Source organism: Beta vulgaris, chromosome 6, assembly GCF_026745355.1.
Source record: "Beta vulgaris subsp. vulgaris cultivar EL10 chromosome 6, EL10.2, whole genome shotgun sequence".
NCBI lineage: Eukaryota > Viridiplantae > Streptophyta > Magnoliopsida > Caryophyllales > Amaranthaceae > Beta > Beta vulgaris.
Window position 1 is genome coordinate 28,561,485 of NC_079207.1, and position 72,089 is coordinate 28,633,573.

Sequence of the window (72,089 nt, forward strand, 5' to 3'; positions counted from 1 at the left end):
AAAGAGTACACAACGTGAGTCCTCTTTATATATCACTATCAAAATCAATATTGCCAAAATACCATTAATAAGGAGCCTACACTAGTTGAAATAAAGGGAGTTGAATACTATATCCCTACTGATGGGGTAAATTTTGTAGTATCAAACAAATATGATCACCAATCACCATGCCTCCTAGTAGGCTGAATCATTTTCAATAAAAAGCAAATGACAAATCTTTGACTATTTTAGAATGTATACCAAAAAACTTTATCTGGTTTATATTTGCAAATCAATGTATCAAGACTTTGATACCCTACTTTACGTTTGCTTTATTTGAATTTTTGGTACTATTTGTATACTTTAATTTTAAGATAGCCATGATGGATATTAATAGTGCATTTTTCATTTCTTTGACTTAAATTCCATTCTTCAAGTCGATGACTTTTGATGGAGTGGTGCGTCCTAGTTTCTGCATAGTAGTAGTGCAACTGCAAGTTAAGCCATCATTTCGACATAATTTTTCAACCAAAATAAATAAGAAAATACATAAAATTTTAGTCTTTCCTTTTTAATGGTCTTTCAAAAGAGAGTTCCCCTTTTCAATCTTCATTACTATTATGGCAAACAACAAAAAGAAGACGAAATTGTAGAGACTGCAAATCATGTGTGAAAGGTCACTAGTCAATGAAAGATTATTTTGCAGATTCTACTGAAGAAAAGTAACATTTCTTTTTCTTCAGGGGAAGAACAGTTACATTTGAATTTATTATTTACCTTTTTTTTTTTAGTGAATGTTTTCCTTCTTTTAAAAAAGATGATAAATAACAAGTTTCACCCATTTATTGAAGACAAATTCCAGCTTTGGATCATTTGGGATGATCCGCAAGTTTTGGGAGCATGCTCTAGTCTCAATGTGAACAATTTTTTTTTTTTTTTTTTGCGTTTGCTAATCTAATTTAGCCCTATGGTATATAATAAGCTTAACCACTCCGATTATTTTGAAAGAGTCTCTATAATTGGAGCTATACTAGATTATTTTTGAAATATGGGAGAAAATCGCTATTATTTATGTCAAAAATCGCTATTATAATGTGAAATGCATGGATTATGAAACAAAAATAAAGTATCAAGTGTTATTGTGAAACAGAGTTTAGCTTTTTTTTTCTTATAAATTGCTCGATGGTTATTTTGGTTAGATTGTACAACTAGTTTTTGCTTGCAAGGTTTTCGCCCAACTGCGCCTTTCAGCTGAACTACACAGACATGAACCTTAGATTACTCTGCCATCTCAACTCTCATCCCTAGAGAGCCTATCATGAAGTTTGATCTTCTGTAGCGTGGATACTTCATCTAGGTCACGTACTCGTACCCAAACCCATAACCAAACTCGCACCCGAACTCGTACACCTACCCTATACATTTCCTGTATGGATACGTGTACTCATTCCTAAAATATCGAAATCTTACAGTTTTCCATCTCCGTACCCTAATTTGAATCCGCACGTATCCGTCTCAGTACAACTTAGATTTGATCCTGTGATCATAAGGACTGAGCATCCCAACCACTTTGACTAAGTAGTACTGATATACAACAAAAAATGTTAATATATAGCTAATATTCTTATTGTATGATAAATATGGTGTCGAGTGATTTACAGTATTCCTTGTATGATCCAGTTAGTTACAATATCTCGTGTTCAGATAGTTCCACTGCAGGTATCTCTAATGCTACACCAGGAATTGGCTCTAGCACCTTGGCATTAGGCAATTCCTTTGATAAAAGCTCCTGCACTCAAAAGAAAAGATTTCATCAGTTCATCATCAAGCAAAACAGCATTAGGAGACTAAAAAATTGGAATCCTAAAATATACTTTATAAGGGTACGTTCCGATTGGGAGTTATACATCAAGGAGATAATGAAGATGAATCAAAGGGAACGAAGATGAATTTAGATGGTAGTAGAGGGGAGGATATAGCGTATAATGCAAGGAGGGAAGACGGAAAGAGTTACCCTCGTCTTGAAACTTGAAAGTAATGCATTACTCTGGTGGATGAGATACTACAATTATCGTTGTGATATATGAATAATCCATATCACAATGATATTTTAGTGATTTTTAGGGAGAAAGAGAGATAAACTTTCCAAAATATTCTCATCTAGAAAATAATCAATGGCTTACATAATATTGCAATTGAATGGTGGAGATTAGAAGATTTGAGGGTCTACTTTTCGACCCTTAGCTCGACATATATTATATGTTTTCTTACAGATTAAATTTGAATATTTCAATATGAAATCATCATTTCCCTTAAAAAAAAAAAGAAATCTTCATAACATATAATTTGAAAAGACTGTTTTATATCTCCATTATATTATAAGGCAATACACTGAGGACACCAAAAAATTGAAAAAGGAAAATAAAAATAAAAATAGAGGACATTTAAAATATCAGTTTTTTGAGAAAATAAAATGTAAAGACAGTTATTCAACCCAATTAATTTTATTTTCTACTTCATTTGTTATTGCACGCATTGCGTGCATATAAGACTAGTTTCTCAATAAAAGAAAATAGCTTCTTTCTAATTATAATGAGAGTGACACATGTTACTTTAGCTTTTTGTTTTGGTATAATGTAATAGATAAATAGACAGATTATAAACACATCGTTATAGTCTCATGATTCACACCTAAGAGATGGAGTTCGAGACAGAACAGCAAGAGATATCAGTTTCAGTATGGAATATAGGAATGCAGATAATGGAAACTGAAAAGCGAGGGAAAAAATCCTCATCTTACATAGACAAAATCGATAACAGTGAAGTCAAAAGAAAGCATTGTTGCTTTATTTAATGGTACAACCACTCCAAGGTCTTTAAGTGTGAATTGTGTGCACTTACTAAAAACTTTGACTATGCTTACAAGCACTAAACCCCCAATTGCTAAAAAGTCCAGACTCCAGTATTCATGAAATTCAATCCAGTTTTCTTCTATTTTATTCTTTTAATATCATCAGGCAACCTAAATAGGATATTTTAGTCAAAACAAGCAACAATTGAGAGGTGAGGTATCAATTTAACACTGAAGTGCCATAACTATTCTCCCCGAAAACACCCAAGAATTAAAAAGGCTACTCTCTAATTTGGCCGAATTGCCAAATAGATGTTTTAGATATCCTTTGGCTATGTGGACAATTTTTTTACATATATAGGGGCCAAATTATCACATATAAATACTAAAACAAGCCCATTTGCCAAATTACCGTAGATGCTACTCCACCGCGTAAAAAGATATGGAAAACCACCAATACACCTATAATTTCACCACAAATGGCGGATGTGATTCACTGGCTTTGTGTATACTATATACTTTGATCCTTCATATTCTTCCTACTAGTTTCTACTATCACCCATAACATCTTAGAGACTCTAAAAGATCCAGTGTATCGAATTAAAAGAAAACAGGGAGTAATACTTATTAGAATATATATGTTTATAAAAGACTTATATAGCCCCAAAATTCTTCCTTGAAAGAAAGGAAACACTCTCTTCCCCCGACAAGAGACCCCTACCAGCAAATTGTCCTCCGCCGCGGTGGCCGCCCTCCTTTGCCTATGGCGGAGGAGATCAAGGATATCGTTTCAAACCTGTGAATTAACGATGAGGAGGACAATATTATAGATTTCGAAACCATAAACCCTAGCCTCGAAAACAAAATCTCCCTGTTGCTCATAGGTCGTCTTCTCACTGAACGATCTTTTAATGTAGATGCCTTTAAAAGAACCATTACTACTTTTTGCGAGACCCGCTATGGACTCGTGATTACTTTTTGGGAAGCTTGCAAAGCAAATTGATGTTGCAGAAAAAGAACTCGAATGGGCCCAAAATCAAGCCATTTCGAGTGACATTTGCAAGGTTCGTGTGGAGTGTGAAAAGAAGCTGGATGATTTACACTCAAAACACGAGGCTTATTGGTATTTAAGATTGAGAGTTGTTGAGGTTCGTGATTGTGATCGCAACACGAAGTATTTTCATCATAAAGCTTCCCAAAGAAAAAAGAGGAATTATGTAAAGGGTTTTTTGATGCAAATAATCATTGGCGTAAGGATGGAAATGGGATTGAAAATATTTTCACTGATTATTTTAATTCTATTTTTACCTCTACTAACCCATCTGATTTGCAGCTCCAAGAGGTTCTGAATTATGTTGATCCTATTATCTCGGATAATTTTAATCAAACTCTTTTGAAGCCTTTCACTAAAGATGAGATCCACTTTGCTCTTCAACAAATGCATCCATGTAAAGCTCTTGGACCTGATGGTATGCATGCCATCTTCTATCAACGGTTCTGGCATATTCTTGGTGATGATGTGACTTTATCTTTTAGCAATATTTTAGATGGTTCACTTTCCCGGATGTGTTAATCATACTAATATTGCTTTGATTCGAAAGTTAAATCTCTAACTTAGGCAGTTGAATTCAAACCAATTGCTTTGTGTAATGTCCTCTATAAGTTGGTTTCCAAGGCTATGGACATCGTGATCAAACTAAAAGAATTTATTCCTAACATTGTTACCGAAAATCAAAATCAGAGTGCCTTTGTTCTTGGGAGATTGATTACAAATAATGCTCTCATTGCCTTGGAAGTATTTCATTCTATAAAGCACAGAAACCGAAGTCGTAGAGGCATAATTGCTATGAAATTGGATATGAGCAAGGCCTATGATATAGTGGAGTAGGGTTTTCTTGGGAAGCTCCTCCTTACTATGAGATTTGATGATAGATGGGTGAAGTGCAGGATAAGCTAAGCTTGGAGGTTAGTTCGTGAGCCAACTTATGAAGCAATCGTCAAGCTTGGAGGTTAGTTCGTGAGCCAACTTCTCTATTTGCTAGAGTGATGAAAGCTAAATATTATCCAAAATGTGATTTCTTGGGAGCTCCAGGTGGAGTTGTATTTGGAGTTCAAAAGCTCTTGTTAAAGAGGGGGTAGCGTGGAGGGTGGGAAATGGTGCTCAAATTAATCTTTGGAATGACCCTTGGGTTGTTGATGAAGAGGGGCGACATCTCACTAGTGCTTGAATTGATGGCCTTACCATGGTGAGTGATTTAATTGATTTCAAACGAATGGATTGGAGAGTGGATATGGTGGAAGCTACTTTCAATAGGGACATTCGATGTATCCTTGCTACTCCTCTTAGCATGTGTCCTATAAAGGATGAGCTCACTTAGGCTTTTACTAAGGATGCTTGTTATTCATTGCTTGTTTGCTTGCGTATGGTTGGAGAAGAGTACCCTCATTAAAGGGATTTTCTTGCCTGGGTGGTATGGGGAGAACGTAACAACCAAGTCTTCAATAATAAGGCTACACCTCACAATGTGAGGTTCCTTTGGAAGGTGCATGCACGTGGACATGGAACTTTGAATACACGCCTTTTCCCCAGAGGGACCAGCTTCGTATAGGAATCCACAATGAAACGATTCAATTGATCAAGATGCATAATGAGGATTGTATCCATATTATTTTGCAGTTCTTCTTGACTTCCGTGATCAAATCTATCGTAGTGGAATCTTGCATTTCCACAATCGTGATCTCGCACAGAGTCTTATTCTCTTTGATAGTAAAGAATTTATAAGTTCTCATAGTCTTTTCTTTTTTGTCGTGTCTTATGCTGCCGCGATGGGCTTTGACGTGAACCGAGGGAGAAGGCCAAACACTTTGGCCTAACGGGAATGAACAGCGACGATATGTCAACCCTTGATCCTGCTGACTCCGGATGAGTGAGACTAGCACCCGCCTTTGAGACTGAGAGAGTGTTAAAGAGTAAGAATTCGCTGAAGTACAAGTACGCCTCATAAGCTTTCAGTAAGGAAGCCTTTAAGTTGATTGACCATTTCCATAGTTTGACTCAAGCATTCTCCGAATCTTGGCATTTTACTGTAGCGGAATAGTAGTAATAGAAGAATTCTCGAGTCAAATCTGCTCCTCTTTTTCCGTTGCAGAAAAGAGATTGATAATCCAAAATTACAAGAAGAAAGAGATTGCTTTAAATGACATGAATGGAATTTGGAATTTGGTGTGAGGGGTCTGAAGAAGAAAGCTGGTTTTTCTCTTGAGCCTATTTTGTTTGATTGATCTTGCCTAGATTCAGTGCTGATTTTGTGGCAATCCCATGGCTACTTTTTTATTCGGATTCATACCCGGCGGATCGACTTTCCCGCCTTTCGAAGTACTTTCTAGTGTGCGCTTTAGTTTTCAATAAGGACTTTAGGCTTTTAAGATAGAAAGGGAACCCCGGAATGAAAAAGCAGAAGTATCTACTCGTTTGCCCCCTGTTGGGGTGATGAAACTTAATGTTGATGCTTCCCTTGGCATAGCAGGAGGTATGGGTTGCAAAAGGTGGTGATTGAATCGGACTGTCTAACAGTGATTAATCTCTCTCTAAGCAAGCTATCTTCCTTTCGGATCTTAATATTGTACTCCATAGTATCTTGACTTCTAGTGAATTTTTTTATTCTATTAATTGGTCTCATGTTAAACGAGACGGGAATGTAGTTGCCCATAATCTAGCTAAGTTAATCCCTTTTGGGACCGAACAAGTTTGGGAGAACCACTCTCCCTGGAGGTGGCTCCATACATTATGATGGACAAACTATCTTGCTTTTCCCCGAAATGTTGATAAAAGACTTATATGTAAGTGTTTTCGAAGACTGAATCCAACAATACATTACTCCATAACATACATTATTATAGTATAAAGACATAAATGGTTTAACTTTTCAAAATTTGATCATATGAAAAAAGTCATAAAAATTAAAAAAGGATGAAGGAAGTACCTCTTTGAGCTTTAGCTAAGAAACATAAAAATCTAGGTTGTGATTTGTACGGCTGATTCAGGCAAAAACAAAAGGCTTATCGACTTCGTGCAATTTTTATATACCCTAATGTGGTAGGAACTCTTTAATACTTACATTCAGAAAGGGCCTATGTTTGATACTAATCTCGTAATTCAGCCAAATTTGTAACTCACTTTTCCTGTCAAGATAAAATATGAAATTTTCATATAAGACCGTCTTACCATGATTTATGGTAAGACAAGGGTCAACTATTAACTAAAAGGGTCGTCTCTCCTTAAACTGATGCCTTTAAGGTAAAAGGTGACCCCTTACATCAAAGTGGTCCCTTTAACTTAGAAAGTGACCCTTATAACGTACAAATTCACCCTTCGTAAGCAAAAAGTGAGGTGGTATTACATTAATATCGTTGTAAGATAGACTTACACAAGATTTACCAAATAAAATCGTACTCTATCATTCCAGCTTAATCATCCCAAATGACCTTTTTATCTTTCCCCCCATGTTTACCATAAATCCCTTTCGTTGAATGCACAGTTAGTCACATCCATGAACATGATTGTATGAGATAATATGATAAATCTGTGGTGGCATTCCATACTCAACGATGCAATGGACTTTCTAAAACCAGGTGTAATGATAATTGATAAGTTCGCAAAGTTTGCTATATCATTGCGGCGGGTGATACCTTTGCTTGAGTGTGTCAAAGGAGCAAGGGAGACTACTGAACAACATTGGCACTAAGATTTCTATGGAATCTCGGAACATAGAAGAAAGTCATAATAATTGGTAGAAGTCTTAAATAGAAGAAATGTAAACATGACATGAGGAAAAAGTTGTGGTGTTTAGGACAACATAAGAGTAGAATCAAATTATATATTTTGTAGACGATAGGCTAATAGAAATATAGTATGTGATATTGTCTTATGAGAGTAGATAACTAGATATCGTATTTGATAGAGAATTAATGATCAAAGATTTGGGTGTGACTGAGATATTCCCCATAGGAACATCAAAAGGGAAAGGGGAGAATAGCTCTAAAGCCATAAGCTACAATTTAATTAGTGCAACTAAAATGAAGAAGTAAAAAACAAAATCAATTGTAGCCATGCAGTACAAATAGCGTTGCTCCGAATTAGCATCAAAATCAGCAATGGCAAGAGAAGAAACCAAACCTTAAAAGATTCTATGGTTCCTACACGTTGAATTATACTTGCAAGAAGCCCTTTGCTCTCAAGGTCTCCATTATTCATTGAAACAACAAACCTACAATCATATAAATGGTTGCATGTGAATGCACAAAACTGCAAATTCTAACATTGTAGATGAAAAAAGAAATCAATAAGCACATATACTTGGCACACAGCAATTTCGCAAGTTTAACTGCATCGTCTTGCCCAGAAACTAGCGTAAAATTTGGTAGAAGCTGCTTAATGACTGGGGTAATGACAATATCTGCCTGCTCCTCCTTCAGGGACCCCTCATTGTAGACGCAGTGAGGTTCATAGTATAGTGTCGACTGACATTCAGAAGAAGATACTATGTATCTGCCAATATATACACAGGTAAAGATATATGTTGAAGGTACAGATATTCTGAAAAGGAATATCCAGAGAATGATATTCTTTAGGCAAATAAAATGTTGCATACTATACCCATTTTCAGGCCGCTGCCAAGGTGGACCAAGAATTGGCCCAGCAGTCGCACGAATTCCAACTTTAGAACCATTTCTTCCCTCAACCTCAGTGTTTTGGCCGGGTTCGAGATACGTCACCTGACAATTTAGGATACAAGTAACTTAAAAGCAAAACAGAGGAAGAGAAGTAATGCACTTTGTAAAATCTATCACTTTGTATGTATACTATTTGGTTAGCATACAAATGAATGATGGGGCATTAATAATTTCTCCTACATTGAGTGAGCTTCTCTTTTTTTAGTAGCAACCCTTATCTTTTTCTTGTTCATCAACGAGAGATACTATATCAATCGTCAAATTTGTTTTCAACAATCCCCTCCTTAAGCTTGACTTTCTCACTACACCGGTTAACTTTGCATACTTCAGAAAAATCTTCAAATTTAATGTCTCCCAAAAGATATTAGCAATCTAGTCCAATGACTTCATCAGTTTCAAATCAATTTCTCTTGTAACAATGAACTGTTGTATGTAACAGAACCTCATGTCAATATTTTTGCTTCAGTCACACAAAAAGTGGAAATTTGGCTAAAGCAATAGTGGACTTGTTACCAACCACAATCTCAGTGGGTCCTCAATATAACAACTAAAGCTCTTTCAATAATCTTTTCAACCATATCGAATGACAATAATCCTTTATATTGACAGTGATTCTATTCTTCCTCTCAATTACCCCATCTTGTTCTAGCAATCTAAGAAGAAGCGACGTCTTTGTTTCTTTTTTGAAACATGGATCTTTTATTCTTTCTTTCAACTACCCAATTTTGTAGTAGCAATTTAAGAAGAAGCAACATAATTCATATTCTTCATGGTAATTATTAAAATTGTTAGATGTAGTTTCACTATGTTTGGTTTTAAATCTTTGATTTTGTAACTACTCTCTTTATAAATATATTGAACCAATTCAAAGCATCAAAAGCTTTGGACTAGTTCTACAATCATCAACGAAAAGAAAGTAAGAACATTTTTCAAGTGAAAGGGGCTTAGTAGGTCCATACATCTTCGAACACGCTGAAGTGGTTGTTCTATAATTAAGTTATTAAGGGTGATTATCAGACTCTTGCTTAACCTCCATGTATACTCGCTTTTCTAGAGTTTAATGGTTTTTATGCAATAAATAAGAAGATAAATGTTGTGTGATTTGACTTATATTTTGATTATGAGTTGCGCTTAAATCACACTTAATTTAATCGAAAGCAATTATGACATAGTGTCATCTAGTAGTTGCGACCTTGAGAGTAGAGATTTCACTTTATATTTCTTAGCACTCAACAATAAATATAATAGATTAATTGGAGAATAATATTGTATAGTTTCCTCTAAAGGTTCACAGAAATTCATATACATCATTGAAAACTTATTTGAAATGTGCCACAGTATTTTAGACCCTAAATGAATTTCAAGAGGTTACGAAGAGTGAAATATGAATGATATCAATGGAGTATAATAAATATTATAATACCTATAACTTAAATGATTTCAGCATGTTACTTTATATGGAGTTTGGACCACCAAAATTCTTGCAATGTCTTTTTTTCCTTATATATCTTCACTAAAAAAAACGACCAAAGCAGGAGGAATAAGCAACCATACTCCGCCTCAAGAATTGTTGACAAGATGCTGATCTTTTACAACCTAGGATTCACGTTCCAAGCAAAGGATTTCTATGACAAATATGATGCTCTATCATATGAACCCATAGCTAGAATGCTTGATATTTCGGGTTTTGGTTGAACTCAAATGACAAGTCTACCTTTGTTTTATGTGTTACTTGGGACAATGAAACTTAGTTGGACTAAGTTTCTTATCTTATTGAATTGTTCAGGTTTTACCATACTTTAAAGTGTGGGTTTTACACGAGCTTTAATCACATTCATTTGTTAACAGAGGACCATGCTTGGTTCCAAGTTAATTGGATAAACTTGGGGTTTTGAGTAGTGAAGGAATCCAAGTATAAGTAGTAGATATCATCATGTGCTTAGTTTGTAAACTTAGATATGGTCATGAGTCCTAACTACTTCATTTCAATATAGATTTTTATGAGAAATTTTGTGCACATTATGTATATTTTAGGTTTGTGTTTCTTTAGGTTAAGGCAGAGCGAATGCGAGGAGATTGCCATTCGACTCAAACAAAACCAGTATTTATCGAGTACGGTTTCATCTCGGATATGGTCATGAGTCCTAACTACTTCATTTGAGTACGATTTCATCTCGGATTATCCATCATTTGTCTATCTTGACCACATATAATTTTTCATCTCATAACACTATTTCAGCCCTAAACTACTGTTAGAGCTCGAAGCGGAAATTTCACTCTACTAGATGATATGAAATTGATACCTCATAGAGATTATAATATTTTTAGGAGTAAACAAACAACCACTATGAATGAAATAATTAAATGTAATGTAAGAAAAATAATTTCTTGAATTATATTCTAACCTTTTCTGATGTGAATTAAAATGAATTAAATTTCTACATTACAAGCTAGCTATTTATAACAACTTACATGCTCTAAACAAAGAATGACTTTAATTCTTTTGCTAAAGAAAACAATGAAACTTGTTTTACTTTCCTATCATTCTGCCATTATTTCCTCTTTTTCTTTCCTACAACTTCTCTTCTCTTTTCACATTAATTCATAATGCTTAAATTAGAAAATTAATTAGTCTGTTAATTATAACCATATATTCTCACACTTCTCCACCTCGTTCATAATTTGAAAACATTCAAATTTTGGACGAACAAATTGCTCAGATACCAATTGTTAGAGCTAGCTACTAGATAATATGAAATTGATACCTCAAAAATAAATAATATTTTAGAGATAAACAAACAACCACTGTGAAGGAAATATCTAAATGTAATGTAAGAAAAAAAAAAAACTTTTCTTAAACTAATATTTTCTGATGTGAATAATGAATTAAATTTCTACATTATAAGCTAAGCTATTCATAACAACTTACATGCTCTAAACAAAAAATGACTTAAATTCTTTTACTAAAAAAAACAACGAAACTTGTTGTACTTTCCTACCATCTGCCATTATTTCCTCTTTTCTTTCCTACAACTTATCTTCTCTTTTCACATTAATTCATAAATACTTAAATTAGAGAATTAATTAGTTTGTTAATTATAACCATATATTCACACAATTCTCCACCTCGTTCCTAATTTGAAGACATTCAAATTTTGGATGAACAAATTGATCTGATACTAATTGTTAGAGCTCGCACCGGAAATTTGACTTCTACTAGATAATATGAAATCGATACCTTACAAATAAATAATATTTTAGGGATAAACAAACAACCACTATGAAAAAAATAATTAAATGTAATGTAAGAAAAAAAAAACTTTTCTTAAACTAAACTTTTCTGATGTGAATAATGAGTTAAATTTCTACATTAGAAGCTAAGCTATTTATAACAACTTACATGCTCTAAACGAAAAATGGCTTAAATTCTTTTATTATAGAACACAACGAAACTTGTTTTACTTTCCTACCATTATGCCATAATTTCCTCTTTTCTTTCCTACAACTTCTCTTCTCTTTTCACATTAATTTATAATGCTTAAATTAGAGAATTAATCAGTTTGTTAATTATAACCATATATTCTCACAATTCTCCACCTTGTTCATAATTTGAAGACAATGAAATTTTGGACGAACAAATTGCGATATTCGTATACCGTTGCACCATTTTGACAATGAATTCCTACGTACCCTCGACCGGGATCAAACCAATTGTAGTTCCATCAATTCTTCCATGTAGTGCTTAACATGGGACAATATTTAGCAATTCCAAACAATGTTGGAATTCATTTCCTAATACAACTGTCAACATGTCTGCAAGGTTCTTATTTGTGTGCACCTTTAATATAGAAATATTGCCTTCTTCTATAACATCTCGCACAAAATGATATCTCATATCTATATGCTTGGTTCGAGCATGATGAACTTGGTTTTTAGCCAAATGAATTGTACTTTGGGTGTCATAACTAAGAATCACACATTCCTGCTTCAACCTCAAATCATCTAGAAGTCCCCATTGTTGGTTATTCCTCCTTATTAGGAGATGTAATTAGAAAAGAATAAGAGAAATAAAAGGAGAGAAAAAGAAGGAGAGAAGTGGAAGAAAATATTATTGGCAAATGTTTTGCGATAAGTAATAGGCTAATTATAAATATGTAATCAGATTGATAGTTAATATATTCAGAAATTGTAACATTGTAAGATAGTTCATATTTATTGAGAAACATTACATTTTGAGTTATACCATCGAATATTAGTTTATATTTTATAAACACTTTATGTGTTGTTTTATTATATCATAGAGATATAATTGTTAGCCTATTTTGTTTATACATAGAAGGGAAAACGAATATTATTTCGCAGCAAGATTATTTGTGATCTTTCCCAACAGTCTGGTATCAGAGCCAGATACGTACATACACATTGTATGAAACAAAATGGAAGATTTGATGGTTAGCATATCGGGAATGATTAAATTGACGTCGTCCAACTATTCCATGTCGAAGTCTCGAATGGAGGATATCCTTTATTGTAAGGATTTGTATAAACCCATCGAGGAAGAAAATAAACCGGAAAATAAAACCGAAGATGCATGGAAATTGGATAATCGAAAGGCAATCGGGTTGATAAGACAACATATTGATCAAAGCATTTTTCAACATGTTCCTAATGCTACAAATGCCTACAATCTTTGGAAAAAGCTTGAGTCAATGTATGAGAGGAAGACACCTTTAAATAAAGCTACATTGGTGAGAAGGTTGGTTCGTCTTCTATACAAAGAAGGTAAAAGTATGGCTGAACACATGAATGAATTTCAAGGCATTGTTAATCAGCTAACAAATGTTAGCATGACAATTGAAGATGAAGTCCAAGCCTTATTACTCCTTAGCTCATTACCCGATAGCTGAGAAACTCTTGTTATCTCGTTGAGCAATTCAGCTCCGACTGGTAAACTCACTCTTGACATGGTGAAAGATAGCTTGTTTCATGAAGAAGTTAAAAGGAAAGAATTTACCTCCACAAATAATCAAACTGAAGCACACATTGTTGAAAGTCGAGGGAGACCAATTTTTAGAAGCTCCAAAGTCAAGATAAATCGAGAGGCAGATCGTATTGTCATAAGGCAGGACATAAGCAAAGTGAATGTAGAATATGGAAGTGGGACATGAGATCAAAGAATAACAAGAGTAGTGATAATGAAAACAAGAAAAATGTCATGGGTACAACAGTTGGTGTTGAAGTTTATTTTGTAGGTGATGACTCATGTTATAACCTTACAAATGAAGATTGTAGTTGGGTGATTGATACAGGTGCTTCATATCATCTAACTGCAAACAAAGACTACTGGTATTGGAGATGTTTGTTTGGAAACCAATACAGGTTGTAAGCTTACACTACCCAATGTCAGACATGTTCTAGATATTTGGCTGAATTTGATTTCAGCTCGTAAGACGATAAAGGGTATGCAAATCACTTTTCAAGCGGAAGTGGAAATTGTCAAAAGGCTCGATGATTGTTCCTCATGGAAAGAAGCAACAAACCCTTTGTAACGCCCCGGATATTACACCCTTTATGTCAAAAATGGGAAGCTCAGCTCACAACTAAATGTAGCTGAAAAATGTTCGACTGAGCTATGGCATAAGCGACTCGGACATATGAGTGAGAAGGGATTGCAAATCCTCACTTGAAAGCAACTCCTTCCTTTTGAAGGATGTTAATTTGAAATCATGTGTTGATTGTTTGGCAGGAAAACAACATAGAGTTTCATTTCGAAGAAATCCACCATCTAGAAGATCCCGGGTTCTAGATTTGGTTCATACAGACGTTTGTTCTATGACAGAGAAATCTCTTGGTGGTGCATCATATTTTGTTACATTCATTGATGACCATTCAAGGAAAGTGTGGGTCTTTCTTTTAAAAAGTAAAGACCAAGTCTTTGACGCGTTTAAGGAGTTTCATGCAAAAGTAGAAAGAGAAATTGGCATGAAATTGAAATGTGTGCGATCCGCTAATGGTGGTGAGTATAGAGATCCATTTGAAGAATATTGCAAGAAGTATGGGATAAAGCTTGAGAAAATTGTCCCAAAAACACCTCAACAAAATGGCAAAATGGTCTTGCTGAGAGAATGATCGAACGATCACAGAGAAAGTTCGTTCGATGTTATCACACGCAAAGTTACCCAAATCTTTTTGGGAGGAGGCAGTAAAGCTTGCAGTTCATTTGATTAATCTTTCTCCTTCAGTTCCACTTGATGGTGATGTTCCACAAATGATATGGTCTGGGAGAAAAGTTAACTATGATAGTTTAAAGGTGTTTGGTTGTAGAGCCTTCGTCCACATCCCGAGGGATGAAAGATCAAAACTTGATAGCAAGACAAGACAATGTATTTTTCTTGGCTATCCCGAAGATGAGTTTGGTTATAGGCTATGGAGTCCTACTGAAAGAAAGATAGTCAGGAGTAGAGATGTTGTCTTCTTTGAAGATCAAACCATTGAAGACACACAAAAAGTGGGAAAATCAACAACATCCCATGAAGAATCACCTATAATCATGAATCCAGGTCCTTCTCAGGATATTATTAATGATCACGGGGGAGAAGTACACCAAGAAGATCAACCTCAACATATAGATGATGACGAGGATGATAATAATGAGAATGTGGAACAAATGACACAACAGGAGAGTCAACCACTACAATTAAGAAGGTCTAGCAGAGATAGACGACTTCCAGAAAGACTTGCTAATGGTGAGTATCAATTGCTTACTGAAGGGGGAGAGCCAGAGTCTTATGAAAAGGCTATAAAAGATAACCACCATAAAGAGTGGATGCAAGCCATGCAAGATGAGATAAAATCCTTGCATGAGAATTACACATTTAATTTGGTACAATTACCAAATGGTCGACGAGGACTCAAAAATAAGGGGGTGTTCAGATTGAAGACTGAAGAAAATAATCCGCAAGCAAGATACAAAGCAAGGTTGGGTTCAGTCAAAAGAAAGGTATCGACTTTGAAGAGATATTCTCGCCGGTGGTGAAAATGTCGTCAATACGAGTTGTTCTAGGGATGGCAGCATGCATGGATTTAGAAATTGAACAGCTAGATGTGAAAACAGCCTTCCTACATGGGGATTTGGAAGAAGAAATATATATGGAACAACCTAAGGGATTTCAGGTTAAGGGAAAAGAGCACATGGTATGTCGTTTAAATAAGAGCTTGTATGGTTTAAAACAAGCTCCACGCCAGGGGTATCGAAAATTTGAATCCTTTATGAAGGACCATAAGAACCACAAGACGACATCAGATCATTGTGTGTTCATTAAAAGATTTACAGAGGGAGATTTTATCATTCTACTCCTCTATGTTGATGATATGTTAATCATTGGTCATGATACTAATAACATCGCCAATTTGAAAAAGGCGATGAATAAGTTCTTTGCCATGAAAGACTTAGGACCAGCAAAGCAGATACATGGCATGAAAATCTCCCGTGACAGGAAAAATAAAAAGTTATGGTTGTCACTGGAAAGATATATAGAGAAACTACTTGAGAGGTTTCATATGCATAAGGCTAAGCCGGTGAGCTCTCCACTTGCAGGTCATTTTAAATTAAGCTCTCAACAATGTCCTACAAGTGATAAAGAAAAAGAAGAGATGGATAAAGTTCCTTATGCATCTGTAGTCAGCAATTTGATGTATGCTATGGTTTGTACAATATTGCCTATTCAGTAGGTGTTGTTAGTAGGTTTCTCTCTAATCCAGGAAAAGAACACTGGGAAGCGGTGAAATGGATATTAAGGTATCTACGTGGCACGTTAGAAATGTGTTTATGCTTTGGTCAGAGATCTTGTGTTAAAAGGATACACATATGCATATGGCAAATGATATTCATTCGCGAAAGTCAGGTTATATGACGACTTTTGCAGGGGAGCTATATCATGGCAATCAAGATTACAAAAATGTGTTGCTTTATCAACAAATTGATGTGACACAAGCTTGCAAAGAGTATATTGTTGTGACAGAAGCTTGCAAAGAGTTGTTGTGGATGAAGAATTTCCTACAAGAGTTAGGAATTACACAAGAAAATTATATACTTTATTGTGACAGTCAGAGTGCTATTCATCTGGGTAACAATCGCACCTTCCATGCTCGTTCTAAACATATAGACGTAAGGTATCATTGGATACGAGAGGTCTTTGAAGCCAAGCTATTGCATTTGGAAAAGATCCATACTGACCACAATGGCTCAGATATGATGACCAAAGTATTGACCGTTCAAAAGCTTGATGTATGTCGAGGGGAAGCGGGTTTATCTAAAATCTTATAATAAGTCGAAAGGGGGAGATTTGTTGGTTATTCCTCCTTATTTGGAGAAGATGTAATTAGAAAAGAATAAGAGAAATAAAAGGAGAGAAAAAGAAGAAGAGAAGTGAGAAATCAAGAAACATTTATTGACAATTGCGATAATTTGCATCATTAGTTTCTTAGTAATAGGCTCATTATAAATATGTAATCAGATTGATATTTAATATATTCAGAAATTGTAACATTGTAAGATAGTTCATATTTATTGAGAAACATTACATTTTGAGTTATACCATCGAATATTAGTTTATATTTATAAACGCTTTATGAGTTGTTTTATTATATCATAGAGATATAATTGTTAGCCTATTTTATTTATACATAGAAGGGAAAACGAATATTATTCCGCTACAAGATTATTTGTGATCTTTCCCAACACCCATAACCACAATGCTTCCTTAACTCTTTCTGCCATAAGCATGTACTAACATTGATTGCCAACGAGCACTATGTATTTTAAACACATAACCAATAGTAGATCGTCGTTAATCTAGATCACTGGCATAATCAGAGTCAACAAAACCATTTATCGGCCATGTATCTCCACCAAAGCACAAACCCGTGTCAATAGTACCCTTTAAATACCTTAAAACCCATTTCATAGCTTCCCAATGTGCCTTTCCTAGGTTCGCCTTTGAATCTACTAACAACACTAACCGCTTGTGAAATATCTGGACGTGTACACACCATGGCGTACATTAAACTGCCAACTGCACTAGCATAAGGTACATTATCCATGTATGCCTTATCTTCCACTGAAGCTGGAGATTGTTTACCCAAGAGTCCAAAATGTGGAGCCAATGGAGTTACCCCTGACTTAGCACCTTTCATCCCAAACCTTTCAGTAACTCGCTCAATGTAGCCTTTCTGGCTCAAGAACAATTTTCGATTTGATCTCCCTCTTCTAATCTCCATACCCAGTATTTTCTTTGCAGTGCCCAAATCTTTTGTCTCAAACTCTTCTTCGGCGAGTTGAGCTTTTAACCTATTTATCTCCACCTTGCTTTTCGAATCAATTCATGTCATACATACAATAGGAGATAAATATAATCACCTCCACGAAGTTTTCAAATGTATACACAACAATCATAATTACTTTTGGAAAACCCTTGCTTTAACATAAAGGAATCAAATTGCTTATACCACTGTCGAAGAGATTGTTTCAATCCATAAAGTGATTTCCTCAAGCAACATACCTGATTCTCTTTACCCTCAACCTTAAATCCCTCATGTTCATACATATAAATTTCCTCATCCAGTCACTGTGCAAGAAGGTTGTCTTTACATCAAGTTGTTCCAGCTCAAGATCATCATGAGCAACAAGACTTAATAGCACCCAAATAGAAGTGTGTTTTACCATTGGAGAAAATATCTCATTGTAATCAACACCCTCTTTCTATGCAAAACCCTTGGCCACTAGCCTAGCCTTATGTCTTATACCATTCGTCTTGGAAGGATCCTCTTTTTTTTTATACATTCACTTACATCCAATAGCAATCTTTCCCACGGGCAATGGGACTACCTCCGATGTATTTTTTTATGAAGAGATTGCATCTCTTCCTCCATAGCAACTGACGAACTCTCTCTATCCTTGTCTTTGATAGCTTGTTTCAAGGTGACCGGCTCATCATCCTCCACTGAGAGTGCATATTCAACCAAATTTACCTGTCTATAATGCTTCAGAGGTGTGTCCGACCAAAACTTCTGAAGTGTTTTATAATTCCTCTTTGGCCTCGTGGTCGCCAAAGATTCTTGTTGTTGTTGTTGTAACACATGTACATTTTCCCGTTGAATCTCCTCATGATCAAGATCATCTCCTTATCTATAGTAACACCAGGTTGCTCCACTTGAACATGACTAGAATTTGGTTGGTCTCTAGAGTCCATCTCTACCAGTTGAGTATTTGAAGTCATTCCAACATCACCATCCTTAAGCATCATAACTTTCGATAAAGTTACCATAGATCTTTCATCAAAGGTCACATCCCTCCTGATTACAAATTTAGAATCCTCTACACTCCAAAGACGATAGCCTTCAACCCTTTTTGGATACCCCAAAAAGATTGCTTTCTTGGCTCTTTCATCAAGCTTGTTATCCTTAACATGATAGTAAGTTGTGCACCCAAAGACTCCGAGTCTCTCGTAATCTGCATGTTCCCCTGACCACACCTTATAGGGCGTGTCACCATCTAAATAAGAATGTGGTGATCGATTTACTATATAACAAGCTGTAGCAAACCCACCATTCTCTGCCTAAACCAGAATTAGAGCGCATATATCTTGCCTTCTCAAGTAGTGTATTATTCAACCTTTGTGCAACTCCATTCTATTGTGGTGTGTCCAGTGTCTCACAATGCCTTCCGGATCACAAAAAAATCCTTGAAAGTTCCCTCATTAGACAGCACAGTTTTTAGCTTTCTACCCGTTCTGTTCTCAACCATTGCTCTCTTGAAAATGTCGAATACCTCATTCTTATGCTTAAGAAAATAAATCTAAGCATATCTATAATAATCATCAATAAATGTAACAAAGTACCTGGAACCTCCCTTGGAAGCAACTTTAGGCGGACCCCAAACATCCGTATGCACATAGTCTAACAACCCTATGCTCTTGTGCTTGCTTGTAGAGAACTTCACCCCGTCTGCTTTTCCATACACACAATGCTCACAAAATTCCATTTGTGGCTTCTTCATGTTCTTCAACAAACCTTGTCCACTAAGCAATGATCAGCCCTTTTCTGACATATGCCCAAGGCGTATGTGCCATACCTCGTGCATTCAGTTTGGACTTTACTTCCACCGATTCCAACTGCTAGATCACCCGTAACAGATGTTCCCAAAAGAGGTAATTTGATAAAAATTACCATGATGAAGCCCCTTCATCACTACCAAAGAACCACGAACAACTTTTAAAACTCCATTCTCTATGACTATTTTTGCAACCATTTTTCTCTAATAACCCAAGAGAAATAAGGTTCTTCCGCAAATCTGGATGTGTCTCACATCCTTCAAGGTTATTATTGTGTCATCATGCATCTTTACTCGGATAGTACCTAACCCGACAGTCTTACAAGCATGATTGTTTCCCATCAAAAGTGCACTCATCCAAACTTTGATGAGTTGTAAACCACGCTCTATTTGGACACATATGGTGAGATGCTCCTGAATCAAGCATCCATTTACCACATATCTCATTGCATTATTCTGAAACTGAGTAACAATAATAATCCTCGCCATTCGAGACATAACTCACCTCTTGTTTTTCTTTTTGTTTTCCTCTGGAATTGTCGTTATTGTTCTTCTTGAATATTATCCTCTTGTTTGGGCAATTAGCTCTAAAATGACCAAGCTCACCACATTTAAAGCATGGTCTTTCCGCAAGAGGTCTAGATTTTGATCTAGACTTTCCTCCCTTGCCTCGTCCTCTTTCATTAGTCCTTCCCCTGTTTGCACACACAATCCCTGAGCATGTTCATTGTGTTCTTTTCCATTATTAGACATCATTCCACTTTGTAGCAACCTTTCGAAGGTCATCCGCTAAAAGTGGCGTTCTAGTCTCATCCATGGTTAGAGTATCACCGACAAGCATCAATGTTTGAACCAAATTTTCATAAGACTTTGGTAATGAAAGTAATAGCATGAGTGCTTGGTCTTCTTCATCTACTTTCACATCTACATCCTTTAAGTCTGATATAATCCTATCAAACTTATTGATATACTCTCGGATTGAGGTGCCTTCTTCCATCTTGCATGTATACAATTTTGATTTAAGATAGATTCTGTTTGTTAGAGTTTTCGTCATGAAGTCTGTCTCTAACTTTGACCACACGCCACCAGTCGTTGCTTCTTCATTCACCAATAATGCAACATCCCTCAAGGCATAAGATTATAGTCGCTTACTAGGATGCTCGGACTCGGGTACGGGTGTCGGACTCGGGTACGGGTCCAAGTATCGGACCCTTCAAATTCTAATTTTAAGGATTCGTGGACTCGTTTTTTAAGAGTCCGAATTGTGCATATGGACTCGGGGGCACGGCAGTTAAGTATTAGGAAATATTATTTTCTAGATTCAACTTCAAAAGCTCTAGTATAATTGTAAAAAAAAAAGTAAAAGAGAAAAAGAAGCTAAAGGTTTACTATTTTTTGAGAGAGAGAAGAGAAAGAGGTGTAAATCAGTAAATGTAATGTTTCTAAAAAAACAAAAAGGTGTAAATGTAATGTAGTACAGCTGTCTGTTGTACTACTTCTTGAATTTAATAGGCCAGTTTTATTGCTTTACTTTTTCACTTTTTGGTTCACGTAATTTTTTTAACTCCCCCTTCTGGTTTCCCACCTCACCTTAAATTATTAGATAAAAAAGAAAAAGAGATCTTCACCATCTGGGTTTCTAGAACAGCAGCACTCAGTAACCTCCATCTCTCTCTCCTCTACCGTCGCCGGAGAAGTGGCCGGTAAGTTGACGAAAGTTAGACCATTGTAAACGACTCACCCTCCCGAGTAAAACCCCAATATCTCAAGAAATAAAATCGCGTATTTCTAGGTCAATTTTCAGATCTAGGGCTTACAGGTGATCGTTGCCGCGTCCAGTTCGGATTCCGTGTCGGCACCGGTGTCGTGTCGTGTCGACACCGGTAGGCAGGGTGGCTGGCCGAGTCCGAGCTTCACAGGTCGCTCGTGCTTCAAGATCTAACTCTTCCCAATCCTCATCCTTCATGTCCTCGGGTTTTTGTTCTTTTACCGCCAATGCCTTGTGCAACTTTTGTGATATAAGCAAATTTTTCATTTGCATCCTCCAATAGGAAAATTTATTTTTCCCATTGAACTTTTCAATTTCATATTTCCCAACTTTTACCATTCCACCAGTAGAGCCCATTATAATTATTTTAAAAATAAAAAATTTAACCACTTGATATTTTGACTTTGGCTCTGGTACCAATTGTTAGAGCTCGCAGCGGAAATTTGACTTCTACTAGATAATATGAAATTGATACCTCATAAAGATTATAATATTTTTAGGAGTAAACAAACAACCACGATGAAGGAAATAATAATTGTAAGAAAAATGAACTTTCTTGAATTATGTTCTAACCTTTTCTGATGTGAATTAAAATGAATTAAATTTCTACATTACAAACTAAGCTATTTATAACAACTTACATGCTCTAAACAAATGATGGCTTAAATTCTTTTATTAAAGAAAACAACGAAACTTGTTTTACTTCCCTACCATTCTGCCATTATTTCCTCTTTTATTTCTTACAACTTCTTTTCTGTTTTCCCATTAATTCATAATGCTTAAATTAGAGAATTAATTAGTTTGTTAATTATAACCTTACATTCTCACAACTAGAAAATTGAGAAAGGATCATCATCCTTATCACTTATTCAGGCAAACTAGCTTCCATTTAACCTACTCCCTTCTGTTCCTTAAAGTTGGTTACAGTTACTATTTGCAGCATATAATGGCAAGTGGATAGAGGTAATGTTGTGTGGGTAAAAGTAAGGAAAGTGGAGAGCATAACCAACTTCGACGAACGGAGAGAGTATATGAATTTTCCACTGTGGCAAATTTTTTATTATCAATTATGCACCATCAGCGACAAGATAGATCTTTTCTAGCTATAGTAGATTAGAATCTAAAACTTTATGTCTCTAGTCATATTTACGTCCACAACCCACAAGTTTCAACATAGCATGAATAGTGGAATTCTTTCAAATAAGTGGGCACTCTAACTATTACAACATAATTATGGGGGTAGTGCTTACAATACAGTATAGTTGAGGATTCAAATGGCTATGTCACAGATTCAGTTCCTTGAGAAATTCATACAATAGTCAATAGTGCCAGATCTCTCGGTGAAAATTTTTCCAGATCTTTTATATACTTCCCTAGAAGCCATCTCTTTCAAAGTGCATTTTTACATTTTTGACAAATTGTTCAACTGCCAAGAGGTTCGTTCAGAGATTTTAGAGTTTATTTTAATTTCTAAATCACTTTCTTAAATTCAGTCCAAGGTATGCTGATTCCTACAAGATAGCTACAACAGTGCATCCAGCTCACAGGTCTAGTAATGCTTAGACTTGAGAGACAGCCGAAGCAAATTCAAACTTGAGAGCAGGAAACACTTCCTGAGAAATGGCTTAATTAAGCGTAAATAAAGATAGCACAGAGCTGCAGATTTTTAAAAGTTGCAACTACAGCCGATTCATTACATTAAAGGAGAAGACATGTAATTACTTCTTAAGTCTCACTCCTATGCAGCTTCTATCTACAACTGAAACAAGAATGCCAACCAGGCACCAGACTCAGAAAGGATGTATTACCAAGCTTGTCACAGGAGACAGCTTGGTGACATATTGACCCACTGAACATGCCAGCTATGAATTCTCCAAGTTCAAAAAACGCACAAACACAAGGCAGGGGACAAGGAGCAGCGGCCAACTCAATGTCTCAACCATATAGCAAAAGATTCAGAACGATGTCGCCTATAAATTTAGCATAAGCTTAAGAAGCCGTCAGCACAGCACGATGACAAATATAAAGTAAGCAATTGCATCATCTGATGGAACTTCTCAGCCAACACAATCATGTAGACCATACATACATAATAAAGCAGGAAAGACAGTGACTTGTAAGAATAATACCTTGCTAAAAAGAGGATCCAGATTTGCCTGGGCATTAGGAGTTGCTACTACTCTCAAATTAGGGAACTTTTCAGAGAGCGGCTTCAAGGTTTTCATATGGCAATGATCATCCAGGCTTTGTGTAATTAGAAGACAGTCCACGTCAGGAATATCAGTAAGCTACAGAACAACACGTCAAAGTAATTAAGCAACTAAGCAGAAAAGGCAGAGGGGAGGAGAAACAACATAGTCCAACTGTAGACACGGTCTTATTTAGAATTTGAAAAAGAAAATCCAAAATCCTAATACCTGAAAGTTCTTCAAGAATTTCTTTGCAGCATCATAGAGCCATGGAATGCCAAAATCCAGATTACCCACCAAAATTGGATCCACCAATAGCTTCAAACCACCTACTTCCCACAACCAACTATTCCCCTATAAAACCACAAAGTTCCACAGAAAATGACGAACCTCTTGAGTAATATCCAAGACTAACCATAAAGACACTGCCTTTATTGAGGCTCTTGCCTGAAAGGAGAGCAAGGAGGAGTTCAGATGTACTAAAGCAGGATAAGCATGCAATATCTTTTGCTAAATATTTGAGGGTAATGGAGAAGCACATTCAAATGATTCAGTAGTTCGCAGTACTACAGTATACTCTCTATTAGGGAATTTGATGTAGCAGAAAATTATCAAACACAAACGGAAAATTCAAATGGTGATCTTAAACGTCACAACTACTAATAAAATATATTGAATAATTAATAGAGAGGCTCTAGGAAAAATAATTTCATAAGTTATGGGCTATACATTCTAGTAAATACATACTTTCTCTGTTTTAGAATACTGGTTACACTTTCCTAATACTGGTTAGCCTGTTAACAATGTAGTCACCTGGACCAGAAACAAGTATGACATATTGTATGACACACAAAGCTAATTAGCACACTTGGCTCACTTTAAGAAACAAAGAAAGCCACTAATTTATAATACTATCGTTATCACACCACGTGTTGCCCACTTTCGAACATGGTACCACATCAAATGTAATATGGCGCCGCCTCCTGCATTGGGCTTTCTACACATCAACCACTAACACATTATAGAGTTCAACATGAAGACTTGAACCTTTCGCCAATGATTTGCAAACTAAAGAATTAGCTATAGATTATCAATGTTTTTTTGTTTACTAGGTACAAGTATTAGGCTAGGCAATCCTTGTCTCAGAAAGTAGTCCTAGCCCAAATGAAGCCAACAAACCAACCAACCCCTGCGGTGTCTTACATAAATTGGCAAGCCCCTCCTGAAAATAGAAGGTCAATCATACTCTAAACCCCCTCTCCACAGATAATATGTGATCCCCTCCTCACAACAAATATGAGATTCAGTATATCAATAAAAGAAAATTTCCAGCAACTAGGCTAAATTTCAAAACATGTCACATTGCAGAATTTAGTTCCTGGCATTCTTCGGGCCAACAACTAGATTTCACAATTTCACTTAATCCCATACTTAGGCTTGGGTCATGGTGGTCATAATCATAGTTTAGCCTCCACAATCTCAAACTAATTAAGCAAATACTTCATATAAAAAAAATAGTATTGCTTGATTCCAGCACCAATAGAACTGCAAAAATAGATAAACAAATTAAGAAAATTGAAAGATATTCAAAATCGAAAACTCCACCTCTAAATAAGTGAGTTTGAATCCATCACTAAGTGAAGATACAGACCCAGAACCAGTTGCACTTTCTTCAGAAACCATAGCTGATAAAACCTTCCTCAACCTGGTTGAAGCAACAATTGGCAAATCAAGAAACAACCACAACAACATAAAAATGGGAAAATTTTGGGGGGTACAATAAAAACATACCTGTGATTTTGAGAAGAAGAATTGAATAACCTCTTACTAGAGAACTTGCATGTTGAAGAAAAAGAAGAAGATGATGATGATAATACTGATGAATGTGTGAGGGGAATGAAGTTAATTAAGTAGGGGGAGAATTGTACTGCAGTTTTACAGGGTTTACGACAATTTAAGTATGGTGTGAAATTACATCGAAGAGAATCCATAATCGATCACTTGGTAAGAAGACAGAGTGATAGAGTGGGATTAATCCCATTACAATTTACAAACATAGGATTAGGAAATAAGATGCAACCAAAAATAATTGGAAAGTGTGGTGCTTCAGAAACCACTTGGCAGTTGGCGCTCCACTACAGTTTACAGGGCACAGGCAACCCGTAAATCAGATTCTTGGCTTAAACACCCAACACGTGACATGCCCATGGTGTTTGAAACTTGAGAGTACTTGCCAGTTGCCACCCAAAACAAATACTTCCTTTGTTCTCTAATAATTGCAAGTTGTAATATACTTCATTTTGTAAATAGGTGAAAGATGAGAAGAGAGATAAAGAGAAGGTACAGTTAAATTTAGTAATTTTTTTTTGACAATTAGAAATGGAACATTAATTAAAAGAGCAAGTACAATTTAATGCTACATTGCTAATACAATCCAAATTAAAAGAAATAACCAAGCCTAAAGGAGCTTTAGGAGCTCGTACATTGCACCTAAATACAAAAATAAGTAAAATTGATACAAAGTCGCTTAGGAAGGGGGGGTCGCCGGTCAGTGCCTGTGACGGTGAATGCAAACCTCAGATGGCTGATTGAAGTGATAGAAGAAGCGGATGACAATCACGATCCGGACAAAGAACAACCAACGGCGAGCATCGCGTCTCGCTGCATGAACAATCCCAATGATCTGCTATCGCTTAGGATTCTGAGCTCATGATCACGCGATGAGTCACGTTCTATTATGACTCATTACTATCGATCGAGAGTATTTCAGGTTTCTCCATGAGGTAGGAGAAACGCCGATGAGTGGGGTGTCGTCTTCATATTTGAAGTTGTCAAGGCAAAGACCATTAAGATTAATGCCAAGCTAAAAAGAGAGTCGAACAAGTTAAGCTCTTGAACACACCTCCGATTTGCAAAATCGGAAAACATACGTCCCAACCATGAAAAACTATTATCGCCTCGTCCATGCTTACGAACTTCTTGAGTCACCTTGTCCTTCAGCACATATTCTCAAAAACCGACATATTCTAGTGTTAGAACCTTGAACCACCAATCTGCCCCAACTGACAAATACTTGTCCGTGAAACCAACCACAGACAACATCTTTAGCATCTCCAGAAAAACAATGCACTCCTAATTTTCGGAGAAGGGACACGCAGTTTAAGAAAAAACAAACATACTAACAGCAACCATAACTAGTTGGAGAATCCAACAACCAGGGGGAGGGGAAGCCCGACACTAATAGAGGGGGGGGGGGGGGATGGAAGCCCAACACTAACGGGGGGAGGGGAAAGCGGAGCTTGAAATAGAACCAGGGGATAGGGAAGCCATAACAACTACAACACTAAACAGGGACACTACGACGGGGACGACGACCACACAAAGCGACGGGGAGAGGGAATGACCAACACGCAAACCAAATAAGTGGAACGGTGGGGGGACACAACCAGGGAATGGGGAAGGGAGACTCGATAACACTAGGGGCAGGGGGATGGGAGACGCGCGACTGGACTGGGGAGCATGAGAATCAACGTAAAACACCAGGGAAGGGGAAAAACAAAAAAACAGGATGGAAACACAGACACAACGGAGAACACCGACGCGATAAACTAAAAGGGGGTGGGGGACTCGACGGAAAACACGGACACCTATGTACCTACGGGGGAGGGGGAAGGGAAGCCGACTGAAACCTGGGAAGGGAAAGGAAGGTGATTGAAACCTGGGAAGGGAAGGGAAGCCGACTGAAACCAGGGAAGGGAAGATGACGAAAGACGAAGAAGAAGATCGTAGGCGGCGGATAAATGTTGAGGTTTTCTAGGGTTTGTTGCTTGGGGATGACTTTTAGAGAGAAAATATTGATAAATTAGGGTATTCCTCATTACAAGGAAATATGGTGGAACCAGTTATGCTGCTTTTGAGTACTCTATCTTTTGTCGGTAAAAATTAAATTACGTAATGTTGCAATTAATACAAAACTTCCAAACACTGGTAGAATAGATATTAATTGTGACGGTTAAATTGCGGCAGTTTTACCAATACACATCAATAAATCGCGTCAAAAGAAAAGGACAAATCGAAAATCAACCTATTGTTGCGGTTTTGGGTGGAAAGATTATTAAAAAAAGTAATATTTTAATCTATTATTGCGGTTTATTGCAAGAACCGTAGCAATAGGGTCATTAGGGTTTTTTTAATAGTGGAGAGCGTCGTTTCCCCACTTTCCCTCATAACCCACTGATTCTCTCTCATGACTCTCTTTCTCTTTCTCACACTCACACCTCTCTCACTCATCGCCAATCCGTAGTTCTTCGACTGAGGTTGAATTTGCACGCAATGATTTAGTATCTTCTGTGCATGAAGATGGTGATTATTGTGAGAGTTGGTTTATGAAATAAAATGATGTAATTTATTCCAGAGATTTTGAGAATGATCCTGTCTTGGTATCCGATGGTAATCAGGTTGGTTAAATTTCTATTTTTATGTTGTATCAATTATGTTTTAGATGTTTCTTGTTTGAACTGTTTAGTTTGAACTTATATTGGATTGTGGGAATTTATGCAGTGGAGAAATTTTCTGAAAGTTTGCTGAAATATGGTTAGTTGAAGTGATGGTTGATGGTATATTGGTGTGTCTGTAAACTTGAAATTGATAATGAATTTTGAGTTGTGAAGTTTGGGAAAAGGGTTTTTTTTTTAAGTTTAGTTTCGGAAAGTTATGCGAAGTTTTTGCTAATATAGATGGTTTAGTTTTACTATTAATTGAGATATGGTGAGGAAATCTACATTTGGAAGTAATTTTAGCTATATTTTGGTATTTTGGTTTGAAAAATTATCTTGCGACAATATTCTAGTTATTGGAGTTGATTTAAAATTGCCAGAATTTCAAAAAAAAAAGATTTTTTATTTTGTTTTTTTTACTTGTACATGTTGCTATGGTGAGGAAATCTACATTTGGAAGTAATTATAGCTATATTGGTAATTACCTATTGACGCGCCCTTAATTGCTGCGCGGCCAAAACTGCCGCAATAGGTCACTTAATGACCGACGCAATTAGCATTTATTCTACTAGTGAAATAACGAAAATGTTGCAATCTCTTACAAATATGTGCAAAAGTATCACCTATGAGAGACCTCCTTAATGAAATAAGTGATTATTCAGCAAAAAAAAACCTAATTTGTTCGAAAGGTGGTCTGTTATAACATGATAAAGGAGACCTGTTCTTTAAAAAGGTGGTTTTTTTAACCTTATCAAAAGTTTCTAATATAAAAGAAACCACTTATTCCTATTAAGCGGTGATTTTAATTTTGAATTTTTTTTTTTTGAAAAAAAAAATCCATATATTATGTACGTGTTTTTAGGTAGTCAATAATATTTGTATTACTAATTATTAATTTAAAAAAAATAACACACACATTTATGACCCACTAAAACCCTAAATATACTACTCTTTATTTAAAAGAATACACGGATCAATAACATAAGTTGTCCGATTGCAGCCTCGTAAATACATCCAACGACTACCATCTGCACCCATATATTTTCCTTTGCAATATTGCACCAAGAATAAAGCCCGAGAGAAAATGTTTTTGACTCAAACTGAAAAGAACTAACATTATTAAGATTATTAATGATTAAAAGTAAGTACTATCTTTCATCTGCACCCATATTTTTTTTTTCATTCGACTATTCTTAACAATCTCCCTCTCTGAAATTCGAAAAAACCCTAACAATACTCTATCTCACACGCCTTCCTCATCTCCTCTCCCTCCTGTGAAATAAACATTCATCATTTTCCATTTTCAATCCCGGCGATGGAGCAAATGCGAACTTTTTTCGGCGTTAATGTCGAAATCAGCGTCGATGATCTAATTACAATAATGTTCTCTATAATCTACGTCCGCGGGTTTGATTCTTCGCTCTTTATTAATTTCTGTCAAATCGATCGATTTTCTATCATTTAGAACTGTAATTAACTGATTTCGTTGGTTTGATAGTGTTTTTATTTGTTTTAGAGGTGTTGAAGCCGAGGGTTGAACCTGGAAAAGTTGTGGATTGTCATATGGATGTAGTTACCACTAATCCTAATTCCTAGTAACTGAGGCTCAATTTCTTCTCTAAACTTTTGTTGGTTTTTTCGGTGAAGTTCAAATTTTTTTTTCTTTTAGTGATTTTGTTTTCGTGTTGAATTAGGGTGTTGATGTTTTATTGTGTTTTCCTAAATTTGTTGAAGATTTTGTTTCCTAGATTTCTTTTACAGTTAGTAACCTTCAACTGTATGTTGTACTTGGTGAATTCAAGCTTAGTGACCTTGAATTTTTATGTTCTTGTTACTTTGTCTTTACGACGAAAATCTCTCATGTTTTATGATCACCATAACTTGTCCTCAACTCCAACTATCATTGCTATTATCCCTCTGTTCTCACCTTTTTTTGATGCAAATTCTACAAAGTTGTATCAATTTGAAGTTCAATTTCTTGTGAAATCGGGGGATTTTATTCGTTGGTGCTATTTCGCTACACAACTAGAATTTTTCGTGCCTTTTAGGGCTTCCATTTAGGTAGATCCATAGATATCTTTGGCATTTAGGTAGTATCCTTCTGCTGTTATAACTGATGTCTTTCTCGAGTTGAGTGTTTCTTAAGCTGTAATGTTGAAAGCATTCCACAGTGTTTCTAGGGCTTCATTGAAGGTCTTTTCTTCCTTTGAATACAAGGCATTAGTATTTAGTTGGTGTCGTCTAGATCTAAAAAAGCTTTGCGAACTTGTGTATTTGATGTGTGAACTAAACGCAATGGCTTCAGAGTTGGTGACAAACTTAGAAGTCCTTCGAAGTATATCTAGAATCAAAATAACATTGTCTTGTCTTCTTTACCCTGGTGTTGTGGTTAAACACTAGAGTGAGAGATGCTTGGTAACTTTGTGGTGACAACTATGACATTAGTAAAGATTTGGCCTGTTTTTGTGAAGCTGCACTTCAAATGAAATCTGAAGAGAGTCGCCCTTTGTTTAGTTTAGTGCTTATGGAGTTTCTTGTTCTTTATGTAGACGAGAGAGTGGGCATCAGAGTCAAATGTGAGTTGATATAACGAGATGCAAACTTACATGCTTGAATCTTGGCTCATTCATGTAGTCCCGGTTACTTTTCCTCTTTTTTTTTTTTTGGAAGTGAGGGGAAGCAGGGCCGCTAGGGCCATTAGGACCTTTAGATTGTATTAAGAGTATTAAGATGAGTTGATAATGATGATATAGTCTCAAGAAGGAGGCATACCAGTAAGTCAATAACATTTCTTTTTATCTAACTATTTATAGTATTTTGATCGATGCAGTCTCAACTCTCGAGAAGCGGACATAACAATAATTCGGTAACATTCCTTCTTATCCAACTAATTTATATTGTCATAATTGAAAAATAGTGCAACAGCCACTCAGACAGTCCACCACATATTTGATATGTGCAGCATTAGGACTATGTAAGTCTTCCAAAGAATTAATCGCTTTGGTCTAAGTTCCCTCATGTAAATTTTCACATTTCATTCGAATATTTAAGATAGTACCCTTTCTTGTAAAAGCTGTGCAATGTCTTCAAGACCTATAACTAGACTACTAAAGTATCAGTTGTTCTAAGGTCAAATGAGAATCTGGAATCTGTACCCCGATGTTCAATCTTTGTACTTCATGTGGCAAGGTATGTCATCAAGTTATCCCGCACTACTACAAATATGTGCAAAAATATCACCTATGAGAGACCTCCTTAATGGCATGAGTGATTATTCACCAAAAAGAAAACCTAATTTGTTCCACAGGTGGTCTGTTATGACATGATAAATGAGACCTCTTCGTTCTTTAAAATGGTGGTCTTTTTGAACCTTATTAAAAGTTTCCAATATTAAAGAAATCACTTATTCCTATTAAGTGGTGATTTTGATTTTATATTTTTTTGAAAAAACTTTTTCATATACTCATGTATGTGTTTTCATGTATATAATAACTATATTACTAATCAAAAAAAAAAATCAACACACACATCTATATCCACTAACAGTTAGTTACCTCTTATTTCTCTATTTTAAAAAGGTAAAACCCTAAATATACTATTCTTTAATTACTTAATTTACTTTTAATTTACTTACTCCATCATTAATAAATTATAGCCAATGCAATTTGAAAGCCAATAAAACAAAAAAGCCAAAAGCGTACGAAAAAAGCCAAAAGCGTACATTCTCATCTTCCCTCAAACACCGATAGAAGAGAATTGCACCACCCACCTGAATTTTGCGCTAAAATTCAATCGCCGGGAACCGTCGCGTTAATACCTTGCCAGCCAATTCGTCTGCCAGTGGAGTCGGGTTTGTCGTCCAATTACGTCTTCGCCGGTATCTTAATTTCGTCTGCTAGTGGAGTCTTGTTCGATTACCACCACCTCCCCCCAGCGACGCCACCACGACATAGCGACGCAATTCGTCCGCCAGTATCCAGGTATTAAACTAATCGAACCCAATTCATCTTGCCCTCCAATTTGTTTTGTAACGGTAATTGAAATATATATATTTTTATCGAAATTCTTGTTTAATTTATTTATAGATTTTCATTATAAATTAAATTGTCTCCTGAATTAAAATATTTTTGAAACTTGTTAGAGTATGATGGTAGATGAATTGTGTGAAAATCATTTGTAATGAAAAAAATCAGAACTAGTTCAACTTGGAATCACAGATTGTGTAAATACCCCACCTGGTTTGATTGGACACTGAGACTTATGCTTCGTTTTCCTATCTTACCAGTGAATTGTGATGTTATATTTGCTTATGTGGACAACTTTGACTATAACTATGTCTTGGTTAACTTAATCTAACCTGTAAACATATAACAAACTAGTATATGTGATGTTTAAATAAAAGTGTTTTCATGATATGTGTTTTAGTGAATTCTCAAAGATAATATTTTCACTTATACAAGTCGATAATTATGGAAATGATTCGATATACAACATATTACGATTCCTTGCATTTGGAAATTTGTGACAATGAACTGTGTTTTATATTGCTTTCTAGCACATGTTTTTTTTGTGGATGAGAAAGACTAAAGATATGGAGTGTTGAGTGCATCTTCTTATTTCTTAATCATGTAAATACATGTTTATGTGAACGTGTGATATGTAGAGATGGATCGTAGTTGGATTACCACGACAAAACCCGGTGACCCGATGTATATTGCTGGAGTGAAGGAATTTATAAATTTTGCTGTGAAGAATGGTGGAGGAAATGATAGATTTCCTTGTCCTTGTTTTATGTGCCGTAATTTGTTGCATAAGAGAGTTGATGAGATACTAAATCATTTGAGTAAATGGGCCTTTGATAGAACATACACCCGTTGGATTTTTCATGGTGAAGCTAAGAAAAAAACTCCATTTATGGATGATGTTAGTGAAGGTTATGATAGTAATGAGGGTGATAGGTTGGAGGACATGATACATGTTGTTGAGGAAAATTTTGATGGTAATCCTTCTATGTTTGAGACGATTTAATAATTTCTTCACCTCACATGTTTGTTCTTGTTAATTAAAGAGCTAAATAGATATTCCAACGCTAAATTTCGATAATTTGGACAATTGGATTAGGTTCCTTGTAATTTGCCTAAATTATATATCACAAAAAATTATAATTTTGCATGTTTAACAGCTCGACATATATTAATTTATGCATTCCGTTAACATCTTATTTGCTTATTTAGTTGCATAAAACTCGAACATGAATCACTATTACGTAAAGGCCAACAATGGGTGAATTTGATTCCAGATCATATTCATACCCTCACCCCAAACTCAATCTTTGAATCATTGACCATTCATGGAGCCATGATGTGGGGATATCTACACACTAGGGGAAAAAAAGGAAGGGCTGCGCAGGAAGGGCTGCGCAGGAAGGGCTGTGCTTTCTTTAAAACGCATCCCTTCTTTATTATAGGGCTGCGTTTTTTTTAAAAGCGTAGCCCTACATAACAGAAGGGATGCGTTTTTGAAAAAAAGCGCAGCCCTGCGCTTGTAAAAAAAGCGCAGCCCTGTGCTTGTAAAAAAAGCGCAGCCCTGCGCTTGTAAAAAAAGCGCAGCCCTTCTGACTTAGTAGGGCTGCACTTGTAAAAAAAAGCGCAGCCCTTCTGTTATGTAGGGCTGCGTTTTTTTAAAAAACGCAGCCCTTTATGGGTTTTTGTATATTAAAAACAAACAAACTCGCGCTCAATAATGCTGCGTTTTTTAAACTCGCGCTCAATAATACAAACCCATTCTCTCTCCTCTCTCTTCCTTCTCCAATTATTCAAAACCCTAATTCCTCTCTTTTCTTTGAAATAAATCAGAAGCAGGCACCAAACCCATTCTCTCTCCTCTCTCGCAAAAACCCTCATTCCTCCTTTGCCGTTCGTCTCCTCACCACCATCGCGCGCAAAAACCACCAACGTCGGGTTCGCCCTTCGTTCCTTCTGTTCGTCGTTCGTCGTTCTCAAAGTTTCACCCTCTGTTCGTCGTTCGTCATTGACCTGCGCTGCCTTGTCGTGCCGTTCCTTCTCTGTTGGTCGAACTCTGCCTTGTCGCACCTTGTCTTTATCTCGTTGGTCGTTCGTTCGTTGATAGCAACTTCAGATCTATAATTTTAGGGGTTTTTTCATTTTTGTTTATTTTTCTCATTTTTTGTTCATTTTTGTTCATTTTTTTTCATTTTTGTTCTATTTTCGTTCCTTTTTTTTTCTATTTCCGTTTGTTCGTTTTTATGATTTGTGTTTTTATGATGGGCTAATAGATTATAGATCTATGTTTTTTTCTTTAATATGTATATGATATATTGTGAAATTAATTAAGCAATACATGTATGAAATTTGGTTGTGAAATAAATGGTTTATAATGCTTCTAATTCACTGCAAATTATTTGTTTTATAATTTTAGGTGATATGTGGGTTGTGGAGGGAAGATTTAACTACTGGTAGTGATGATTTAATGCGAAATTGGGCTATAAGTTATAACAATTCACTAAAAATATGATCTTTGCTTATGGAAGGAGGATTCAGAAATATTTAATGATGGTTTTTGTTGTCAAATAATTCAGGATAGCAAGGAGGTTTCGTTCGTTTAAACAATATCAATATGAGTAGATAGATTTAGGAGTAAAAAAATGCAAAAAAAAAATTTTGGGTCAAAAGGGCTGCGTTTTTTTACTAAAAACGCAGCCCTTCATGCTTAGAAGGGCTACGCTTTTACCTAAAAACGCAGCCCTTCGCTTGTAGAAGGGATGCGCTTTTAAGTAAAAAGCGCAGCCCTTCGTTGTGAAGGGCTGCGTTTGAACAGCGCAGCCCTACTTAAAAAGTGAAGGGCTGCTATGAAAAGGGCTGCTGTCAAAAAGCGCAGCCCTTCCTTATTTTTCCACTAGTGACATTTAGGGTGCGTTCTGTTCAACTTAAAAAATTAAGTTTCAGGTCTAATAAGTTCAGATAAGTTGCAATAAGGTCTAATAAGGGTAATAAGTTCCAATAAGGTCTAATAAGGTCCAATAAGTTCCAATCAGGTGCAATAAGTTCCAATCAGGTCTAATAAGGTCCAATAAGTTCCAATCAGGTCTAATAAGGTCCAATAAGGTCCAAATAGTCAATGTTTAATAAACATTTGTATTATTGTCCATTATTTTGTTATTCATAATTTCATATCACTATTAGCTGATTATGTTATTATTAGAATTTTAATTAAAGTACCACAATGATTATATAGTATTATACTTGTATTAGTGTCTATTATTTATTATTTATTTGTATTATGTCTATTATTTTATTATTTATTTGTATTATGTCTATTATTTTATTATTCATATTACTATTAGTTGATTATGTTATTATTATAATTTTTTTATTAAAGTACCATAATGTATAGTATTATACTTGTATTATTGTCTATTATTTGATTATTCATATTACTATTAGGTGATTATTATATTATTATTAAATAATATTATAATCATGGTCAAATAATTAAGATTATGATTGGTGACTTCGTGTTTGTGTCTCTAATGGAGTATTGGAGAAAAGCATAAAAAAGAAAAAACAGAAGGAAGAAAGGAGAAGAAATGAATGAAGTAATGTTGCAAAGCTACAATGATTTTGAGTATTTTTTTTCTCTTTCTTTTTGTTTTCTTTTTATCTTCTAGTACATTCACATAAATGAAAGGAGAAGAAATGAAGGAAGGGGTTAATGCTATCTACTTACCTTCACATTAATGAAAGTGAAGTGAGAATTTTTTATATGTGCCAATTTTAATTTGTTAGCAATAAATGTTAATTAATTTTTGATTTTCTACTAGTGTTTTATAAAATCAAAACAAGACTATTAGAGATATTAGTGGTGAAAGTTATGTATAGGCAAATATATAACTAGTAAATTTTTTTGTTAAATTAATTATCATAAAAGATAATTAATAATCATTATTTTTTAAAAGACGAATTATAATAATTATTACTCCATAAAAAAATTTGAGGGGTAGTATTTATGTTAGTGGTAATATTTATGTTATTCATGGTCAATGTTTTTGTCTAATAAGGTCAAATAAGAATCAGGTCCAATAAGGTCTAATAAGTTTCAATCAGGTTCAATAAGGTCTAATAAGTTTCAATCAGGGCCAATAAGGTCTAATAAGTTTCAATAAGATCAATAAGTTCCAATAAGTAAGGTCCAATAAGTTCCAATCAGGTTCAAACAGGTCCAATAAGTTGAATCAGGTCCAATCAGGTTTAATAAGTTCCAATAAGTTCAGTTCAGGTTCAATAAGTTCAGTTCAGATAAGGTCCAATTAATAGGTCCCTAAGTTGTCCTTATGGTTTTCCAATATCCAATTAGGTTTATAAGTATTCCTCTAAAGACTTGTTGGCGAGTTCATAACGTTTTTCAATTAGGTTTATGTGTCTTCGTAAGTTGTTCCTACGATTTTTCAATATCCAATGAGGTAGTCAAATACGCGCTCACACCACGTAGGCAAATGAAAACATGCCTACAATGCTCAACATATTCCAGCAAAGTTAATGTTAGTGGTGTGGGGATCCCTCATTTTGTTCTTGCTTAATATGTTTTATGTTTAGGTGACCTATGATGACTTTTCTGCACGGTAAAGAAAATGATATGAGATACCGACCTCTATTAAGTGGGATTGATGGTTAGAGGTGAGAGAAAGAAAATGGAAGTACTCATGTGGAAGCTGAAATTATGAAATGATTGACATCGTAAATCTCCACTATTCATCAAGAACAAATAGATTTTATGACAAACTTAAGGGTTTGTTGAATTTAGAAAACATGAAGTATATATGGTGAATAATAAAATAGCTTAAGAATATTTAGTAGAAAATCTGAAAACAAATTCTATTAATGCGTTTTATTGGTTAGAAAAATATCACCATACATATTTTAATATTATTTTTTTGACACTCGTTGCAATTTAATGTAATGTTTTCCTTATATTTTACCCCCTTTATTTTTTTTATTTTATCCACTTAGTATCCAACACAAGAATTAAGAAAAAGAGAGATTGAGAAATTGAGATTACATCACATTGGACTTTTTTGAGGCCTAGCAAGACAGAGATAATAGAAACAACAATAGTGCGTGGATGGATATATAAATATATAAGTTGTAGTGCGAAGAATGTTTAAATATGAAAGTGGTAGTAATATGAATATATTTATAATAAGTTGGCCAACTTAAGAACTAGAATGTGTAAAATTAAAGTGGGTTATATATAAATGAAAGATTCAAAATGGGTAAGATTAAAAAATAATATAGGTATGGTAAATAGTTACGAGGACACGCTGAGAGTATTCATACCATTCTTTCGTCAACATTGATGAATGATTTGCTTCCAACTTATTTTTGTGTGACTAATCTTTCTCCTATATCTTTAGTTTTTAGTGTAACATTAACGATAGTTGATAATTGTTTAGAAAATATTGGTAGAAAATTCACACTTTTTGTATGGTTCATACTTGAATCCCATGCTAAAATTTCACGATGTACTACTATGCTAAAAGTTATATATAACTAGTGTGCATTTAAATTCTTCCCATCACCAACCATAGCAACAATACCCATTTTCGAGTGTTTTATTGAAGTCTGGATGTATCTCATTCTTGAAGAAGCGAGCTTCATCACCATCTAAAAATTTATAGATAGAGAGAAGAAGAACTATTGTTGGTTTCCCATTCTTAATAAAGGTAGAATATATATATCCAAGACCCCTTGGTGCACAAGTTGACAAACTCCGATTAGGAAATAGGGGATCAGTATTTTTAATGTTTAATTTTCTTTAAAAAATAGAGTTTTAAAAATGTATATATAAATACATATAATTGTATTATCATGAGAGCTCCCACAGTAGTTTCAAGTATGTAATCAGTTTTCATGTAGTATTCTTGGTTATTATGAACAAATTGCGTTCTTTTACAATTACATAAACTTATGGGCATGGTTGTGCGCCTAGCGCATGCTCCATGCATCTAGCAAAAAACTTTCTTACCCTTTCCTCGTTGTTTTCGGGATCGATTCTCCTATTAATACTTTAGTTTCTTCGAACGTTTTTCTACAGGTCGCTACACTTTAATACGCTTAGAACATAACTTCATACCTCATACATACAGTTCATCACATTAAAATACACACACAAAAAACACTCAAACACATCCATTCATTCGAATTTCATCATAATTCAAGCTACAAGTTTGTTATTCCTATAGATCATTATACAAGACCAAAGCGACAAAGGTATAATTCCTGAGGGTCAATTTTAATTTATTTACTTTTATACAAACATTAATCAATTAGTCATAATGTATATATTAAAGGAATTTACGCTATTTGGTATATTCTTCTCTAAGCTTTTCTTTTTATTTCTTTTCTATACTATATTTTTCATATTCATATGAATGATTGTATGGTTTAATACTTTCATCACCTCACACTTTTACTCTTGTTAATTAAAGACCTAAATAAATATTCCAACGCAAAATTCCGATAATCTGGACAATTGGATTAGGTTCCTTGTAATTTGATTGCCTAAATAACATATCACGAAACATTAGTCTTTTGCGTATTTAACAAACCGACATATATTAATTTATACATTACGTTAACATATTATTTGCTTATTTAGTTGCATAAAACTCAGAAATGAATTGCTACTATGTAGAGGCCAACTATGGGTGAATTTGATTCCTGTTCATATTTATACTCTCACCCTGAACTCAATCTTTGGTTCATTGACCATTCAAGGAGCCATGATGTGGGGATATCTACATTGGATAGGTCCCTAAGTTGTCCTTACGGTTTCAATGTCCAATTAGGTTCATAAGTCTTCCTCTAAAGACTTGTTGGTGAATTCATAACGTTAGGTTTATGTGTCTTCGTAAGTTGTTCCTACGATTTTCCAATATCCAATGAGGTAGTCAAATACGCGCTCTCACCACATATGCGAATGAAAACACGCCTACAGTGCTCAACATATTCTAGCAAAGTTTATTATTGGATAATATTATATGTAAAGGGATAATAGTATATTGTAAAGGGTAGAATGGTACTTTCATAGTCATAGATCTGTATTGTAAATACTATATATATTGAATGCCAGGTTAACCTACAACAGGTTAACACAATTATTCTCTCACAGTCACACTTGTACATGGTATCACAACAAAGGTTTTTTTTTCTCTCTAAAAATTATTTTACCTTTCCTCAAATAAATTAATATTTTTTTAATCTTCATGGATCTTCGGCCTCTTGCTTCCGTTGCCCCTTCTTCCTCCGTGACTGACTCGCTGGCGTCGACCTCCGGTCCGCTGTTGCCTCCGCCGGCGAACACCACCGTGGCCCAGCCGCAATTCCCGTCGTTCGTCGCGACCCATGGTGACGCCCACGCGTCTCCCAACCGGCCCCTCGCCAGCGCCTACTCGGCCCCTTTTCATGGTTTCACTTCGGCCCTCCTCAACGAGGCCTCACCCAGCCGTCCAGCCACCGACCCTTTCTGGTTGGCCATCGTCAGCAGTGGCTCCTCCACGCCCTCAGCGTCGCGCTACCCACCTGGTTTTCCGCATCACTCTGCGCCACCTTCAACCACCGGCATGTTTCATCAATACACCATGCCGCAGAGTTCATCTATATTTGCCCTAACGCAAATTTCTGCCCCTAATCTAAGCAATTTGGTAACAATTATTCTCTCTTCTCCTGAAGATTATTTATTGTGAAAAACCCAGATTACTTGTTTGCTTCTTTCGCATCAATTACTTGGTATGGTTGAAGGCACTATTTCTATTCCTCCTGCTACCGTTATTGATGATCATGGCATGAATGTTCCTAATCCTCAATTTTATGAATATTTAGGTGTGGATCAACAAATAAAATCATGGATTTTTGCCACCTTATCTAGGGATGTTTTTGACGAATGATCATGATTTATCTACCTCTGTAGAAATTTGGACTATATTACAATCTAGATTTATGCATGCTAGTATGGCTAGATCAATGGAATTAAAGGGATGATTAACTCGTATTAAAAAGACTGCTTCACAAACAATGGATTGGTATTTACGAGAAATTAAGGTGATTGCGGATTCCCTTGTTGCTATTCAGTGTCCTATGTCGAACCAGGATTTAGTGCAGTATACTCTTTTTGGCCTAGATCGTGATTCTGAGTACGATCATATCGTTACTACTCTCCTGCTTTATCCATTCCCAATTAATTTTGATGATTTGCGTCCGAAGTTGTTACTGCATGAACAAAGATTGTTAAATTCTAAGGATGCATCTGATCCATCATGCCTTACTTGTCGTTAAATCTACTGGTACTGGATTAAGTTCCTCCTCCCAGACTAGTTCTGGAGGGAGAAATCGGGGCAGGAATAACATAAACAGAGGTGGTAATAATAATCGTGGGGGCAACAATAATCAGAATGCTCAGGGTAATAATGGTGGGAATGGAGGAAACAATAATAATCGTGCCTTTGGAGGAAACAATAATAATCGTGCCTCTGGAGGAAACAACAACAACAATGGTAATCCGGGACGCTCAAATGGGAATAATTCATCAAGTAGTAACAATGTTACCTCTACCCCTACTTACGATACATGTGGTTTATGTTGGTTTCCAGGTCACCAAGCTGCCTATTGTCCTCAACGCTTCAATTCCAACTTTGTTCCCTCTTCCTTTGAAAGTGTCACTCGAGCCTTAGGTGCACTATCTGTTGGTGGAATGACTCAGTCTGGTACCCGGATTCAGGAGCTGCATCTCATATGACTCCTCAGGATGGTATGTTTTCCTTTAAAACTCCTTATACTGGGTCTAGTTCTGTTGTAGTTGGTAATGGTACCTTACTCCCTATTAAAAGTACTGGAACTGTAACCTTAAAAACTGCAAGTCGTCCCCTCCGTTTGTCATCTGTCTGTCATGTCCCTAATTTAAAACATAATCTATTATCAGTTAACAAGTTGTGTCATGAAAATGATTGTGTTGTGAGTTTTGATAAAAATTCTGTTTATGTTAAGGACCAGATAACGGGGGAAGTTCTGCTTCAGGGAACCAGTAAGCAAGGTGTCTACCCTCTTCAGCCCATCATTGTCCCTCCTGAGCCTTCTGCTCTTACTTTCCTAGCCATCAAGGAGTCGGGTGACGTGTGGCATGCTCGTCTGGGTCATACACCTTCTAGCATTATAGGCCATTTATGTTCAAATAAATCTATCATATGTACTTCTAAGTTTCATGATGACTGTGTTGGATGTAAGCTTGGAAAAATACATCGTTTACCTTTTGATTCAGTTAAACATATTTCTACATATCCATTATATAAAATTCATAGTGATCTTTGGCAATCTCCTGTTTTGTCGAATTAATTATTTCGCTATTATGTTGTGTTTGTTGATGATTTTTCGCGTTATTCCTGGATTTATCCTTTACGTTGAAAATCGGAAGCTTATTCTAAATTCCTTATGTTTTAAAAGATGGTTAAAAATCTTTTTAATTGCAAAATTAAAATTTTTCAAAGTGATGGAGGAAGAGAATTTGATAATTCTCCTCTTCTTCAACATTTTTCTAACAATGGTATAATTTTTCAAAAATCTTGTCCCCACACTCCAGCTCAAAACGGTGTTGCAGAATGCAAACATCGTCATATCATTGAAATGGCTCGTACTATGATTATCCGTTCTGACTTTTCCTGCGGAATTTTGGGTTGATGCATCATATACTGCCACTTACACTATCAATAGATTACCCAGCTCGGTTTTAGGAGGTGTTTCTCCTTTTGAAAAATTATTTCATCGTCCTCCTTCCTATCAATTTTTGAAAACATTTGGATGTGAATGCTTTCCTTTGTTTCTAAACTCTAAAAATCACAAACTGTAACCTAAATCTAAAACTTGTTGCCAAATTCATTTATGTTCTTTCTTCTCAATTTGCTATGAAGGATTTAGGGGATCTTCATTACTTCTTAGGTGTGCAGGTTGTGCGTACTCCCTCTGATTTATTTTTGTCTCAACATAAGTACGTCTCTGATTTACTTCGTAAATTCCATCTTCATACTGTTAAACCAGTTACCACTCCTGTTGTCTCTAGAGTAACATTGTCTCTACTTGATGGAGAACTTCTTGCTGATCCCACAGATTATCGTAGTATGGTCGGTGCATTGCAGTACTTAACTATGACTCGTCCAGATATTGCTTATGCTGTTAATATGGTGTCTCAGTTCATGCATGCTCCTCAAACTACTCACCTTCATGTTGTGAAAAGAATTTTCAGATATTTGCAGGGCACTTTGGATTATGGCCTTTATTTATACAGTAGTAGCTCTCCTACTGTTGTTATTGCCTATTTCGATGCAGATTGGGCAGGATGTCCTGACACACGGCGTTCTACTATTGGATATGCTATTTTTCTTGGGAAGAATTTAATTTCCTGGCGTTCGAAAAAGCAACCTACTGTCTCCAAATCCTCCACTGAAGCTGAATACAGGGCAGTTGCCTACACAGCTGCAGAAACTATTTGGCTCAAGCAACTTCTTGCTGACATTGGCCATTTTCTTCGTCGTCCTGTCATTGTCTACTGTAACAATGTCTCTGCTACTTATCTCACTGATAACCCAGTTCATCATAATCGTAGCAAACATATTGACGTCGATTACCATTTTGTTCGCGAAATGGTTGCCAAGGGAGGACTTATTGTTCGACATGTTCCTACTCAGTCTCAGGTTGCAGACATTTTTACTAAGGGCCTATCTACTGACTTGTTTACTAAACATCGTACCAATCTATCCGTCTTTCACCCCGTACAGATTGAGGGGGTGTATTGGATAATATTATATGTAAAGGGATGATATTATATTGTAAAGGGTAGAATGGTACTTTCATAGTCATAGGTCTGTATTGTAAACACTATATATATTGAATGCCTAGGTTAACCTACAACAGGTTAATACAATTATTCTCACACTTGTACATTTATGTTAGTGGTGTGGCGCTGCCTCATTCTTGATTAATATGTTTTATGTTTAGTTGACCTATGATGACTTTTCTGCACGACAAAAAAATGATATGAGATAGCGACCTCTATTAAGGCGGCTTGATTGTTAGAGGTGAGAGAAAGAAAGCGAAAGTACTAATGAGGAAGTTGAAATAACAAAATGATTGACATTGTAAATTCCCATTATTCATCAAGAGCAAATAGATTTTATGATGAACTTAAGGGTTCGGTGAATTTAGATAACATTGAGTGTATATGGTGAATAATAAAATACCTCAAGGATATTTCGTATAAGATCTGAAAGCAAATTCTATTTAATGTGGGATATTTTTCTCTTAATTTTATTGGTTAGAAAAATATCACATTATATATTTTAATATTAATATTAATATTGTTTTTTGACACTTGTTGCAATCTAACGTAATGTTTTCCTTATATTTCATTTCAATATTTTTATTTATTTTACCTACTTAATATCCAACACAATAATTAAGAGAGAGATTAAGAAAATTGAGATTACATGACATTGGAGTTTTTTGAGGGTCATCAAGAGACATAGAGAAAAATTATAGTAAACCTAGATGTACCATGCTCATGGTACATCAATACTACTTTTTGCTAAATGTTCATTTTGAATTCTCTAAATGAGCAAAATTCACTCCTACTGATCATTTGCTCGAATGAGCAAACATTCTCAATAGACAAACTCTTCTACTCAGTTAAGAAAATGAGCAAACACTTTTGCCCAAATGAGCAAACGTTTTCGCTCATTTTCTCATATGAACATAATTATTTGCTGATTTTAAAGCTGCAGTATTAATTTCAAATGTAGAACTAATTCCACTATTGATGAATTCGAAAACTTCAATATTTGTTTTTGCCATTGATGAAGCCCAACTTTCTCAAATCACATTTTGGAGTTCATCAATTTGATTTACCACGATGAGAGAGAAACAATGAAGGAGAGAAATAATGGGGAGGAGAAAATTTTTGAGGTAAGAGAAACAATAGCAAAAATCTAAAACTAGTGTTAATTCTTAAATGATCGTTATATTATCGATATTTAATTCCGTCCTTGAAAAATTCTAAAACTCTAATGTTGATTCTCAAATTTGAAAATAATTTCTCTATTGATGAAAATCGAAGTTCCACCATTTGGTTTGGTCATTCATTAATTTCAATAAAGGTTGCAAATTGAAAGGAGCAAGAAAAACAACGTAGGAGAAAAATATGGAGGTGAGAGAAATTTGGAGGTGAGAATCAATGGAGGAGACAGAACTTTTAGGTAAGAGAAATAATGGAGGAGAGAGAAAAATTGGAAGTAATAGAAACTAAGAAACAATAAAGAAATAGAAGAGTAATGAAGATGAGAAAAGGAGAGAGAATTAATTGATTAGAATTGAGTAACATTTTACTCATTTAGATAATTTATTACAAAAAACGTCCTTGGGTGTATCATGATGAGCATGATACACCTCCGTGTACCATGAATAATGGACTCGAGAGACATAATAGAATCAACAATAATGGATGAATATAAAAGTTATAATGCGAAAAATGTTTAAATACGAAAGTGGTAGTAATATGAATATCTTAATATTAAAGTTGGCCAACTTAAGAACTAGAATGTGTAAAATTAAAGTGTATATATATATATATATATATAGAGGCAAGATCACATGAAAATGTTCCTTACATGAGAAATGAGAATGAATCTCAACCACACGATTGGTTTAGAGTTACAACACTTATTCATTAGAGTTATATTCCTCTTAAAAATTTGAATTCAAAAAAATTCTGTTTTTTTTTTTTGAATTTTTTTTTCAAATATTTTGTTTTTGGAGTTACATCACTTTTTCATTAGAGTTACATCACTTAATCATAAGAGTTACATCACTTATTCATAAGAGTTATAGCGTGTAAAATTCATTCTCATTTTTCATTGGAGTTACAACACTTATTCATTAGAGTTATATATATATATATATATTAATATATATATATATATATTATATATATATATATAATATATATATATATATATGACTTTTGTTGAATAGGTTGAATTGTTTGAGAAAGGCTTACACCTGAAAGCTGCTGAACCAAATCAAAAACTAAAAGTCAGGAGCTTGAAATTGGTGTACTGACTTTGAAAGTATGTCAGAAGCTCAAGTTAGAAGCTCAAGGCAGAAGCTTCCTCGGGTTATGTGGGTAGCAGCAGTAGAGAAGAATCATATTTGTACCATGTGAGTTCCCTATCAAATTATAAATGTTTCTTTTTGAGATTGTTTTTAATTTACAGAATTTTTCTTTTCTATTTATAGTAATATCGATTTTTTCACCTGATACTCCCGAGTTTTCAAAAAATTCACCTGGTACCCTCCATGTTTTCAAAATTTACCAGGTACCCCTCAGTTTCGAACTAATACACTCAGATACCCTTAATGACTCACAACGTTAACCGACGTTAGTCACTAACCATAATTTCCTGTTTTAAACCCTAATTAACCTCCTAATACTACCCTAAACCTAACTTCTACCTCTAATCCTAACTCTGACCTCTAATCCTAACTCCTACCTCTAACCCTAACCCACAACCCCACCACCCACTCCCCAACCTCCCACCACCCCTACCCTCCCCCCCACCCCAGAAGTCCCCCCTCCCTAACCCCCGAGCCCCCCCTCCCCACCCAGTTCAGTTTAGCAGTCCCCCTACCCCTCCCTCACCATCATGCCCCCCCACAGAACCACCCCCCACCCCGTGCCCCCACAACGCCAACTCGCTTCCATTTTCGCACCCCTCCACCCCGCCCCTAACCTCCGCAACCCCCTCCACCTGTGAGGCGGTTTTAGTGCGACGACAACTGTAGTACGAAGCAGGGGAGAGGCGAAGCGAGGGAAGTAGCGAGACAGAGGAAGAACAGGGACACAAGGGCCGCAACACTGGACGACGAAGCACTGACGGTGGTCAAGGCGGTGTCGTGCAACGGCAACAATGATTAATGCACAAAGTAGAGGAGAGACTACAGTAGTGGTTGTGAGAAAAGAACCACTGCAAGGAGAGAGAAAAAATTACAGCAACGCCGCTGTGAGTGGAGGGCGCAGGGGTGGGGTTGCGGGGTTATGGCGCGGGGTTTAGCTCGGGGGTGGGGAGGGGGCTGCTGGGGTGAGGGAGGGGGTTGTGGGGGTGGGGAAGGGGCAGGGGTGGTGTGAGGGTAAGGGAGGGGTGGTTAGGTTTAGGTTTAGGGTTAGGGTTAGGATTAGAGGTTAATTAGAGTTGAAAATAGAAAATTAGGATTAATGACTAACGGCGGTTAACGCCGTTAGTCATTAAGGGCATTTGGGTGTATTTACATAAAAGTGAGGGGTACATGGTGAATTTTGAAAACATGGAGGGTACCATGTGAATTATTTTAAAACTCGGAGGTACTTGGTGAAAAAATCGTAGTAATATGGTATATCTACTTTTTCTTCTTTCTCTATTCATATAGTCCACTTTTTAATTTAAATAACCCATGCTAATTTGAAGTATTATTTTACAGGACAAGTATACCCCAGGGTATGTTGCTATTGCTAGGGCAAGATACCTCAAGAGGAGATGAAAGAGAGTTTTGGAGGAAATTGTTTGATCTATTTGTTTGTACGAAATACACAATCCACAATACAAAGATGTAGGTAATGTCATAAATCATGATACATTTGTTTGTACAAAATACACAATACACAATACACAATATAAAGATGTAGCTAATGTCATGGGAAGTTTCTTCTTAATTGATTAGATATACCAAAAATATATTAATCGACTATTTTATACCAATTTTTTAGTGACACCGATATACAATATATTATTGTGAAGGGAGTAACTTTTTGCCTTAAATATATCAATTTTTTTTTTGCAATTCAAAGTTATTGAAAACCAAAAAAAAATGGTGATTGAGATACAACCTAGTCAAACAAAACTAGAGGCCACAAATGGCCCAAAACAACATAAATTAAGACAGAAAAGAAACCCACGGAAGCTACAAGCAATCTCAAGAACTTAACTACTGAATGAGGAGACTTCTTTGCTGCTCATTACAGTTACAAGCAGTATTAAAAATGATCTCTCTTACAAGCGTTTGTACTGGGAGATTGCCACTGTCAAAAAATTTCATGTTTCTTTGCTTCAAAATGGCATACACAGTCTCAGTGAAAAGGATCATACACACTTGAGCATCAGGCTTCTACTGCTTTGCTTTGCCAATCATAATTCTGCTTTCATCATCAAAACAGGAAGGATTATGATTCACTTTGATCTATTGCATCACCTTAGCCCACACTTCAGAGAAGTACCTACACTGGAAAAATAAGTGTTGCACAGAGTCAACTCCGGTAGAGCATAAACAACAAACCAGGTCACAACCAAAATTCCATCTAATAACTCTATCACAAGTAGCAAGTCTATTTTGAAGGGCAAGCCATAGAATAAACTTACTTTTTAGACTTACATGATTATTACAAATTAACCTTCTCCCATTAACATGGTCAAACCTGCCTTGAAGGAGCCTAGAGGCTTTTTAGATGCTAAATTTCTCATTCTTAATGACAGACACCCAACCACCAATATCATTAATCAAATCCCTGGATTTTACAATCTTCCTAAGGATCCAAGAAATGTTGTTACTTTTAACAACATTGTTAATCTTAGCCCTTCTTAGATAGTAGGCATTAGTCCATTGAACCTATAGCTTATTTGCTTTAAACAAGATAGCTTAAGCATAGCAGCTTGATTCCACACAACCATGTTTGTAAGATTCTAGCCCCATGCCACCTTAGGATTAAAGAAGGTATGCCAAGAAACATGAGCTCTTATAGACATCAAGAGTTTTTCCTGCCCATAAAAATCTTCTACAGACCATCTCAAAAGCTTTGATAAGCTTCTTAAACATAGGAAAGATATGAGCCTAGTAGTTTTGCATGCTGCTAAGTATACTTCTAATTAGTTGCAGTCTTCCAGCATAGTTGAGAGATTTAGCCATCCAAGACTGAGCTCTACTGTAGCTGTGATTTTGTCAACCTGAATCTTGCATTGGGATGAATCTTTCATCAAAAACAATGATATTAAGGAACTTGCATGACCTACTTTTAGGTTGCTCCTGCTGGCAAAATCTTACCACAAGTGGTATGTGATCAGAAATACCTCTAGGAAGGTAATTAATCATAATGCCAGGGTAAAGTTGTAGCATATCCTCATTAATATACCCCTTGTTAATCCTACTTGAAATCCTCCTGTTACCAGACCCTTTATTGTTCTAAGAGAAATACAATCCACTACTTGGCTTTTCAATAAGCTGAGACTCCAGCAAAAAGTTAGCAAAATCATGAGTTTATGCTTCACTTACATTGACTCCATTTATTCTGTCCGCAAAACTATTAACTGCATTGAAATCACCTAAGATGATTATAGGACCTGAATAATCAAATATGATGTGCATTAGATCACTCCATAACTCTCTTCTGTCACCTATAGTATGTAGGCCATAAACTGCAACTACAATGAACACATAGTTCCCTCGCTGTAACCTATAAAGTCATGCATTTCTCTGTGGTCCTCAATAGTATAATTTAAACCTCTCCAGGCCTCCAGCCAAACCGAATTCCCCCTCTTGAAGAGAAGTCATATTCATTACTCCAACGTCAGTGATCACCAAATTTTTTCGGAATTTTTTCTCGCTTTAGTCCTTCTCACTCTGGTTTCAAAAAAAGTACAACAAAAAGTATTATGTATTAGTAGAAAATTCTTGACTTCATTTATTTTAATAGGGTCATTAAGACCCCTAACATTCCTAGGCACAAGCTTCCTCATGATAAATAGGGATTTAGTCCCCTAGCACCCTCAGGTTACTAAGAAGAGAGTAAAAGTCCACCTTTTGGCTAGAAAGAATATTTAGGGCCCAAATTCCAAAAAACGGTTGCATATGATTGACTGGTGTTTACCATCCAATCATTGTCTGCCACTTGTCAAGGTATGATTGCCTGACCAATCAGGTTCCCCTATTTTAAGTGACCTCAAATGGCAGCATTCAAGACCCCAACACTATAGAAATTCTCTCTCACTTCCTCTACTTTTCCTTTTCACTCCTAGTATCTGACTTAAGTTTCGAAGGGGGAACCCCTACCCAAACAACCTGGGTTGGTCCCTACTTTTCCAGGTTCGAGAACGGAGCGCAGGTTCGAGAACGGAGCTCAGGTTCGGGTTTCGAGATTCAGACATCACTGCACAAGTCTTCGTTGAAGAGCAGTTGAAAGATAGGAGTTTACTTGCCGATCAAGTAGCCCAAAACGATTTGCTTTTTCCCGCACTCCAATACTCTTCTTTCGACAATAATATCTTTAATTGTTTATAGGTAAAAATTAGAAAAAATTGATATTTGAAATCATTGCATTGAGACGAATTTAACAAGACCCCACTTGACTATGTTTTTTCTTACATAATTTTGAGAGAAAGCTTGTCAAAGTTGGTTGATGAATAGTGCCCAAATGAGAATCTCGTAAAGCAGAGGAAGTATATAGTTGTTTTATTTTAATTTTTTTTAAAAAACTTGTTAAGTAGTCATTAACAAAAAGTGAAAACTAATAAGTAATGTGCTACAAAATCTTAGCAACTTGTTAAGCCAAGTTTTATGATGGTCAAAATCGTGCAAGTTATTTATCCGCAAAGTCGTGTATGAAACGATTTCATGACGGATTTGACAGCCAAAAAGTTCATCAACCAATACAAAAAGTTACAATTTGTGAACAAACTAGCTATAGTCCTATAGAGCTTTTTTTTAATTTTTTCCCACCTGTTACGTAGTTAGAATTTATCTATTTCTTCAATATTTTGAAAAATGGCTATCACTGGGTTTCACGCTTCATAAAAATGTTAGTTCTATTCTTGTAAACAAACAAAAAAAAGTATCAAGATATTGATTCAGCTCAATGAACAACTCAAGGATGCAATTTTCTTAGAATGGAGTAACATTTTGCCATAGCTTTGTCATTGCAACAAGAAACAACATGTGAATCAGTTCCAGCTCTAACATCTTCACATTTACACTCGAATCTTACTGCGGCCAAAGGCTACCTTGTAGCCTTTTGAGTTTTGACATCAGCAAGACAGGCGAAAACCCCCTTCGATTATCCCAGGCTCAGCTAATATACACACGAGGCAAATATAGGATCGATCATTTACACAATCAATGACACTGTACAACTTATTTGGTTTGACATTCATGTACTGAAAGTAATTTGTCTTTCCCATCTTTCAGGCTCATAAGGGGTCGCAGTCACTATTGTCCTACCCTCCAAGGAGGGCAACTCGAAATCCAGTGGGATCTTATGGTGCCAAACAAATGCATTTTCATCATTGTACTTTTTTAGCATATCGGAGATTTTGTTAAGTTCATTTTTAAATACTTCTCGCCACGACTGTTCCCCAGGCAAGTTCTTTGCTTTACTCATTGCACGGTTTAGAAGACCAATGGCAACTCCCACTTGCTCCGCGTGTTTGTAGCTTTCAGCAAGGTGTCTATAACTGCTCAATTCATGCAGAGTGCTGCAAGAAACTATAAAGTCCTGCAAACAGAAAAAAATGCAGCAATGACATATATATCAACAGAGAGCAACATAAAAACAAACAATTGTAAGATCAGAGCCCAAGCAGCTTATGCCATCATGTGGGTTGCAGGGTTGGGCACAATTCTTAAGAAAAGTAAAAAAGTAGTGGAGAAAAGAAAACTACTACGTAATACAAAAGGGAAGAACGAAAACTTTCCAAAAAAGGATATGATGCAATTAATATCCAACTTCTATGAATAGGAGATGATGTAATAGAAAAATAAAAACGGATGATAAAGTTCACAAGTGTCTCCTCTTTTGAAGTGTAACTACATCATGCAGCAAGTCATGCATGGGATGACAAATTGAGATCTATGTTTTTGGGCGATTAGGGGACAATGGGACATTGTGTAGGTTCATGTATCACTTTACATCTGTACTTCTCAATTGATTGTTCGTATGTCACGCTTTTATTATTTCGAACATTTTCGACTGAGTATATGTCTAGAAGCACTTCAATGCAAATTATCGAAATTGTTGCTTGTAACAGAAGTGTAAAAATCAATAGTGAATTCATCAATATAGATTTCTAAAGAAAACCATGACTTCTAAACTTTGAAAGATGAATGCTAAAACATTGGGTCTTTGATTCGAGGATTCTCATCTTCTCTCTGATTCCTGTGTTTTTCTTAAAAGGGTAAGTGAAACATAGTCATATACATGTACACCTGGTGCAAATCATTTTTCATATGGCAGGCACCAAGTGGCAAAGTTCTATAATACACAATTTCTATTCATTAATGGTGTTGATGAATTTATTCTTCCTTGTAAATGTTGGCTAAATTTCATTTTGTAAAATTTTCCTCCTCTATAAGGAGAACATAATCCGAGAATCCCCCTTGCAAAAGCATCTTTAACACATTCCATGTCCCTTACAGCATATTGTTTTCTTCCATTCATTATATAAGTAAATGACAGCAACAAGACATATTATTAAGTATTAACATGAGTTCTTTCACACTCAATGGCTAAACTAGTCTCGAATTCTTAAAACAATCAATTGAATTTAAATTCTATAGAACTTTATGAATCAGGAAAAGAAGATTTAACAGAAAGATGATGATGTTTGTTTAATGCGGACATGCTCATATATGAGAGAGTTCAAAGTGGCATTGAAAAACCAGTTTGGTCATAGAGTAAGCCATTGGTGACATCTTGATACTTGAAGGTCCTTAGTAAGGCAGGCAAGGATGTACTTACTAGAAATCGACGAGAAATATCTCTAGGTCCAGGTTGCAGAAGAGAACTTGCTTCATCCAATAACTGTGTAACACCATAGTGCAATTTTGCTAGAAGACCAGCAGACAATCCCTGCATTTCTCCCATTTTTATGGCTATTGCCTATACAGTAGAAAGAACAAGTTGCTACACTCTATTATAAAATCACATTGAAGAAGTTGAAATCGAATACCTCAATGCATTTCTGCAAAAATACATAAGAAGATGAAAGAAGATCAATAACATCTATACAGTGAAGCTATAAAACTAACCTGAGCTTCCGCCAAGCAAATATTATTCATGGCAAAAGAGACATTGGTTGCAGTCTCAGGTGGCTTCTCCGGAGGCAAGATAGATTGCAGCAATGGAAGGACTTCATCATTCAAATGTTTGTATATTCCAGCTGCTTTTCTCAGAAGGCAGGCAGACTTCTGCTTATCTATTATAATGAGATAAGTCAAATTCTGAGTATAGGAACAAATAGAAAATTGATAAACATGCGAGGTTGAGATTATGCTACTCATATTCTAACCTTCTGAAAGAATTTCAAAAGCCTGCTCACGAATAGTTACACCATAAAGGAAAAGGATCATCCCAAGTTCATACTTCAGACTATTAATTTGAAAAAACTTTGGACCACCAATTCTGAACCGCGATGAGCTAACGGTGCTGCTCCACTGTATTCTCAGCTCTGAAATCAACAAATTCTTGTTTCGACTAATCGAATCAACTTGGATAACAAAATTCTCCAATATTGGCAGATACTGTTCCAATTTCTGAATATCCTGAGACATTTAAAGAAAAATGTTTTCCTCAGAGACAACTAGTTCTATCAGAGACCTAACTAAGCAAAACAAGTGCCACATTGAAGGAAGTAATGAAAGACCACCTAACTATCATGAAAGTGAAGTGTTCATATTTATTTGTCTATAAAAACCAAGCAGCTGCTAGTATTAGTTCATTCCTACAACAAACAAGAACATTACGTTCAGTCATGGGAAAGTATAATACATATTTGTTGGTGAGAGTTAATAGGCAAGTATAGTTACATACTTACATCTGCCTATCATCTTGTTGCTACACACATTCAGCTATGTAACGTCTTGTGCCAAACAAGAAGATCCAAATACAAGACATTTAATCGAAACAAAAAAAAAGTAAAAGTTACAATAATTCACTGAAAATTAGATATACAGGAAGAAAATGACCATCAAATGCAAAATCTAAAAGGCTATTTTTATGTTATGGTACAAGTTACAACTATATCTCTCACACCCCATATTGGCCATATCTTCCATTCACATAAGTTCTTAACTAATGGTGTGCATGAAAAGCCAAGCCAAAAAGATATTAGGCCTGGAAGGAGAGCCCTGGAAGGAGTCTGCATAACTAGAAACTTAGCAAACCAGATAACAAGCCTTATTGGTTATATGATGGGAGAGCCCACAACTGAAAATAGCACCATTGCTTGAAGTCATCTAAATGATGAAAACAACCTCGCTACTTGCCTTGACTAATTAGGGAAAAGGTAGCAGCATCTAGCTCTCACTAGACCTACCAAGAGGGGAACCCTTACTAGGTTGATTATCCAAGAACTCGAGCAAATCTTTACCTGTTGACTACGAGAAGTCAGCCCTCCAGACATCTCCCTTGCTGTAGCTTCTGTGATGCAGCTGGTCTCGTTGATAGATTCTTCAATTAATCTACGCCTTGCAGTTAGTTCTTTCATATGCTCAAGACTAACAGAGTCAAGCACACTGAATACATTTTCAAATACAATCTGTGGTCAAACAAAAACTAAAGTTTAATAGAGTTCAGACCACATTGCAAAATTTACTTACTACATAGAAATTAATAAAACTACCCATTATGTAACATATATAGACATCAATTCGGAAGCCATTGATCATGTCTACCAATGTCGACAGCAATAGAGAATGCATGATGATGACAAAGAAATACAATAAAGTATGCTTAGATTTTCAATGTTCCGTTCTTTTCCACCCAGCAAAAATTTCTCGATCTATCACATATAATAATTTAATGAAAATGTAAGCGTGGGAAGAAACTACAATTCAAGGCTATTAGTTCTCTCTGCCATAGTAAGTACGATATAACGTCTGGTTTCCAATGAGTCTATAACGATTTTTCCTTTTTCTTTTTGCATTACATAAAAGGGATGAATTGAGAAACACATATATCTTCTGTCACAGAAAAAAACACTGACAAATCAAGGTCACAAGAATATTTCCGAACTGTTTGCAACCCAATACTCATAGTGTCCATTCGAATTACACCCAGAATGTACCATATTCTCCAATCTCTCTTCTTCTTTACTTTGTTTCCTCAATGAAACAACAGACGGTTCATGTAATATTTTGTTCTTAGCCAGTATAATACCTCAAACAATACCCTCAAGTTTATGAATATCTTCAATCAATGGCTCAATACAACCAATCATCAATTTCTAGCAGATGAAAGTTGATTCAATTGCATAAACCATTTAACTCCAAATTATGTTCTACAAATGCCAACTTAACAAAAGGATTCCTGGGAACATAACCCAATTCTGGAAACAGTCTCTTCAATTATTGAAATAGCAACGATCACCAAGTTCTGCACAACCCAATTACCCAAAACTCCATGAAGTCATTTAATTCACAAAAATCAGCTAATTCCTCCAACACCTTAAAGAATAAAAATTCAATTGTAGATAATATAATCACAACACTTCAATTTCATAAACTGGGAGAAATAATGAAATAGAGATAAAAAAAAAAAAAGTAGCAAAATTGGCAGAAGATGAAGAAGAAGGAGAAGTACCCTTTTGGTTTTAAGCCCTGAAAAACCATGATACTGCAGCATCATCTTTGTTGTCTCTCTCTCTCCTCTCTTCTTGAACAGCCCAAAAGAGGTTTTTTTGCCAATAAATATAAACCCAGAAAAAAGAGAGAAATTAGATAATAGTAGAGTGAAAATTGATTATAAGTTGCTGGGAAATTCCAATTGTGATCGAGAGAGAGGAGGATGAATAAAATATCAGTGTTAAACGGCCTCAACGACAATGAAGAAGATTTCCAAATTCCACCTTTCTACTGAATTTCGTCGTCTACTTCAGGATGATCGGCTTTTGAACGCGGGAGGGAGATTTAGGGTGCGAACTATTCAATTTATTGGACCTGAACTTAATGAAACTTATCTGAACTGAACTTATTGAACTTGAACTGAACTTATTGGAACTTATTAGACCTGATTGGACCTGATTCAACTTATTGGACCTGATTGAACCTGATTGGAACTTATTGGACCTGATTGAACCTGATTGACCTTATTGGACCTTATTGGAACTTATTGACCCTGATTGAAACTTATTACACCTTATTGGACCTGATTGAAACTTATTAGACCTTATTGAACCTGATTGAAACTTATTTGACCTTATTAGACAAAAACATTGACCATGAATAACATAAATATTACCACTAACGTAAATACTATCCCTCAAAATTTTTTATGGAATATTAATTATTATAATTCGTCCTTTAAAAAATAATGATTATTAATTATCTCTTATGATAATTAATTTAACAAAAAAAATTAGTATTTATATATTTGCCTATACATAACTTTCATCACTAATATATCTAATAGTGTTGTTTTGATTTTATAAAACACTAGTAGAAAATCAAAAAATTAATTTTATAAAATACTAGTAGTTATTAATTTAAGTTGGGCAAAAGACAGTGAATTTTCATTGTAAAGGGCTTGATTATGGGCCTGATTCTCCTTTTCCTAATCAATGAAAATAAGCTGAACATTTATTGCTAACAACAACTCCTTCATTCATTTCTTCAGCTTTCTTCACCTTTCATTTATTTGAATGTTACTAGAAGAAAGAGAAAAAAAATGTTCAAAGTCACAGTAGCTTCAACACCTCTAAGATTTCTTCTCATTACTTCTCCTTTCTTCTCCTTTATTCCTTCTGTTTTTTCTTTTTTTTGTTCAAAATCTGCATAACGCGAAGCCATTCTTCGTCCTTCAATTCTTCACCTGAGCAGCTTGTGAGCCGTCGCGCCTGTGCATTCCAGTTTTTACCACCATTGCCGCCTACTTTCTTTTATTGTACAGTGAGGTTCATTCTATTTTTGAGGGAGATATATTGCATGTTGAGATGTAAATGAATCTTATATTAATCAGAAGAAAAGTTTCTTCAAGCATTAGATATTATAAAAGTTTCTATTTTTTTCGAATATACTATTAAGCAATTACGATCGTAGTTGTATATCCAAAATTAGAGTTATCCATAAGAGGGGGAAAAAGGTCAGTAACTAAATTGTAGACAAATTGAGTTGAACAAACTCTTGAGTTCAGTTGAAAGCTTGGATTTGAGCTCAGTTTGTGCTCAACTCTGTTAAATAAGCTTGAATGTGAATTGTAAAGTACATAGCTCGGATATGTCTGGCTCCTTTTACATTGCTAGTTATTGGTGATTTTGTTTGCATAAATTTTGTAGGGGTTGTTTTGTGAATTGTAAATTTTGTATTGGTGATATGTCTGGCTCCTTTTAGAGCATTTTAATTATCGACATTCTTCATTATGTGGGACTGTTGAAAGAATTTTTGGTGTACTAAAAAATAGATGGAAGATTCTAAGAATGATGCCGAAGATGGATGATGCTTACCAGTTGGCTATCATCGTGGCAACATGCACGCTACATAATTTTATTCTTTACATGATTTAGGAATTCCAGTTTCGCAAGTAGTTGAAACCATGGAACCAAGAGCTGATTTAAATTTGACTGACAAGACGAGAACAAAGAATATGGAGATAACTCGGGCGAAAATTGCAGATGAAATATGGTTGGCTGTTGATGAGAAAACGTATTGATTGAAGAGGATGATGTAGAAGATGAAGAAAGATACTCCGATGAAGAAAGATACTCCAGTGATGATAATGAAGCAATCAATGATAACATTTATATCTTTCATAGTTATTAGTAACGAAAACATGTTATCTCTAGTTATTTAAAGACGAATTGCAAAATATTGTAATTATAATTATTATTATTGTTAACCTTAATTATTTGACCATGATTATAATATTATTCGATACCAATATGAATAATCAAATAATAGACAATAATACAAGTATAATACTATACATTGTGGTACTTTAATAAAAAATCTAATAATAACATAATCAGCTAATAGTAATATGAATAATAAAATAATGACATAATACAAATAAATAATAAAATAATAGACATAATACAAATAAATAATAAAATAATAGACACTAATACAAGTATAATACTATATAATCATTGTGGTACTTTAATTAAAATTCTAATAATAACATAATCCGCTAATAGTGATATGAAATTATGAATAACAAAATAGTGGACAATAATACAAATGTTTATTAAACATTGACTATTTGGACCTTATTGGACCTTTAGACCTGATTGGAACTTATTGACCTTATTAGACCTGATTGAACTTATTGCACCTGATTGGAACTTATTGCACCTGATTGGAACTTATTGGACCTTATTAGACCTTATTGGAACTTATTGCACTTATTAGACCTTATTGCAACTTATCTGAACTTATCTGAACTTATCTGAACTTATTGGACCTGAAACTTAATTTTTTAAGTTGAACAGAACGCACCCTTACTAAGTGACGTTGTCTACCTATACTTCCTCTCTTTAGGAATAGTTAGCACAAATTTATACTTGGTCTTTAGAAGTATAATATTTACTATTCACATCTTACACTTTAATTATCTTTAGTAATTTATATTTTAGGAATAAAATAGTAATATGAAATCTTGTTAGATTTGTCGCAATTTATGTTATTTTAATATTATTATGATTTATGAAATATAATATGGATGCCCATTATACCCCCGTTAATGCATCCGGGATATTCTAGGGTTTTGTTCTCCAAGCAAATACCTAACTATTATATTATATTATATTATATATATATATATATATATATATATATATATATATATATATATATATATATATATATATATATATATATATATATATATATATATATATATATCGGACTATATGGAAAAATAGAGATAACACTATTCTCTTTTCTCTCTTCTCTCTTCTGTTTATTTACAACACGTTATCAGCACCAAACCCTAGCCGATTGACCAAACAAGAAACCAAGGAAATCATCTGTCATTGAGGTAAGGTTTTATCACTTTTGTTATTAGCGACTATCCTTATTTGTTGGATTTTTGACTAATTATTATAAACAAAGGAACTGTATGAACTTTTGATTATGTTTTTGTTCTGCCGCAATTTTGAGTCGGTCGATTAGTTTGTATTGCATGGCTTCACTTTTGTATTGAGTCGGTGGATTAGTTTGTATTGCCGCATGTTTTATTCTGCACTGAACTCTTGTTGGTTGTTAATTCTGCACTCAACTCTTGTTGGTTGTTAATTCCAAAATCTCTAGTTATTAATATGGATATGCTTCTTTTGTTAGTTTTAGTTCTAGGGGTGTCAAACCAAATGCACCCTATTCTTGATTGTTCTCTTTTGTTTTGGTTTGGATGTGTCGCTACATAGGGTCAAATAGATGCTAAATATTATGTGGATACTAATGTTGTATGCTAGGGACTTGGGTAGATTTTAATTAGTTCTGCTTAGATTTAAAGTTTCATGTTATCACTATGCAATCATCGAGTGCTCTATAGAATTGTGACGTGAAAAAAAAAATATTCATTGCATTTACGGATGGAGGAATAAGTTCTCACTCTCTTCCCATCGTGACCTTTGTGAATGGAATACAAATGTTTTTTTTGTCATTATATCTCTAGGTGAAAACAAGCGCATGTTTTTCATATGAGCACACTATTTATTTTGCTTGTTTGTTATTAAATTTAATTTCAACTTGGTGGTATTATATTAGACTTGATTCTGCAGATGAAAGCCTCGTTAGTTTGGTTACTATTGGTTTTTTTTTGTTTTATTCCTGTGTCTAAAACATGTATCATATTATACTGGATGTATATCAATACTATAGGAACATTATTTATTCGAATTATATTCTTACATTCCCTAATATATGAATTCCTTAAACTACAATATTGAATTACAATTTGATATGAAGTCCTAATTTCGCAATATTCACTTGTATATAGTGAACTATGTCGAACCTTACAAAACTTGAATTTGCGGCCCTTGATATTACTGGAAAGAACTATTTGTCTTGGGTGTTAGATGCTGAAATTCACCTAGATGCAAAAGACCTTGGTGATACAATCAGAGAAGGAAATAAACCAAGAAGTCAAAATAAAGCCAAGGCTATGATATTTCTTCGCCACCACCTCCATGAGGGTCTTAAGATTGAGTACTTGACTGTGAAAGATCCACAAGTCAAGGTATGACCACCAGAAAACTGTAATATTACCCAAAGCTCGTTATGACTGGTTACATTTAAGACTACAAGACTTTAAGTCTGTAAGTGAATATAACTCAGCTATGTTCAGAATTACTTCACAGTTGAAATTATGTGGAGAGAAAATCACTGATGCAGAAATGCTAGAGAAAACATACACTACCTTTCATGCGAATAATGTTGTCCTGCAGACACAATACCGTGAAAAGGAATTTAAGAAATATTCTGAACTTATATCTTGTCTCCTTGTGGCTGAGCAAAATAAGAGCTACTGATGAAAAATCATGAATCACGTCCAACTGGTTCTGCTCCATTCCCTGAAGCGAATGCGGCATCCCATAACGGGAAAGAAAAATATCATGCCAACAATAGTGGTTGAGGACGTGGACGTGGACGTGGATATGGATATGGTCGAGGTCGTAGACCTGGATACAGATATGGTCGAGGTCAAGGCCGAGGTGGTTCTTTCAAGAATTCATATTCCCACTAGAAGAGGGAAAATAAAGATGATAACAAACAAGAGAAATATAAAAATGAGAAGTGACCAATGTATGTTACTGATGTGGAGGAAAATGTCATCGGTCTCGTACGTGTCGTACACCAAAACACTTGGTTGACCTCTATCAACAATCATTGAAGCAAAAGGGAAAGAAAGTAGAAAATATCTTCTGTGCGAAGATAGTGAAGGTGACTTTGATTGTGGCAATACAAGTTGTTGATTTCTTCACCACCCCTGAAGGGAATAACTACTCCTTAGATTCGATTATGGTCATTTAAAGAATAAAACTTTATTTTCGTTTATTAAGTTATTACTATGGATTTTTTTTTGGATTATGTTATTTTATTTTAGATTTTATTTTTAGTACTATGATTTTATATGACATTGTTAAAGTTTGGTTATTTAGTTATTCTTATATATTATTGTTATTTCATTTATTTGAAGAATATGAATACCCCTCAAGTTCAGTTAGCAATGAATGGTGAAGATTTATGCCTAGCAGACAGTGCAACTACTCATACCATACTAAAAAGCAAGAGATATTTCTCTTATTTGACAATGAAAGAAACTAGTGTGAGTACTATATCAGGTAGTACAAAGATAATTGAAGGCTCCGGAAGAGCAAATATATTATTGCCTATGGGAACGAAATTTGAAACCATTTGATGCATTATACTCTCCCAAATCTCAAAGAAATTCCTACAGCTTTAAACATATTCGCCATAATGATTATCATATTGAGACAATAAGTGAAGGAAATGTTGAATACCTTCATATCACAAGTACTACCCAAGGCACTAAGCATATTTTGGAGAAATTACCTGCATTTTTCACTGGTTTGTACTACACTAAAATCAATACAATTGAAACATATGCCATAGTAAACATGAAGTTTACAGATAATTTCACTATTTGACATGACCGGTTGGGCCACCCTGGTTCAATAATGATGCGGAAAATAATTGAAAATTCATGTGGACATTCATTGAAGAACCAGAAGATTCTTCCTAATGATTTCTCATGTGCTACTTGCTCACAAGGCAAATTGATAATACGACCTTCACCAACCAAAATAGCTGTATCAATTTTTCGGAACGTATACAGGGAGATATTTGTGGGCCAATTCATCCATCGTGTGGAACATGTAGATATTTTATGGTTTTAATTGACGCATCGAGTAGATGGTCACATGTATCCTTGTTATCAACTCGCAACCTGGCGTTTGCGAGACTACTTGCTCAATTGATTAGATTACGAGCATATTTTCCAGATTTCCCTATGAAGGCAATCCGCCTTGATAATGCTGGTGAATTCACTTCTCAAGCCTTTGATGATTATTGCATGTCATTGGGATAAGTGTTGAACATCCTGTAGCACATGTTCACACAAAATGGTCTAGCTAATCATTAATAAAGCGTCTCCAGTTGATTGCTAGACCACTACTTATGAAGTCCAAACTCCCAATCTCTGCTTGGGGACATGCTATATTACATGCAGCAGCATTAATTCGCATCAGGCCAACGAGTAATCAAAAGTTCTCCCCATCACAATTGGTTTTTGGTCAGAACCAAATATTTCCCATCTAAAAGTTTTTGGATGTGCTGTATTGTTCCAATTGCTCCACCACATCGCTCTAAGATGGTCCTCAAAAGAAGTTAGGAATATATGTTGGATATGAATCTCCATCAATAATTAAATATCTAGAGCCATCCACAGGGAATCTATTTAAGGCTCGATTTGCAGACTGTCACTTTAATGAGTCAGTTTTTCCAACATTAGGGGGAGAGAATAAAAGCTGGAGAAGGAAATCAGTTGGAATGAATTATCATTATCTCATCTTGATCCTCGTAATAAACAATGTGAATTAGAAGTCCAAAAGATAATTCATTTACAAAGCTTAGCACATCAATTGCCAGACGCATTTACTGACCCAAATAGAGTAACCAAGTCGCATATACCAGCTGTAAATGCTCCGATTAAAATTGATGTCCCAGAAGAAAACATCAAACTGCTAGTGAGTCTACAGCACGCCTCAAGCGTGGTAGACTTATTGGTTCCAAAGTTAAGAATCATCGGAAAAGAAAACACTAGTAGAATAAATGCTCATTGATGGTCATTAAGTGGCCTATTGCGGCGGTTTTGGCCGCGCAGCAATTAAGGGGGCAGCAATAGGTAATTAATATATTGCTGCAGTTTTAAACCGAAACAATATTTGAACATATTGCTGCAGTTTTTGGGTAAAACCGCAACAATCTATTTATTTTGTATCAGATTTGTAAAGTATATTGCTGCGATTCCTGGCAAAAATCGCAGCAATATATTACACCTATTACTGCAGTTCCTAGCCAAAACTGCAGGCAATAGGTACTGGTACATGTAATTTTTTTTTTTTTGCATTTTGCCATCAAATTTGAAAGACAAAAAGGCTGAAAGAAAATAAAACACTACTGATTGAAACATATGACAAAAACTTATAATACAAATTCAAAAACATAAAAAATTACAAAAAGACATATTGAAGTATAATATTACAATATATTTAAGGCAGATTATAAAAAAAAATCAAAATTATAATACCAAAACAACAGCAGATCTGAAAAGAAATTATAACAATCCTCTTAAAAATCACCCAACAAGAATACAACTCCAAAAAGAATATAAGAAAAAATTTATACAACTATAATATGATAATACCATAGAATACTAAATTTGAAAATATTATAACAACAACATTTACCAAAATAACAACTAGTACAAAAATCAAACGAAAAGTAAATAATTTCCTTCAATCGAAAAAGTGCACAATGTTATGGACTGATCTAACAACCAAACACATTTTCCTCAAATCTAAACCCTTCATCGAACCACTAGTAAAATAATTATAATAACTAAAACACAAAGTTTACGGATCTACAAAACGAAAAAAAGCCGATATCGACGAACGCAAATGAGCCTGAAATTACCGCCGGTCCGATTTCGTCTGCTATTGCCGCCGGTCCGTTTTCGTCTGATATTGCCGCTTAAACGCAAATGAGCCTCTTCCCTCTCGCCAAGTGAACGACGATATTGATTTCGACTCACGAACGAACTGCCGCCGATCCAATTTCAACGAACGAACGAACGACAAGATCAAGGGTTTCGAGTTTCAGGGTTTTAAGTTTCAGTGAAAAAGAACCAACGGCCTACGTAGGACCAACGGCCGACGTAGAACCAACGGCCGATGACAAACAAACGAAAAGGAAGAGGAGAGGAGATTTGCGGCGCAACAGTCCAAACAGTGATGATGATGTCATACAAGAGTTTGACCGTGTTGGGAGTCGGGCTTGGAGGGATATCTATAATGCTGTGATGAGGAGTGTGTTTGGGGACCTGAGGTACCCTGTGCCAGATGAGTCTGATGAGTTTAATGATGTGTTGATATGTCTGATAAGAAGTTTTTAGTGCGTCGTTAAGGCACCAAAGACCGCTTTCCGAACAATATTTATAAGTCTTAACAAGCAATTACTAAGAGAATAGTAAGGGCAAGTCAAGGGTCGATCCACAGGGAAACAGGGATTGGTTAAAGTCTATCAAGTCTAGACTACCTAATTGAAAGGTATTTGGGGGTTTGAAAGAGGTATGGTAACAATTACGACTAACTAATAACAAGAACAAGCAAATATCAAGAGTTTAAATATCAAATAAAAGACACTAGAGTTAAGGTTACTAGTATGAATAAGAACGGATAATGATTGTTAAAATGATTGTTAATGCGATTGTGAAGCAATGAAGACGATTATGCAAGGTTTATTTTTCCTCTAAAGTACTCGAGTCCTCTCTCGAATGGTCCTCAAGAGTAATCGCTTAATCAATCAACTAAATCCTCTCTCGAATGGTCTTTAGTTAATTTATTAAGAGATTCAATAAGTTCGGAAAACCCCTAATGAAGGATCCCCTTAATTTCTACCCAATATCTTGGCCTAGAGATTAAGTTGATTCTTGGGGATGATAAAAGAGTTCAAAATTTCGATTTAAGAACGTTTGAAATCAAAATACCAAAGTATAAATGTGATCAATATCTATCCTAAGGTCTCAAAACACCAAGATCAATGCATACACTTCTTTAAACATCAAAATCACATCAATAACACATTTAAAACCCTAATTCATACTTTCACCCTAACCCTAGATATGAAACTACTCACTAATCATGGAGTTAAAGCAATTAAACAATAAATCTATGACTAATCTAAGGCTAAACATGATTAAGAAATGATTAAATTAATGGAAATCACAATTGTGAAACTAAGAGAATGAAGATCTAAAATAATCTAAAAACAAGAACAAACACGGAAAGAATGAAATAAAAACTGAAACTTTGAATTAAATTGAATGAAAAGTACCTTCAATGTCAATGGAATCACAAACTATGATCACTAATCTCAATTCTCAATCGAAACTAAAGTGTTTTCTCTCTAATACAAAACCCTAGAATATTGTGTAGAAACTAGAATAAAACGTAAGTCCCCAAAAACTGAAACAAAACTCTCGATTTTAATGAAGCCACGATTTTTTTCTTTCCGGAAACGAAGGGTGCGGGAGCACCAAGATGAGGTGCGGGCACACCAAAATCAAGTGCGGGCGCACCACACCCTTCTACCTCAAACTGGATAGTTCAACTCAAAACGAACATAACTTCTTCGTTTTATATTCAAATCAAGCTTATGGCCAGTCGTTGGAAAGATATCGAAACGAGATTTCACCTCCAATTAGAATTACCTTCATCCGATTTTTGGTTTGAAAGTTATGTCCATTTGAAGTTCTTTGTTCAAGATTTTATTGTGCAATGTGCTCCTTTGTGCGAGCGGACATGGGGAATGGTGCAAGCGCACCATTTCTCAATGTATGCTTTGTTTTCATTGCTACCTTTTCCAACTTTACAAATCGTAGCTATCTTAGTAGTTCTACTTATATCAAGAACATAGCAAAACAAGGTGAAAGCAAATGTACTAGAAATTCGGTCAAAAGTGACTAAAAATCTAGCAAAAATGTCACTATGATCAAGTGAATGAAATAGAAGGGAAAAGTGAGGAGAAAGAGGGAAGAAAGGGGAAAAAGGGGAACCAAAACAAGCCAAAAGGAGGTCATAAAGTGCGTTAGAAACGCACTTATCAATGTCACATTTTTATATAGTTTTTAGATGCATTTTGATTACATTTAGAACTCCTTTTAGAGCATTTAGGTGCATAATGGCATGAATTACGTATGTTGTGCTCTAGTACTCCCCGTCTGCGTGTTTCGATGATTTTCAGGTTATTTTGATGGAAATCAATTGTGATTATCTAAGATCAAGCCTATTAATCATTGAAGATGAATATAACTTGCACAAGGATCACAATGCATCCGTTTGGGATAATTTCGAGTTAGAATGAAACAAAGAGTTAGTGAAAGAAGTGCCAAAATTGACACTTATTTTTCTTATTTTGATCATAACTTTTTGTAGAAAATTGATAATCCAGAAATTCCAGTTGGGTTAGAAACTAGACTTCAAGGGATTTTCAAAAATAGGTCACACGCCCCAATCAGACTTCTAGTTTGAGAGATACAACCTTCACAAGTTGACGCAAAATCGCAGTTTTCTCGCCAGGTCGACCGGGCGAAAAGAGAACTTCATCAGAATCCAAGTCTTATTCGCCTGGCCAATTGGGCGAGAAAAGAGCCAAAACTGCTTACGCGCCCGACCGGGTGGTGGCCTGGTGGACCGGGCGAAATTTATTCTTTGTCATAGTATGAGAATCACCATCGCTCGACCGGGCCGTTTTTCGGGACGGTTATTTTAGCCTTTTTTTTAGCCAATTTTATAAAAACTATAAATAGGTTTTTAGTATTTTCGATTAGATGATCTTATATTCTGCGTTTTTAGGTTTAAACACTTAGTTTTTCTTTCTAGCTTTCTAATAACTCTTGCCTTTGAAGATTATAGAGATCGTTGATTTCATTTTCATTGTTCTTCAATCATTCGGTATTCCTCTTCACTTTATTTAATTTGAGGAATTTTTCCACTTGCATTATGTTTATTGAGTTTATTATTATTATCATGAGAAAGTAGTCTTTTTCTAGCGCTTAGATAGGGAAGCCATGTTTATACCTTTTTTTTTATTGTGGTTTAAAGTTCTTCGATATTTGGATTGAATTAGAGTACTTCCTATTAATTTGTTATGCTTGTTTAATTCATGTAATTGCGTAATATCATGAGTTATGTTTAGCTAATAGGAGTTAGAATCGAAAGATCATATTCATTAGAGGCTTGTTACGATTGGTAGGTTTGATTATGTTGAATGACCGTACCGACATATGTTAATTTAAGATTTATTAATGCCCGACCGCAGGATTAACGAAATACTCTAATTATTCGAATCTCAATCCAAGTATTGTTGAACTATATTATAGTGGTTAAATTAGTATAAGCATGGTGGTCCGATCGATTGCCCTAGGTTTTTAATTATTTGATAAACTTACATCCTTTTGTGTCTATTTTAATCTAGTTTAGTTATTAATTATTCAATCAACTTCCTCTCTTGAAGTAGTTAAATAATTGAGCATAAATCTATAGAACTCATCTCCCTGTGGATCGACCCGTATTTGTCAGTTTTGGTATATATTTTAAAACCCATCATGTGCCTTGCGGTATATATTTTAAAACCCATCATGTGCCTCCTAGATTATTTAGCTATGTATTTAAGCTTTGAGAATAAATATTGGATAATAAGTCAAGCAATGGTTTGAATTTATTTCCTAATACCTTTATTTTTTTTAGAAAAATTACAGTATTATGGTTTGAAAAGAAATTGCTACTAGCGCCTTTATTTTTGAGAAATAAAAGAAAATATTTTATAATTAAGCAAAAATCGATAGAAATCCTCTCCCTGTGGGATCGACCCGTATTTGCTAAGTGGCTGCTAACAACGGACACCGTGCACTTGCGGTATTATTTATCGTGACCCCCTATAGCATGTGAAAAAGTAGATATATGTGGGAAAAAACTATAGTAAACCTCTATAAGGCCAGGTATGTCTCTTTAACTTTTTTTTATTTTTACTTATCTAGGGAAAAGGTCATAAACAATGAGAAATTTCAGAAAAAATGATATAGTTGACGAAAAAATCATTAATAGTTAACAAAAGTAGAGAATAGTTTTGATGAAAAGTTTGGAAAAATAATAATAAAAGTTCTTAAAAAAGACAAAGTTTAAAGTTTAGAAAAAATAAAAATAAGACAAGTTCTGAGAACATATGTTGAAGAGAATAAATTTTAAAAGATAGATAGAGTGACTATTAGACAATAGAGGAAGTGTCCCGTTCTATTCAACCTATTTTAACATATATAAATTTATCTTATTTTATCTGAATTTTATCTTATCTTATCTAAAATTTATCATATCATATCTTATCTTATCTGAACTTATTTTATCTTATGAACTTATTTATCTTATCTGAACTTATTATAATTTGAACTGTAATATTTTTGCAAAAAAAATTAAATAATATATATTGATTAATATAATTTAAAATTTGGTAGGTTTGTTTACATCATGAGTCCGTTTTTGAAAAGACGGTCTCACGTTAGTTTTAAAGTAAGACCAGCTGATGTCATGATGACATCAAGTGTGTGCATCAAACCAGCAGCGAAATTTGTTAAGCAATTGGACATATTAGTTATGCTAACCTTAAATTGCTTCTGGATGATCGAATTAGTTAAGTGGTGAAATATATTAGTTAAGCGTTGAATTATATTAGTTAAACATTGAAGTATATTAGTTATATAATAGAATCCAAATTATAACGCATTTTACTAATAACTAATAACTAAATACCATAACTATTGACATTACAAATATAACCATTAATCCAGAACCATACTATAACTAATAATATGAAAATTATAACTAATAACGTGTAAACAATTCCTAATAACTAAAAACAATAACTATAACTATACAAATATAATAATTTATCCAGAATCATAACTAAAACTAATAACATGAAAACCATAACTAATAACCTACCAACAATAACTAATAACTAAAAACCATAACTATTAATCTTACAAATATAACTATTTACCCAGCTGCATAACTATTTACCTGAAAATGATAACTAATACTAGAAAATCATAACTGTTGACATGAAAAAAATGTAACTTTCTACCTAAAAGTTGTAACTTATAATAAGAGTTTTATTAGAGTTTAGACCCATTGATAGAGGGAAACAAAGAACATTGAGAACTTCTCATCATCAAGATTGAAGAAGTCGCGAAAAAGGACGTTATATAGTTGAAAGTTTAATATGTTCAAAAAAGAAAAGAAAAAAAAGAAAGAGATGTAGGCTTCAGAAAGAAATGGAAGTTGGGTGGAGGAGAGGGAAATGGCAGTGCAGAAGAGAGAGAAACACGAGTTGGTAGAAAAGACGGACATAGGAGATAGAAATTCGAATTGGCAGAGGAAAGAAAATATAAATCGAGGGGGAAATGAGATGTCTTTTACTAGTATAACTAATTGGTCCAAGGGCTTAACTAATAAAATTCAGCATTTAACTAATATACTTCAACGCTTAACTAATTTATTCATAAGAATTTTAAGGTTAGCATAACTAATAGATTCAAGCGCTTAACTAATAACACTGCTGTTATGATGCACGCGTGTGATGTCAGCATGACATAAGTTGGTCTCTTGTTAACACTAATGTGAGGTCGTATTATAAAAAAAAAATTGGGTTCACCATACGAGGAACTAGGGATGGCAATTGGGCGGGGCGGGTGCGGAGGATGGTACCCCCACACCCGCACCCGCATTAAATTCTCATCCCCATCCCCGCTCCACCACCCATTGCGGAGAAAGATTCCATCCCCATCCCCGCCCCACCACCCAATCTTGCGGGGGGAAATTCTATACCCACCCCCGCACCCGCGTCGTACCCGCGTCATACCCACTTCATCCCCGCAAAAAATCCACCAAAAAATCTGCCATAAGCCCATTATAGTTGTCTACTTCACAAAATCACAATATAATATAGTAAAAGAAAAGTTAAAATACATTAACAAAGGCAAATGTTTTATTACATTTCAAAATTGTCTTCAAATACGTTAGTAATATATGTATATAAATAGAATTTTAATAATAAATATGCGGGGGGGGTGGGGCGGGCGGGGGTGGGGTGGGGTGGGCGGGGATGGGGCGGGTATAACATAAAATCCACACCCGCTCCACCACCCATTGCGGGTACAATTTCAATCCCCATCCCCGCCCCATCCCCACCAAATCTAGACCCATCCCTGCCCCCAATTGGGCGAGAATGGGGCGGGTCTCCAACTTGACCCGTCTCACTGCCATCCCTACGAGGAACCTATTCCTGAATTTGCATTTACTATTCCCCTTTGGACAAGTCGTAGGCTCATAGCAAACGAAGTCTAACTCAAGCATATAAGGTATTACTATTTAACATAGTTTAAAAATATGATACCTTAGATAAGTGCATTCCTAATTTCATCATTTCAAATTTGAAAAGTTTAGATTTTTTTTTTAAAAATATTACTTTTGAGTTGTAACTTGTAACTATAAAACAACTTTATCTCAATATGAACAATAAATATATTTTCTTTTAAGCGAACATAAGAGCCGAAGTATTTGGAGAATAATAACGCATAACTGGCTAGATTTTAGATCAAGGTTTATATGGTCTCTGGTCAGTTTGTCTGTTTCTTTTGCACAAAGTTTTAGGATAAATAATGTTGTGGGACATAAAAAGAGAGAGAAATTATTATTTTATGTTAAAGTTAATGTATGTGTGATGGCAAGTTAGTGATCCCATTCTAAAAATAAAAACAAAAGAAATGGGTAAATTAATAAGGCACATCCCAAAAAGAAATACGGGTAAATTAATAAAGATCGGAGGTATAATAATTTAACAAAAATATAAATCAAAAAAGTTAAGCAAAAAGAAAAGAAAAATATATAGCTTTATTTCTAGCCTTAATATGATTACGGCTCCACTTTGAATTCTATACAATCATCAGGTTTGTTCTACTTTTTCTTTTAATTGTCCTCTTTGAGATGACTGTAATTAGTCTTTACTGATTGATATATGAATATAATCTTAATTTAACCGCACGCGTTTGCTGACACTTATAAGAATTATGACTTGATATAGATGTGGACATAAACTCAAACTTCCACTCCACAAACTAATCAGTTTCCATATCACTAAGCGGAGGTTGTTATAATTTATGTAAACAAAAAAATAGATAAAAACCTAGCCTCCCTTCTCCTTTTCTCTCTCTAAAACCCTAGCCTCTCTTACCCCTTCTTCATCAATTAGGGGGCTGCCATGGATGTTTTCATCCATGGTAAGCCCCCTTTTCCCTTTTATTTTCAGTTTTTAGTTCATTTTCTTGTTTTGTTCAATAAATTAGTATCTCTTTATGAGATTTTTTCAAACCCTTTTATGGGGTTTTTAGTTTCTGTTTTGGAAATCTCCTTCTCCCCTATGGGAGTTGTGAGTATGGTTCAGGTATGAGAAATTATTCTCATTGGTTGAAGTTCGAGATTCAACCTGAAGAATTAGGGTTTCACAACTTCTGTAAAATTATGGAAGACTATTGGAGTACGTTCATCCCAAAATTTCCGCATCTGCAGATCGTATGCCGAACCAGAGCGAACTCACAGATTGCATTGCTTCAGATGAAGATTTTTATTAAGGCAAAATTAAATCAAATCTGCGATGTTTACATTTCTAGGGTGATATGTATGTCTATTAGAATTTTATGTTTTTCAGAAATGACTTGTAAGTGCCGTTTGGCGAAATATTAATGAAATCCCTTTTCTTTCTTTCAGAAAAAAAATAATAATTTATGTAAACAGAATAAAAATGATTTGAATAAGAAGGGAAAATGAAAATAAATTTTTTTTAGGGGAAAGAGGAGTGCATTAATTAAGGGATAAAGTGTCCATGAATACATAAGGAGCCACATATCTAGGACAATGATTCTTCCAACATTGCTCGACTCCAAAAGGCACTACTCTAACGGGATTATGGGCAACAATATTTCCATCTCTCTTCATATGAACAAACTTAATTGAATTAAAATTATTACACATCTCAAGCACATCACCTAGTATAGTATCCAGGTCATAAAGGAAAAGAGCAGCTCTGGATAACCTTGTTGTGACCACCTGCGAGTCCGACTTAATTATCACATTTGTAATGCCATGTGATCGTGCAAGCCTAACTGCCAAGTGGATGGCTTTGCATTCGGCTACCTCTGGGGGCCAAAATGCGCGAACTCGTCTCACAGCCGAGAAAGCAACCAAGGGGAAATGAAAATAATAATTGTTACCTTTAATAGTTATTTGGTATCTTATTGGAATGAAAACAATTGAGAGGTTTATAATTGAGAAAGAAAACGTAATTTGTTTCCACTAGTTTAATAAGAGTAACAAATGGGGGATTATGTTTTCCTCCGAAAACTGTATTTGTTACTTAACACGCATACCAAACAATTAAAAACGAAAATGCTTATTTGAGTCCATTTCCTACATCAAATTTTCTCACACTAAACAACCTCTAAGTAGTGGTTACCTTATTTGTCGTACTATTGCTATGTTCTTTTGGATTAAATTGAACTGGAGAACAATGAAATGAACTAAATGTATCCGAAAAATGAAATGAAATGAACTGAATTTGTCTGAAATGAACTAAATTTAATTTGTATGAACTGAACTTAATTTGTATGAATTGAACTAAACTGAACTAAAATAAATGAAAACTCTAAGAGAAAACTAATTGAACAATACTAAATTTCCCTAAATTGAAACTGAACTGAGCGGAATTGAACTTTCCTCTCATCCCATCCCATCCCCCTTTCATCCTATTCTTTCTTCGTAGTTCAACTTTTCGCCCACACGAGCGAACAAAGAAAAATTGATCTATATCATTTTTTTTTGGCACAAGTACAATCATCCTATCATATTAAGATACCTTGTCTGGCTTTAATTGCCATATCATGGCTTTTTTTAATTAGATTCCTACCCCTCGCAATTATTTAGGGCCTAATCTCCCCAGCTTATTTTCAGTTCGGTTCAGTTCAGATCAGTTCAGTTCAGTTCAGATCAAAT

At 35.1% G+C, this 72,089-nt stretch overlaps 3 protein-coding genes across 4 annotated transcripts; 1 reads left to right on the forward strand and 2 right to left on the reverse strand.

Annotated features, from left to right (window-relative positions):
• Nucleotides 1-1,569: 1,569 nt before the first annotated feature.
• On the reverse strand, nucleotides 1,570-25,771 carry LOC104908429 (hypothetical protein). The gene is made up of 8 exons (XM_010697543.4): nucleotides 25,422-25,771; nucleotides 25,236-25,335; nucleotides 23,859-23,984; nucleotides 23,571-23,729; nucleotides 8,487-8,605; nucleotides 8,187-8,378; nucleotides 8,007-8,097; nucleotides 1,570-1,768 (listed from the first exon to the last, which is right to left on the reverse strand). Exons 1-8 carry the CDS (start codon nucleotides 25,619-25,621, stop codon nucleotides 1,664-1,666), a joined length of 1,092 nt encoding a protein of 363 aa, XP_010695845.2. The 5' UTR covers nucleotides 25,622-25,771; the 3' UTR covers nucleotides 1,570-1,663.
• Nucleotides 25,772-50,113: 24,342 nt separating this feature from the next.
• On the reverse strand, nucleotides 50,114-55,159 carry LOC104908430 (uncharacterized). Of its 2 annotated transcripts, none has more exons than XM_048647337.2 (6): nucleotides 54,836-55,159; nucleotides 53,625-53,769; nucleotides 52,545-52,797; nucleotides 52,285-52,451; nucleotides 51,995-52,135; nucleotides 50,114-50,752 (listed from the first exon to the last, which is right to left on the reverse strand). In XM_048647337.2, exons 1-6 carry the CDS (start codon nucleotides 54,862-54,864, stop codon nucleotides 50,408-50,410), a joined length of 1,080 nt encoding a protein of 359 aa, XP_048503294.1. In that variant the 5' UTR covers nucleotides 54,865-55,159; the 3' UTR covers nucleotides 50,114-50,407. The 2 variants fall into 2 exon arrangements, with proteins under 2 accessions (XP_048503294.1, XP_010695847.2); XM_010697545.4 differs by having other exon boundaries at nucleotides 53,625-53,792; nucleotides 54,836-55,158.
• Nucleotides 55,160-59,191: 4,032 nt separating this feature from the next.
• Nucleotides 59,192-59,717, forward strand: LOC104901867 (uncharacterized). The gene is made up of 2 exons (XM_048647038.2): nucleotides 59,192-59,425; nucleotides 59,547-59,717. Exons 1-2 carry the CDS (start codon nucleotides 59,192-59,194, stop codon nucleotides 59,715-59,717), a joined length of 405 nt encoding a protein of 134 aa, XP_048502995.2.
• The last annotated feature ends 12,372 nt before the right edge of the window (nucleotides 59,718-72,089 follow it).

Coding starts and splice junctions, on each gene's coding strand:
- LOC104908429 (XM_010697543.4), bottom strand. CDS start 25,621: ATGGATTCTCTTCGATGTAATTTCACACCATACTTAAATTGTCGTAAA. Junction 25,336..25,421: donor TCTTCTTCTCAAAATCACAG/GTATGTTTTTAT, acceptor TGCTTCAACCAG/GTTGAGGAAGGTTTTATCAG. Junction 8,379..8,486: donor TGGCAGCGGCCTGAAAATGG/GTATAGTATGCA, acceptor ATATATTGGCAG/ATACATAGTATCTTCTTCTG.
- LOC104908430 (XM_010697545.4), bottom strand. CDS start 54,880: ATGATGCTGCAGTATCATGGTTTTTCAGGGCTTAAAACCAAAAGG. Junction 53,793..54,835: donor CAGGGCTTAAAACCAAAAGG/GTACTTCTCCTT, acceptor GTTTGACCACAG/ATTGTATTTGAAAATGTATT. Junction 50,753..51,994: donor ATATTTCTCGTCGATTTCTA/GTAAGTACATCC, acceptor TTCTGTTTGCAG/GACTTTATAGTTTCTTGCAG.
- LOC104901867 (XM_048647038.2), top strand. CDS start 59,192: ATGTCGAACCTTACAAAACTTGAATTTGCGGCCCTTGATATTACTGGA. Junction 59,426..59,546: donor TGAAAGATCCACAAGTCAAG/GTATGACCACCA, acceptor ATTACTTCACAG/TTGAAATTATGTGGAGAGAA.